Source organism: Somniosus microcephalus, chromosome 2 (genome assembly GCF_052327205.1).
Source record: "Somniosus microcephalus isolate GS21.2 chromosome 2, FLI_Smic_1.0, whole genome shotgun sequence".
NCBI classification, from domain to species: domain Eukaryota; kingdom Metazoa; phylum Chordata; class Chondrichthyes; order Squaliformes; family Somniosidae; genus Somniosus; species Somniosus microcephalus.
Window position 1 is genome coordinate 219,079,344 of NC_140988.1, and position 72,089 is coordinate 219,151,432.

Genomic DNA, 72,089 nt, shown 5'->3' on the forward strand with positions numbered 1-72,089 from the left:
TAAGGAAGGCAGAGTGATGGGGATGTGATGAGAGGCACAGCAGAATACAGTTGAGTGTGGCTTTGTACTAACGTTTCCTGATCTAATGCGATCATTGAAACGTTTGCGGCACTGCACCCAGGTCCTCCTGACCACTTCTCTGCTTGTGACCTACTCTGCAATCTGCAACAGGCTGTCTTGGTCTCTTCCGCCCATCAGAGGGGAAGAAGGCTTCCCTGCGTGCTCTGACTCCTTCCATAAGCATATGGAGGGAGTCATCAGAGAACCTGGGTTCAACCCTCTGCCTCTGTGCAGTCATTGTCAGTGTTTGCAGCACTTCAATATTGTAATACACTGACAGCACTATGTTAGATTAACCTTCAAATCTAATGTGGCCATGGTCCCTTTAAAGATCCCAGGCTGAAAACGCGTCATCGATGATGTCACCAGATCCGTTCCATCTAATTGGGCTGGGAAACGTGCTGAGTGGGCTTAATAGGCCCTATTACCGTAAAGTCGTTTTGTGGAGTGGGATGGAAACAGCAGCGGGGTCACGACCCTCCACATACAGGTAGTTTTCAGCTGCTAGTGGGAGCATTAGAGGGAGGCTGATCCCCATCTCTGAGGGTGGGGGGGTGTTCCAACCCCCAACCCCTTTGTGTACAGTAAGGTCTCACAAACAGTTTCAAATGAAAGATAGCACCTCCAACAAAGTTTCCCTCATTACTGCACTGCACTATCAGCTTAGGTTATATGTGTAAACACCTAAAACGGTGATTGAATCCACAACGTTCTAATTCAGAAGTGACAGTACTTCCAGTTGAGCCAAGTTGGAAGAACTGGACAATGAGACTCTCCTGCACCTATCTCTTACCTGCAACCATGTGGCCTAAAAGCTGAGGGAGTGGTAATATTCACTGCTGCAGTGCAGAGGGTAAATATAAAGGCCTAGAAATTGAATTTGCGCTGCGCCGGGGCTTAACGCCGGAAATTTAGCGCCGGTGCTAAGTCGCGCTGTGCGCGCCAAAAATTCAGTAGCGCCGCGCCCAAACGGCTGCCGGCGCTACTGAAGGCTGTTTGCGCCTGAAAACTGGCGCTACGCGCCGCATTGCGGCGCTATTCCGGCGCTGCGGCGCCCGATGCGGTGCGGCAGGATCGGGAAGTGCAGGCCTCCTCCTTCAGTTAAGGAGGAGCTGCCTGCACCCGCCCGCTGGCCGGTTAAATCGCCACAAAAATGAGCCCGGCACCTCGGGGAAGTGCCGGGCTCGCAGCCGAGAAGCATCTGTTCCGCGGGGGGGGTGGTGGGGGAGTCCGGGGAGGGAGGTGCGGGCAGGCGGCCGGCGGGAAAGCGGCCGGCCGCCGCTCCACCTTTATGCGCCGGCGCAAAGTCGTGTAAGACTCTGTTGCCAGAGTCTTAGTTGCGGCTGCCACGGGCGAGGCGGCCGCAACTGAATTTCGGCGCTGGGGCCCGTCACCACGGCAACCGGGATGCTGCGCACACCGATGAGGTCATCGGTGCCGGCGCAGCGCTACCGGTGTAACGCCGATGTTGGGCCCTAGTCAATTTCAAAACCGGCTGTAAGTCCAGCGCAATGCCCTCTAGCGCCGCAAAATGGGCGCTAAGCCCACTCAATTTCTAGGCCAAAGTATTTAACTCCAAGCCATTTAACAGGTTGACGGTTCCTTCAGGTCTTGTTGGTCCAGCTGGCATACTTCAGCTGCTGCTAATGCTGAGCCTACACAAGCACTGCTTCCCAATCATGCAAAAATAGCTGATTGCCTTAGCTGAATGGGATAGTTCCTAATATTAGTCATATGCCTATATGCTCTTTGCTCTCTAAGTCATCTTATCCTGCTGGACAATGGCTAATACATCTGTGCTCTCAAGTAGAAAACACCTCTGCATTAGTCAGTTCTAAAGCTGCTATTATAATATTTTGAAATCTTCTCCTTTGTTAAACTCACTAACACCATGTCTGGTTTGGAGTTAAATACTTCACATTTACCCTCTCAAATGTATTATTCTGCATAAAATTCTCATGATTAGTCTCTAACAAGATCTTCAAAAAGTAGAAATTGCCTTTTTCCAAACTTTTTGCTAATGTTTCTTTTAGAGAGATAGTAGTCAGTGCATGACTGGGTACAGACATAACGGACTGAAGAATAGTGCACTATTATTTACTCATGTCTATTTATTTGTTAGAATTACTGAACAGAGAAAAATGTAATCTATGTATGTTACTGCGAACATAGATATTGGAATTTCAGTTGTAGAAAATATCATAGAAAATAGAAGCTACTTATAATCACAAGCCACAATACAAAGAGAGTCAGATATTTTCTTTCTCTGCTCTAATCCCAAAGTTATGAAGCATCCATGTTATATTACTAAGGTCTCTTTGAATCCTGAGAAGCAGGATTTGAGTGTACCTGTAATATATTTCAGTTATTGATCAATTTTACATAGCTAGTGGAGATTTATCTATCTAGGGCATAAATGTCAGCAATCTATCCTAAGAGATGGATACGTCAATAGAAACTCAAGGCATTTCTCTAGCATGCTGATACTTCTTAAGTAAGATTTTGATATTGGCATTACACATCTGGTAACTTTACGCAATTTACAAATGAAAAGGTTAGTTCGTGTTTCATTTTGTTGTTCCTAGAATTTAAACCATGTCACACTTTTTCACTGCAAAAGCTCAATATCCTTCATGAAGCACAGGTTTTAAGGAATATAACACAATACAGAGCAAGAGAAAAGAATGGAAACTGAAGTCCTTACAAATTCTTTACTGACCCAGATTTAATTTGATCTGTCACAGGAATCAGAAATGTAAGATCACCTTGTTACAAGCAGCTCAACAGTATGTTTCAGAAATGGAGACTGATCTTCAGAGATTGAGGCAAACAATAATTGGATATTTTTTAGAAAGTTTAAGCACAGAGAAACTGAGGCACACAAATGACAAAAAGAGGTTCAACATTCCTGATAGGCACAAATTGCATTTAGTGCTGAATATGTTAACCTCAAAGTGGCTGCTGTAAATAATCCTTACTTGGGGCACAATTCATTCCCGTGAAGGGCAAATGAAAGCTGTGAAATATATTTAAAATCGATTACTTCTGTAAGCGGCTTGTGTTGTTGATGGATGCTGAAGGCTCATAGCATTGCTTTTATTTCTGACTTTGATGAGATGACAAGTCCATTGTAGAAACATATCTTTTTTTATCAGAATTTCAGGAAATGCATTTTGTGCTCATCTCACGTACTTTTTTTAAAGTTAAAGAGCAAGAGATTCCAAGCCCAGAGGGAACAACTTTAAATTTCCTCCTTGGTTGGCATTTAAACTCTGCTCAGTTTATCCAAGGTATGGCCAAAGCATTAGATGGAGCACTGCATGGCAGCAGGATGTCGTACCTCTGGAAACTCAAGGGTGTGTAGGGGTTCGCAAAATTCCCCTATTTTCCCTGAAGATCGGGAAATATTAGTCCACATCGTGGATGAAGAATTATGTGTTTTGAATTGCCTCTGGGTTGGATCAATGCTTTTAAAGCATACTCAAAGCCACGAAAGACTGCTCTGAGATGGAACTACACGTGGACAACACCGGAATCGAGGAGCTCTGTGGAAAATATTCACACACCTTAAGACAGTACCTTTATTAATAAAATTGTTCCCTGGAGTTTGGTCAATCACAAAGATTTTAAAATGGCTGTCAGAGAAAGCATTGGACAAGAACAATAGGGCTTGGATAAGCAGCCCGTGATGCCTGTGTATAAAGTGGGAGGATACAGTGGCAGTCAGACCTGTCACTCAAACCAGGGAGTTTCCCTTTTGTGGAGAGGCAAAGTTTGTTTATACAAAACTGCAGGATGTTTATTTACTTAAGGGATTAGCCCACTTGACCCGAAACCGCAGAACAATCGGCTTCTACTTACACAGAAATCCAAACCCATTCAAAGCACTTACACGCAATGGATACATCTAAACTCCGGAAAAAGGACTTTTGATATGCAACAGTTTAGGAATGAATGGGTTTTTGAATCACCCAATTCTAAATAATAAGGCAGTTGGATTCCCTTTTCTTTTAGCCCAGGTGAACTCCGGATGTGGGTGGGTACACTCCGGCCCCAGAGTGTAGACACATTAAATCACTCCAACCACTTTGAATCAGCCAATCACAGCCTTTCTTTTGTGTATTGGAACTTTTGGCCGCAAGTTTTGCACACAGACCTTTTTCAGCGCCAAACAGGAGTTGGCAGGATATAAAAGATAGTTCCTGAGAAGCTATCTCTCTCTTACTTCGCTGGACCACAGGTGAGCAGGTTTTCTGACTCCTCAGCAAGGCAACCTAGTAAGGAGTTAGAGGGTGGTAATTAAGGGGGTATTGCTAAGATTGTTAAATTAACATTGTAGCCACTTACCCCTTGTTTTTGCCGCCTGCCTTCCCCCATTCAAGCAATTTACTGTAATTACTGTGTTCGTGTGGTATAGTTTATTTAGTTAATAAAGCTTGATTTTTCTCTCATCCAGACCATTTGTCCATTTTAATATCATTTATTATAAGTCCTCCAGTCAGAACTGGAAGGTGGGGTGAGCGATTCGAAACCGCTGTTTGAAAATTGGTTTATAGTGTAGCAACAAAAGGGCTGCCTGACCAGGTGAATTACTGTAAACCAGTTAAAAGATGCCCCCCTACAAAATGGTGACTGCGGCAGGACTGGAGGCAGTTCATGATATGATGACTGGTCTGGATCTGGAGAAAACATCAGCTCTTGTTTCTCTGATTTTCAGTATGTGGGTAGCCCTGCGGATGTTAGCGGCAGCATGTAGGCTGACCTATCATGGTATAGGTGGCTGGGTTAAGGAGGGTGAGATGAGGGTGCAGGAGGAGGGTAAAGAGGCCAAGAATCGGGAGTCCCAGCTTGAAAAATGCCAGGCGGAGGTAGACTGCCTCATAAGAGAGGTGAACGAGGCCAGAGATAGTGGAATGAGGGTGCGGGAAGAGAATGCATGCCTCACACTATGCCAGGCATTTATAGAGCGCCTTGTGCAGGAAGTCACAAAGGCGAGGGACAGTGAGTTGAGGCTCCAGGAGGAAAACGCACACCTCTCCCAAGAAGCTAGCGAGGGCAAAAGCCACGCGAAGAACAAGATAGAGTTCCTAAAGTGCCAACTTTACAGTTCAAGGAGGAACAAGATGAGACTGCGGGAAGAGAATGACCGCCTCACCTCAGAAGTAACAGAGCAGTAGGAGAAGGTTAGGGAGGTAAAGGTAGCTTATAAGCTGGCCTGCGTCCAAAGGTTTAGTGGAGCAGATCATACCCCATTTAACAGAAAGGTAGAGAGCTTGGGTATGGAGTTAAGGATGACTAAGCTGCTTAAGCAGGGGAACAGGGAAGGAGAGTTCTGGGACCCCTGTAGAGCAGGTCCAGTAGCAGAAACCCAGGACAAGGGAGGCACACTGAGGATAGTTTTGGCCCCAGACCAAAGGCAGGTCCAAGTCTAAAATTCTCCATTTAAAGCCACCCGGGTAAGAGAACATGTGTTTGCTGACAGACAAGTTCAAGTTCACCACCTGTAAAGACAGGCACTGTTGCGTGTTCCCAGGGAAAAGTTGTCCAGCCCACAAATTGGGACACTTCCCCGCCCCAGTGGGACCCTAGTTTTGCCCAAAGTTCAAATTTGAAAAAGTTAGGTGACTCAGAAACAGAGAAACAGCAGCCTGGGATTAGAAATCAGCAGGCTGCTGCCCATCCATTCACAGAAACTGCTCGCACAGGTGCGGTTCCCCAGCCTGTACCCCCAGCGGCTCTTCCTCAGTTTTCCCGCACAGGCACAGCCACGCGGCTGAGGGAATAGGTTCCCCAACACTGTGCTCACGCAGGCGCAGCCGCGCGGCTGAGGGAAGAGGTTTCCCAACACTGGGCTCGCACAGGCGCAGTCGTGAGCTTGGTACCCCCAGCGGACCATCTTCAGTCTTCCCGCGCAGGCGCAGCCGCACGCCTGATGGAAAAGGTTCCCCAACACCGGGTTCGCACAGGCGCAGACGTGGCCCCGGAACCCCCAGCGGCTCTTGCTCAGTTTGAGGCCGAGCGCGCAGGTGCAGTCGGCCGTTTAAAGATTCCCGCTTCCCAAACAATACGCGCAGACACAGCGGCCTGCTTGGAAGACTCAACGGTTCTTCCAACCCTTTTTAGAGAAATCAAACGCGCAGGCGCGGTTGCCTGTGAGAGTGTAGCAGTTCCCCAGCCCTGTGAAGTGATTGTTTGTGCAGGCGCAGTTGCCTGCGGGACCACAGCGGCTCTTCCTCAGCTTTTTCACGCAGGCGCACCTGCTTGTTTAAAGACAAAGATTTGACAGCCTCAGCCGTGGGACTCCAGGGAGGAGATCCGCGCAGGTGCAGTTGCCTGTTTAAAAGGACCAGCTTCCCAGCCCGCTTCCAGAGTGGTCCCCCCCATGATGTGGGACCCTGGGGAGGCAGGGATAGCAATCCCTCTTGCAGGAGACATGGGGAGGGAGCTGACACCAGGTTTTGGATCGAGAGAGGGAGATTTGTACCAGCAGGCTGCCAGGTATCTTATACAGTGCAGGCTGTTGGCACCAGGGGGAGAAGGTTCCCAGCCAGCTAGGGCTGTGACCCTGGCTCAGGGTCCGCCAGCCAAAGTTTCCCCCACAGAGACGCCCCTCAGAAGGTCTCAGTGGGCCCGCAAGCCCAAGAAAAGGTGGTCACCAGGGTACCTGCCACAAAGAGCAATCTCCCGAGCCCGGGAGGAAACAGATCAGAGCGGTCCCAAATCAACAGCCATAAGCTGTGAGGGACCAGAGGCAGGAGGCAGTCCAGCTTCGCTGCAACCAGCAATAATCTGCGACAGTGCCAGAGATTAGCCTGGCCACTCAGAGACGGGCGGCATTTGTATTATAGCTTTGTTTTGATTATCGTTTTGATTATAGCGTGCTTTCAAGGTGTATTTTAAGTTTAGAATTAACTGTTGTAGTTTAAGTTTAAGTTTACATGCGTGTCAAATGTTTGTATTTTGGTCCGAGGTCAAGGGTCCCGACCATGTCTCCACCTAAGGCAGCAGGTCAGTGAGACCTGGCTGCATGTCCTTTTAAGTTTTGCAGGAGAGTGGAAGATGAAGCAGCCCTGTTTGCCCGGCCCGAGCAGGGCATTGAATGAAGATATGGATACAGAATGTTGGGGATCACCTCGCCACTGGACAAATCCAGCGGGAAACCCCGCAGCGACCTTCGGGAGAAACCGGACAGGGTCCGGAGGAACTTGCCTACTCCTCCTACGCGGAAGAGATGGCCCCAGCTGGGTGGGGCATGGCCCCCAATCCAGCACTATCCTGACCGAAGTTCACTTGTGGGAGACCTCGCTGTTGAAGAGTCATGGCGGGGAAGCGCCGGCGCCTTGTCAGATAGGGATGCGTTCCCCGGGAGTGGGTGGTGATGGCCCGGGAAAGGTTGTAAAGGGGAGGGGGAGGCCCAAAAGTCACATGGGTGCATTTGGGGAAGGGAGGAACTCACCCGGGGGCCCACGGGTAAAGTTACTGTAAGTGTGGCTGGGGAGGATGAATGAGTGGCCGGATCTGGGATCCAAGTTTGAGTGTGGGGCCAGGGAGAGCTGCCACACAGGCACCCATCATTTTCTGCAGCCAGTTGAGGGAAGACAGGAGGGGGAGGGACTGGGAGTCGCGATCCCAGACTCCCAGGTCTCGCTCTGTGCCAAGGTAATCTTAAACATGAGGGGTACCCCGCCTCCACAAAGGACAAGGGAACGGCTCGGGGCTGGTGGAGCAGGCTGGTCTGTAAATCCATTCTGTCTGTTTTAAAGTTTAAGACAATCAAAGGGGGGTGGAAGGTACATTTACTGCCTGGGTGGGAGGAGCAATACCCACTCGAATTTCGTGACCCATCATCGGCATGTAATGGTCGAGGTCTGTTTAAGCATGTTGTTCAAGTTTTTTTATATTTTGTGTTACAGCCCCAAGTTGAGCAGAGGTGTAGGATGCTCTCCGTGCTTGGGATCATTTTGTGACAACTCCAAGTTGAGCAGAGGTGTAGGACCCTCTCCGTGATTGGGATCATTTTGATTACATTGTGTAACTAAGATTGCAACATTTTGTAATAAGTTGTAATGTAACAAGTGATTGTAAATTTTGATGCATTGTATAATGTAACAAGTGACGCAGGGGTATGAGACCCCTTATTGTAAATTGATGTATCTGTAAGATGCCTACCATACCATGGTTTTTTCTCAAATTTGAGGGGAATGGACGGGACGGGGATCAGTGGTAGGTAGCTGTTAGGTAAATACAGGGGATGGTTGTTTGTCGGGGGGGTCAGAAAATTTTGCTCACTCCTTTGTGTGAATACTTCAATCAAGTTGGGAGTATCAAAAGGGTGGAATGTAGGGGTTCACAAAATTCCCCTATTTTCCCTGAAGATCGGGAAATTTTGTTCCACATCGTGGATGAAGAATTATGTGTTTTGAATTGCCTCTGGGTTGGGTCAATGTTTTTAAAGCATACTCAAAGCCATGAAAGACTGCTCTGAGATGGACAGCACGTGGACAACACTGGAATCGAGGATCTCTGTGGAAAATATTCACACACCTTAAGACAGTACCTTTATTAATAAAATTGTTCCCTGGAGTTTGGTCAATCACAAAGATTTTAAAATGGCTGTCAGAGAAAGCATTGGACAAGAACAATAGGGCTTGAATAAGCAGCCCCTGATGTCTGTGTATAAAGTGGGAGGATACAGTGGCAGCCAGACTTGTCAATCAAACCAGGGAGTTTCCCTTTTGTGGAGAGGCAAAGTTTGTTTATACAAAACTGCAGGATGTTTATTTACTTAAGGGATTAGCCCACTTGAGCTGAAACTGCAGAACAATCGGCTTCTATTTACACAGAAATCCAAACCCATTCAAAGCACTTACACACAATGGATGCATCAAAACTCCGGAAAAAGGACTTTTGATATGCAACAGTTTAGGAATGAATAGGTTTTTGAATCACCCAATTATAAATAATAAGGCAGTTGGATTCCCTTTTCTTTTAGCCCAGGTGAACTCCGGATGTGGGCGGGTACACACCGGCCCCAGAGTGTAGACACATTAAATCACTCCAACCACTTTGAATCAGCCAATCACAGCCTTTCTTTTGTGTATTGGAACTTTTGGCCGCAAGTTTTGCACACAGACCTTTTTCAGCACCAAACAGGAGTTGGCAGGATATAAAAGATAGCTCCTGAGAAGCTATCTCTCTCTTACTTCGCTGGACCACAGGTGAGCAGGTTTTCTGACTCCTCAGCAAGGCAACCTAGTAAGGAGTTAGAGGGTGGTAATTTAGGGAATATTGGTAATATTGTTTAATTAACATTGTAGCCACTTACCCCTTGTTTTTGCCGTCTGCCTTCCCCCATTCAAGCAATTTACTGTAATTACTGTGTTCGTGTGGTATAGTTTATTTAGTTAATAAAGCTTGATTTTTCTCTCATCCAGACCATTTGTCCGTTTTAATATAATTAATTATAAATTCCTCCAGTCCGAACTGGAAGGTGGGGTGAGCGATTCAAAACCGTTGTTTGAAAATTGGTTTATAGTGTAGCAGCAAAAGGGCTGCCTGACCAGGTGAATTACCGTAAACCAGTTAAAAGATGCCCCCCTACAGGTCCCAGGACTGCTGACCTGTGAAAATGAATCAGAAAGCAGCATTGACAATGGATATGGTAAAGGCTGCAACCCAGGCTGTCTCAGCCAAAGAACAATACAGTGAAGATAGTCAGCTGCTAAGAACAGAGGGTGGAAACAAAAAGAAATGAAAACACTCTAAGAGGAGTGAAGTATTTATCAGGCATAGTGATCACAGTACAGCACTTCTCATCTTCCACTTTTCTGCTTGCACTCTTTTTCTCTATATTACTTTTTTATGTTCTTTCCACGTCTCTTCTTGTCTTTATTGCACCGTGAAGCTCAGTTCAGTTTAATTCATTACAGCCCCCTGTTTAGACTTGAGGTGAGCTGAATATTAAAGTCCACACAGAGTGCACAATATGTTATGGATGAAGTTTACTAGGTATTTGGAGAGAGAGAGGAGTTTAGGAACATAAGAATTAGGAGCAGGAGTAGGCCAAAAGGACCCCTGGAGCCTGCTCCGCCATTCAATAAGATCATGGCTGATCTTCAACCTCAACTCCACTTTCCCACCCGATCCCCATATCCCTTGATTCCCCTAGAGTCCAAAAGTCTGTCTATCTCAGCCTTGAATATACTCAACGATCCAGAATCCACAGCACTTTGGGGCAGAGAATTTCAAAGATTCACAACCCTCTGAGTGAAGAAATTCCTCCTCATCTCAGTCTTAAAAGGTTAGCTCCTTATCCTGTGACTGTACCCACTAGTTCTAGACTCTCCAGTCAGGGGAAACAACCTCTCAGCATTTATCCTGTCAATCCTGTCAAGGGAGGGGGGAGAAATCATCCAGTTCCCACTAATTCTGCTTATGGTATTTGGACATTGCATTTGTAGGTAATATAAAATGAAGCTGGCACTTATTTTCTTGCTAGTTCATGTGGAGTGACTTCATGAACAGGAAGGAAATAAAATTTCACCAGATAGTACAGAGGTAGCAGCCTAACTTAAGTAGTGAAAAATCTATTGTGTGTGTGTCTGTCCATAGGGGTATAGGTGTATAGTCAGATATTGCTTGAGGACAGGAGATGTGCTGGTGGCATCTGCCTTAGTGTATATTGTCCAGTCTGCATGGGGGCCATATTTCCTCTCGGGTTAAGCCAGGAAACCAGGCTAACCTCAGTAGATGGGTCCAGATTCTGGGGTGGGATCCAGCTATGCCAGTCCCTGCCTCTTTTTCCGCCCACTAAAATTTTCATTGAAGTGAGGCAGGCACATAATCCTCCCACAAATGAGTGGGCATATTATAATATCATGCAAATGAGGAAGATATATCATACATTGGGCCAGATTTTTCTAGAGCGGAGCACCTCACGACATCTCGTTAGTTATACTTGTTCGTGCACTTTTAGGTTTTAAAAAGTGAATTTTTCAGCAAATTTTGGCCCAATGTATTTCCTGGCATTTGCCTGCTAGGAATGCTGGCTACAATGGATGTCTATGCCTCCCTAGTGTCCAGTATTGCTAAGGCCAGGATATTTGGTTTTCTACAGCAATTGATCGCAGGGGGAACCCACCAAATTCAAAATCTAGCACCATTGTCAATTTTATTAAAATTTTCATCTGGCACAGCCAGTCAACCTACTCTGTGGCAGGGTGCTGCAGTAATTTCCTCTCCCTTCCCCCTTCTGAGGAAGGAACCCCACCAGAAACGGCATGGTAACCGGTCCAATATATCGAAGTGTTTTTGATCCTGAGGAGTGGAATGTGGTCAGGGATGTAACTAGTGGGTGTGTAGAAGGCTTCTCCTCCCCATATTTCTGGTGGTAGAGGGGACCAGAAGAACTTTGCTTCATTTCTGCAAATTGGCTTTGATCTAAAATAATGAGATGAGTTCTGTTTGTGACTTGGCATCCAGTCTTCCCATGGCTAGTGCTCCGAAATTCCTTTGATGCATGTTCTTGATTTTGCCAATCCAGGGTCCTTTGATTATTTTGTCTCTTTAAAATTAATTCTAATGATTAGGACTTTCTGCTTCTGAAAAAAATAAATTCCACTTGTGAACTAAATGATAATTGGCATTGAATCAGTTAGAGCATTCTCACCTCAACGATAATGTAAGCAGTGCTGTTACAGTGTACACACACACATATATCTAATGCTTCTTGGAAATTTTCTGTTTTAAAGATGCTATATGAATGTGCATGCTTGATGTTAATAGTCCAGCTTTAGCTATTGTTAAATCTCCAGCTGTGATATTTACTATTATGGTAACAGTGGTAAAATGAATCATTTATAAAGGGATTCATTTTGAAGGTTTCCATTCATTATTTTTTCATTAACCTAGGGCATACTTATACTCAGCACCTTTGTTGTCAAAGCTTAATAAATCCTTTCAAAATGACTACTGCTTTTTAAAAATTTAATAGATATTTTTGTATGTACATGCAGTCTGTTTTCCAGACATAGAAACATAGACATAGAAACATAGGAGCAGGAGTAGGCCATTCGGCCCCTCGAGCCTGCTCCGCCATTTAATGAGATCATGGCTGATCATCCAAATTCAGTACCCGGTCCCTGCTTTCTCCCCATATCCCTTGATCCCTTTCATCTTAAGAAATATATCTAACTCCTTCTTGAATATATTTAATGAACTGGCCTCAACTGCCTTTTGTGGTAGAGAATTCCACAGATTCACCACTCTCTGGGTGAAGAAATTCCTCCACATCTCTGTCCTAAATGGCTTACCCCTTATCTTTAGACTGTGACCCCTGGTCCTGGACTCCCCCACCATCGGGAACATCCTTCCTGCATCTAGTCTGTCTAGTCCTGTTTGAATTTTATAAGTTTCAATGAGATCCCCTCTCATTCTTCTAAACCCCAGTGAATATAAGCCCAATCGACCCAATCTCTCCTCATATGTCATTCCTGCCATCCCAGGTATCAGTCTGGTGAATCTTCGCTGCACTCCCTCCATGGCAAAAACATCCTTCCTCAGATAAGGCGACCAAAACTGCATACAATACTCAAGGTGTGGTCTCACCAAGGCCCTGTACAACTGCAGCAAGACATCCTTGCTCCTGTACTCGAGCCCTCTCGCTACGAAGGCCAACATACCATTTGCCTTCTTAACCGCCTGCTGCACCTGCATGCTTACCTTCAGCGACTGGTGCACAAGGACACCCAGGTCTCATTGCACTTCCCCTTCTCCCAATCTATTGCCATTTCACATGCTGGGGATATCATGCTTCCCAGAGAAATTTTTTTGGTCATTCACACATCAGCCTTCACACATTCTCTGCTTCTCCTACCCCTTTCCTTCAGTTGTGAATTCTCCCTGTTGTACTTTTTATCTCTCATGTTGACTATTCCATGTCGCCACCTGCTTACTGGTGGGACAATCCAGCTTGGTCCCAGACTCTCTCACTTTACAAACACTTAATTCAAAAATAATAAACACTTAATAAAGTCATTTATGTTCCAAAGTTGTGCTATGCTCTTGGAACACATCCTCAGATGTGCCTTCAAACCTATACACACAGTTATCCATTTTTAAAAGAATTTATTTCTATTTAATTTCAGTTCTATTTCTGAATTCTGGTATTTGAGGTTTGTTTCTAAAATTCATATATTTTATTATAATCACCCTGTTCCCTCATTGATGCTAACTATCTTCACAATGGCCAGTTTGTAGCTTTTTTTCTCTATGTTTTTCCACCCCTTGCTAATTTCCTCTCACCCACTCTCCTCTCCTGGATGTCTTGGTGTGTTACTGGGACAGAGTTCAATGTATGCTAGTTGTTCTTCAGTACCTTGCCCAAGAGGCCATTCTTCCTGTATGGAGTTCAACAGGTTATGAAAGCTCAGAGGCATTGCAGCAGAGTCCAATTCTGTCCTCACTCAATGGGGGTAATTTTGACTTTAGGCGATAGGGTAAAATGTGCGACATCAGCGCGGCCACCCGTGAACCACCTCTACCGATTTTCATTTCCATCAAAGTCAATGATAGTGAAAATTGGGAAATCCGTTTAACGGATGGCCAAGCCAATATTGCACGTTTGACACTATCATCTAAAGTCAAAATTACCCCCAATGTCCACACAGATAAATTGTTAGCAACAGTTGCTGAATCGCGATCAAGAGCAGGACGCACGGCTGATTTTCACTTTCAAACCCAAGAGAACTTATGTGACAAGTGTTCAATTGCATTTGTAATTTTGCTTTGCTTGTGCAAGTTGTAATATATTCCAAGTGGTTCAGGGAAGTTGAATCCATTTCATTCTTATATATCTGAGAAATAAAATAAAAACAAGACAGCAGAAGAAGGGTTAATTGAGGAGACATAAATCCTGTACTGCTATTTAAGGAAGGAAGGAAGTTCTCTATGGGGAGAAGATTAGGGGTGAAAATAGATCATATTAAATACATGTCGCATCTCCACTAAGCATATATAGTGCATTAATTTGCATGATTCTACAAAGTATAATGTGTGAGAATATTATGTACTTTATGATAACTATTTGTCCATAAATATTACATTAGGGATTGCTATAAACAGATCCATTTCCATGCCTTAGTGAGTTTTATAATGTTTTTTGTCTGAAGTCTGGCTAAATGTTGAGTGTGAAAATCATTAAGGGCAATTATTGAAATTGAACTCATTAATAAGACTTCTTAATTCCAAAATAGAAACTCCTTTCTCAAGCACAAAGAGCAGTGGAACAAACAATGAAGATAACATGCTCTTTAAGAAGGTGCTTGTGCTGAAGGGCACCTTGAAACAAATAGAGAAAATACATTAGTCTGAGTTACATTTCTAATGGAGGAAGGTTCATGGGGCTAGATTTTCAGTTGCTTGCGCCAGCAGTTAGCGCCTTAAGAGAAGTGATTTCCGGGCGCTATGCGTGTAGCGCCCGGGCGCAGCGCAGTTTGCGCCCCGCCCCAAATTAAGTTGCCCGTTAGCGCCCGCGCAAAGTTTAGCGCCCGCCCGGATGCGCGCGCAGAAAATGACGTCACATCCTCGTGCAACGCCCTTTGGCCGCCCCGATTGCAAACTTCAGTCGGACCGCCCCATTGTGCGGCGGGCGGCCGGAGCGTTTGGAAAAAGGAACGCAACACAACCAGCGCGGGCCCCGGGGGGCGCTAATTAAAGGGAACGTCCTCTCCAGTATAAAGGCCATCCTTTTTTCAGAAAACAGTCTTGTGCAACGCATTTCTGGAGACACAACAAGGAGGATAGCTAACTGGTTTCAAGCAGCAAGAGCCAGGTATTTTTGGACTCAGGCAACAGCGCTGCAAGTGGCCATTTGGAAATTAGAGTGTTTGCCAGGATTTGATGGGGGTTGCATGGGGTGCCAACGCGGAGCTGCAGCTCCATGTCCGTAGGGCTCGCAGACGCATTGTGAGAGGGGCAGCCCTGGCTAGAGGCAGAGGGGGCTACAGGCGTCGGCCACGCAGGCCTTACCCAGTCAGGCTATACCGCCAGCAGCGCTCCTACCTAAACATGAGTGCCGCGCGATGTGTTAAAAGGCTCCGATTCCGAAAGGGGGTGATTGCAGAGATCTGCCACCTGCTTCGCCGAGATCTGCGGCCAAAGCTCAGGTGCAGGACGTCTCTGTCGGTGGAAGTGAAGGTGACGGTGGCATTGAACTTCTATGCCACCGGCTCCTTCCAATACGCTGCTGGGGACATAGCAAACATCTCCCAGTACGGCGCGCATCGCTGCATCCGCCAGGTGACCGAAGCACTGTTCAGAAGGAGAAGCCAATTCATCTCCTTCCCCATGGCCCTGGAGAGCCAGCATCAGCGCGCATTGGGATTTTCCAGACTCGGGGAATTCCCCTTGGTGCAGGGCGCCATTGACTGTACGCATGTGGCTTTGCGGGCCCCTCTGGAGCATGGCGAGCAGTATCGCAACAGGAAGGGCTACCATTCTCTGAATGTGCAGCTGGTCTGTGACCACAAGCAGCGCATCATGGCAGTCAATGCCAGCTTCCCAGGCAGCAGCCACGATGCCTTTATCCTGCGGCAGAGTACTGTGCATGACATGTTCCAGGCACAGCCTCCCCCAAGAGGATGGCTACTCGGGGACAAAGGCTATCCTTTGTGCACCTGGCTCATGACCCCGCTCCGCGCGCCCAGGACCGCTGCTGAAGAGGCCTACAACGAGAGCCATCAAACCACCCGCAACATCATCGAGCTAACTATTGGGGTCCTCAAGCAGCGGTTCCGCTGCCTTGATCGCTCCGGAGGAGCTCTCCAGTATTCGCCGGACCGGGTCTCCCAATTTGTGGTGGTTTGCTGCATGCTACACAACCTGGCTATCCGCAGGACTCAGGCACTGCCACCTGACGTTGGACCAGCACCTCAGGAGGAGGAGCAGGAGGAGCATGAGGAGGAGGAGGAGGAGGAGGAGCAGGAGTACGTTCCCAGGAGGGAGCGACCAGGGCCAAGGGCCGCACGACGCCACCTTATTACACGGTACTTCTAAGCCCCCTGTCAGGGAATGGCCAGGGGCCATGAGGGAAGATGAATGCAGCCGCTCCGCAAGCCCTCAGCCGGCGAAGCCAACAAACACTAAGAAGAACAACCATGGAGACTGCATGAATAAAGATAATTTTTTATTAAACAAAAATGAAAAGCCCTTCCCACATGAATCCCCAAAAACAATAAACGGGCCCCACAAAAAGCCCAACAAACGACTCACTCCCACAAACTGGGGAGGAGCCACTCCACCTTTATTGAAACCGGGCCTCAACGTCGGCCTAACGCAAAAAAAAAGCCCTCCAAAAGCACAACCATGGGCAAAATAAAGATGGCCACCGCCATATTAAAGGAAAGCTGGCCACACCCTCTACTGAGTGGCCCGCGAGGGCGAGACCTTGGCCAGCATTTTGCCTCCCCTGCCCTGCCTGCTGCTCCTTCGCAAGCTCTGCCCAGTGGCTGCTGCGAGGCTGGGGGAAGGCGCCTGAGGCTCAGATGCCCTTCCGCCAGATGCCGCTGGGGGGCGGCCTACACGGCGTTTGGGCCTCGAGGGGCCGTCTCCTGAGTGGCGCACCTGAGCCTGGCCACCATCAGCTGCAGCCGCTTGCCCTTGACGCCCCAGAGGGGGAATGGCGGCGACGGATGGCGCAATGTGGGCCAGCTGGCGTCTGGGATGCGCTGGCTGGTGCTGTGGCGCGGTGGCACTCGGCCGGGCCCGCACTGCAGGATCCGCAGCAATCAGCCGATGGCCGGCTTGCTGGGATGGTCCAGCGCGGCGCCTGCCCTGGCGATGCCTGCCTGAGACAGCGCGTGTGGCAGCAGTGAGTGGCCCTGTGGTCCTGGTGTGCGCGCGCATCACATCCGCCAGGGTCTTGACGGCATCAGTTAGCATGCGGCCAGTCGTGGCAGTTGCTGCCCCGAACTCGCGCACACTGGTCGCCAGCGACTCGATGGCCTCAGGCATGCGCCCCACCACGCTCATGAGCTCCGTGTGGCGCCGGTCCGAGTCGTCGGCCATCTGATCGAGCTTCCGCACCTCCTCCGAAGTGAAGGTGTCCGGACTGGAGTCGCGACTCTCCCGCTGGGGAGGAGGGGGCCGAACTAGGGGACCCTTGCCGCGTTGGTGACGGCGAGTGTGCCGAGCAGCAGCACTCCCCTCTGATCCTTCCCCCCTTTGGGGGGAAGGCCGCGGGCCACGCGCACGGCTGCTGGGTGGCTGGACGCCACTGGTCCCAGAAGCTGCATTGCCCTGCGACAGTTCCTCCAGGCACTCGTCCAGTGAGGAGGTGTCGAGCATTTCCTCCTCTCCTGCGGGACGTGACTGTTCCCCCGAAGGTCCGGCTTGCTCCTCCTCCTCCTCCTGGTTGGAGGTGCTGTCACTGGCAGCCTCAGGGTCCTGGTCGTCACCAGCTGAAAGCAGGAATGCACAAGAGTAGCTTCAGAGTGAGGAGACGGCGTCAGCGAGGGAGTTAGGACTGGTGGGATTCAGCGCATTGGTGGGACAGTGGCAAAGGAGGTAGCTCGGATGGGCCAGTGCGACGCGAGAGGGCCAAAAGGCGAGGTCCTTACCATTGCCGGGCAGTGGAGGGTCGGATACACCGCACGCTGTGGGGACAATCACACGTGCTCCCATGAGCACACACACGCGCTCCTCCAGCCGAGTGAGCTTCTGCAGCTTGGCGCGGCCACCCCTGGCACGGGCCTGGTGATTAAACGCTACTTTAGCCTGCAAGAGAAAGGACGGGCTGTAAGTGCGCAGTGAAGCCCTGATGTAGTGTGCACTGCCTCCCATGGTGGAATAGCTTGGACAGAGTGAAGCCCTGATGTAGTGTGCACTGCCTCCCATGGTGGAATAGCTTGGACAGAGTGAAGCCCTGATGTAGTGTGCACTGCCTCCCATGGTGGAATAGCTTGGACAGAGTGAAGCCCTGATGTAGTGTGCACTGCCTCCCATGGTAGAATAGCTTGGACAGAGTGAAGCCCTGATGTAGTGTGCACTGCCTCCCATGGTGGAATAGCTTGGACAGAGTGAAGCCCTGATGTAGTGTGCACTGCCTCCCATGGTGGAATAGCTTGGACAGAGTGAAGCCCTGATGTAGTGTGCACTGCCTCCCATGGTGGAATAGCTTGGACAGAGTGAAGCCCTGATGTAGTGTGCACTGCCTCCCATGGTGGAATAGCTTGGACAGAGTGAAGCCCTGATGTACTGTCCACTGCCTCCCATGGTGGAATAGCTTGGACAGAGTGAAGCCCTGATGTAGTGTGCACTGCCTCCCATGGTGGAATAGCTTGGACAGAGTGAAGCCCTGATGTACTGTCCACTGCCTCCCATGGTGGAATAGCTTGGCCAAAGTGTAGAGTGCCGAATGGCCATTTGATGCTCATGACTGTCCCAATGCTGCTGGCTGAGGGCTGGCCAAAAGGACTTTCAGGTCCCTTTGCCCATCATGTCAGGTGTACATGCAAGAATGAGGAGGAGACTGGAAAGGCTATTCACCCTCACAATCCTGGTCAGATCGTTGTATTTCTTACGGCATTGTGTGTGGGTCCTGGGGGCCTCGCCGGTGAACGTCACCCTCTGGGCGATCTGCTTCCAGGCTTTGGTGTAGTCGTGGTGGGTTGGATTCCTCCCACTCTCTGGAAACAAGATCTTGCGCCTCACCTCCAGAGCTGTGACCATTATGTCCAGATCACCCTCTGAGAAGCGCAGGGCACGCTGACGGGCCTTCTCTGGCGTTGCCATGACTCCCTGGGGCTGAGCAGTAGTGTTGAGGCCTCTTTGCAAGGCTGCAGTGTGCAGGGCGTGGCAGCAGACCAATTCGTCCCTTCCCCCTTTAAGAGCTGGTCGGCACCACGGGGTCTGCTGTCAGTGCAAAAATGACCGCACCCGTGCTGCGCCCCGCCTGGGCGCTATCCCTCTGGACCGCCGGCTTAGCGCCTAAAGAGAGTAGTGGAACGCCTCTTTTAGCGCTCCACCAACCTCTTAGGGCGAAGCCACTGAATTCCCGGCAACGGGGCGCTACTTTGGGGCGGGCGCTAACTTCGGGCGGGCGCTAAGGTTAGCGCCCCAAAACTGCCTATACTGAAAATCTAGCCCATGATGCCTTATATTTTAAATATTTCTCACTGCAATGTTATTTAAATTGCTATCTTAGAAAATACAAATTCTTTTGGTTTCAATTCTTTTTCCATCAATTTATTTCAAAAACTGATGGAAGTTCTGCTTCAGAGATTTTAAGTGATTTAAATGCAAAGTGCTGCAAAGAATTTCAGCACATTGTTGAAAATGCTACCTCCATTCTTGAAGCTAAAGGAATATATAGATAATAGCTCAAAAATGTCATTCCTTCTAGGACCAGAAGCAGGCTGTAGATTTGGCAACAGCCCCGGAATTTGGGGCAGGTCCTGAATTACCGGGTTAATGCCACAACAGTTCAGCCACAACAAATTTCAAGGAAGGGGGAGACTGGTGGAGTTCTTGTGCCTGCCACTCTACATTTTGACCGCAGTTTGGTGGGTGCCGAAGATGGTTGTTCCAGTGCTACCTTGGGAATCCCAGCAGGGGTGGTTGTGGTGGTTGGAGGTCAATCATCACAGCCCCAGGACATCGCTGCAAGAGTTCCTCAGGGCACTGTCAAAGGCCCAACCACCTTCAGCTACTTCATCAATGACCTTCCCTCCATCATAAGGTCAGAAATGGGGATGTTTGCTGATGACTGCACAGTGTTCAGTGCAATTTACAACTCCTCAGATAATGAAGCAGTCCATGCCCGCATGCAACAAGACCTGGATGACTTTCAGGCTTGGCCTGATAAGTGGCAGGTAACCTTCGCGCCACAGAAGTGCCAGGCAATGATTATCACCAACAAGTGAGAGTCTAACCACTGCCCCTTGACATTCAACGGCATTACCATCACTGAATCCCCCACCATCAACATCCTGGGGGTCACCATTGACCAGAAACTTAATTGGACCAGCCACATAAATATTGCCCTTGCAGCTGCCTGTCAGCCAGCCAGCCCAGACTGCTGCCGCCCATGCTGAGGTGGTGCAGTCTACAGCCAGGCCTTCCAGGGCCACAGCTGGTCAAGGTCATCCTGCAAGGCCATCTGAAGTGTCCCACATGAAAACTCAGCAGCCTTCCACCAGCCATGCTGCAGCAACTGGGGGCGCACTGCATAGGAGCACTAGAGTAGGAAAAGGCACACAAACGACTGGCACGAGGGGATTGCACAAGGATGTAGGGTTCTCAAAATTCCCACATTCCCCGAAAGTTATGGATAAAGGGACCCTGTATGGGTAAATTATTAAAAGGGGTACCCATAAGAAAATGGCTTCTGAAACCTTGTGACCAAGGCTTGCAGGATTTTAAAAGCAAGGCCTTGCAGAAGGCAGGCCCATTCAAATCCTGAAACGAAACCTAACATGCATGGGTCTGTGAAAGGCTTTGCCATTTTCTAAAGCCAGAAAGCTAGGTAAACACAGAATATGCATTCTTCACCTTGGAACAGATCAAGTCAGGATGGACCTAATCTTGAGACCATTAACTTTTTGCATAAATAATCGGTAACAGCTCACAGGTAGCTACCAAGTCAGGAAAGACGATTACATTTCATAAATAACAAACAGCCAGGTTATCAAAGCCATTAAACAAGGAGACAACCACCCCAAAAGCCGTTAAAGTGAATGACTGTAATCATTTTAGCTGAGCCCGCCAAATTAAACAAAGAACTGACCTGATTTGGCGCGCAGATAAGGGGTGAAGAACCAGATATAATTGTAGGCCCACTGGTAGCTCTCTCTCTCTTGCCTCTTGCTCTTGCCTCTCCCGACACCAAGGACGCCCATTACAACACCGGGGGCCAAACGCAGGAGGAGAGCGGAACCCGATTCAAACAAGCACAAGACACACGGGGCCACAAACAGACGAGATGAGACGAGATGAACGGCAAAACCGATAGGCAGAGAAGGGCAGCAAAAAGGAAGCGTTGGGGACGAGCGGGCATACACCCGGCCTAGTTATAAGCTGGCATTTGAAACATGGGTAGAAAAATCAGAATGACAATATAAACCGCCAACCGAGCCCCAACCGCAACAAAACCGTCGGTGACCAAACCACCACCAGAAGAACAATCATTCCTGCAAGGTGAAGTACCCAACAAAAGACTTTACTCTAACGAAGGAAAAGGAGGGTACTTCACACAGACGACTCCATCGCCGCGCCCTGTGACCACGTGATGACGGCAGGCCCCAATAAACAACAGGAGCAAACCCCAAAACCACAACCAGCTTAATCGACAGGTTTTGAACTGTCAAGGAAACCCCATTGGTGAGCATGAATTCCTGGCCCCTCGTAGCTTAATCTAGTTAGGTATTGGGGGTGGGATAAGGGTAAGGGGATTCTTAATGTGTTTGTTTCCCTCGATGTGCCGTGTGTTCCCCATTCCCAAATAAGTGTAATTTTATATGCCTGTAATTATTTCAGTAATTCTCAGTGTTGTGATTTTATTGTGCCTTTAATAAAAATTGCGGTTTTTTTGCACCAAACCACTTGTCTACACTATTTTCTGTATCACCGCCTGTACCTAAGTCTGGTGTCGAGAACCCAGGGGTGTGGGAGCGATTCAAACCGCTCGGAGACAGTCAGGGGCAGAGCTGACTGGGCACACGCCACCCCCTACAGAAATGGCAACCGCAGCAGGACACCGGCAACAGGGGTGCGATACAGTAGACAATGGTTCGGAAGAGCAAACCATGATGGAGGAAAGGATTTCTGATTATGTGTTCAGTAAGGTGAATATCACAAAGAAGTGGATCACCAATCTGTTAAAGGCTGAGCATCCGGTAGATGCCGCAGCTAAGTGGACAGAAGGGAAGGAGCACAAGAAATCCCTAGAGAAGGCAGTCTGGCTGATGTGCTTCAAGAAGCAGGTCCAGCTTTTGGACAGGCTCGTTGCAGCACAGGCAGCCGAGATAAGGGAGTCAGCCCTGGAGGTCCAGGACAAGGCTGTAGCAGGGGAGAAGTTACTGGTAGCATTGCAGGCTCTGAATCAGGAAAGGGTACAATTAATGGGAGAACATAAGGCCAGGTTGGAATACCTACAGTGCCAGGTCACCGAAGCCAAGGGTAATGGCTGCGGGAAAAGAATGCCCGCCTAACGAGACAAGTAAGACAAGTAAGACAAGTAAGAGAGCAAGAAGAGAAAGTAAAAGAAGTAAAGGCAACTTACAAGTTAGCGAGCGAACAGGGGTTTGAAGATGCAGATCATGGCCCCTGCAAGGAACAAATAGAGAATCTGAGCCTGGCTTTAAGGAAGGCAAAGGGCATGGTGTGCCTCATAAGCCCGAAGGCAGCCCACGCGGATTTTGCAGGGAACGAAGGGAGAACGGTTCAGACATCACAGGTTGTGCCAAAGGACGACCCGGTTGAGGAACAGGAAGTCCCACGACCACCACACATAGCGCCAGGTTTTAGCAAGGTCTGGCAGCAAGGGGGGGTGAGGTTAGGGGTAGACGCGGAGGTGGAACAACCCCCGCAAGAGAGGCCAGAACCGGGACCGGTGTGCCCAGCCCGGCATCGGAGGTTCAGCCCACCATTAATGGTGAGGACGAGGGACCCCTCCAAAACCAATTTGTATTACCCTACGGCACCCAACAGCTTAGGGCTACGGTGAGCCATATCCAAAAGCTCACTAAAAAAGGGGACCCCTCGGTCCACTTCAGGGAAGTGGAACAGGCAACCAGTGTCAACGAGTGCGATGATGCTGAGCAGGCCAAAATGCTGCTGTTCTCTTTGGAGAGTAAGCTCCTCCAGTCCCTCTCTGATGAGTGTAGGAGGGGGCAGAGCGGGTATGAGGAGCTCAGGGATGAAGTTCTGGAGGCCATGGGAATGAATGAGGGAAGTCCTTTCTCCCATGTGGAGAAGACAGTGCAGCTCGCAGGGGAAACCCCGCAGGCTTTCGCGGACAGGTTATGGCCCTGTCCTGGGGCACCTAACCAGGCATTCCTGAACCGGGATCAGCTGGCCCACTGGCTCCGTTGCCTGGTGGAAAACAGCTTGTCACAGGTCCGGGCCAAGGCGGAAGTCTGGTTCGACCCCAGGAATCCCCTGACCACCGAACTTACGTTGATCAGACAGTTGACCCTAGCCTATAAGAACGGTAGGGGAACCGATGCACACCCAGCTAAAGGGAAGGTGCATGAGGTAAAACCTGGACAGGGTAAGAAGGAGTGGCATCAGGAAGGGAATAACCCTTCTAGCACTAAGCTTAACTGCTATGGGTGTGGGAAGGACAGACACTGGAGGAAGGAGTGCAAAAACCCTCAGAAAGATAACAAGGGAAAGAATTCCACAGCCCCAGCCCAAAAGACAGAGGCAGGAATCCCTCCCGCCGCGGTCGAGTCATTTTTGGACACCATGAGCTCCTTATTGACTGGCCAGGGGAGAGTAGCAGCCGCTACCGTTGCTCTGACCCCATCAGCCCCATCCAACCCACAGCCCTGACTAGAGCCAGCGCAGCCTGTTTACCTGTGTTTCCTTCGGTACGATGTATGGAAGAGAACCCTCATGGAGATGGAAGTAGGAAAGGTGAAGGGGACCTATCTGTTGGACACGGGGGCATCATGCACCGTGGTCCATTCAGTTAACCCCTCCACCTCACCTTTATCTAGCAGGGTCCCATACAGCCTGTCGGGATGCACAGGCAGAGAACAGGCCGGCTCATTTTCCATCCCGTTCTCCATTCGATTAGGTACGCTCCGCTCAAAGTGGACCTGTATCCTAATGAAGTGGGAACAGGAGGGTGGAAAAGGGATCCTGGGAGCCGACTTTATTGTAGGCCACGGGATCCTGGTGGATTTAAGAAACCATTGCCTATGGGGGGCAAGTACAGGAAAGGAAGCCGGAGTAGTAGTCATCCCAGGGAAAGAAGTGAAGGGGACCCTGTGCACCATGAAGCCTAAAGAGGGTTGTAACCTCGAGCTCATGGCCAGTAATCCCCAAAGGAGTTCCAGGCATTTGTGCAAGCCCACCTAGCCACATTTGCCCACACATAAGCACGACTGTGGGAGGGTCAACAGGTTTGGTGTCAGCGTAGACGGGGACCCCATGGCCCAACCACAAAAACAGTTCAACTTCCCCAGGGAAGCGGAGCCAGACATGGAAGCAGCCATGTCCTCCTTAGTGCAGCAGGGAGTCCTGAGACCGATAGCCACCCACGTAAACTCTCCACTGTGGCTGGTTAGAAAGCCGGACAATTCCTGGAGGGCCACGGTGGACGATCGGGTGCTCAACAGCAACATCCCATCCTGTGCACCCACGGAAGCAGCAGTTGCCAACCTGATAGGAAGTATCCCAGCATCCGCGACCACTTTCACGGTGCTGGATATTTTCAACGGGTTTTGGTCCATTCCTTTAAGGAGGGAGGATCAGTACAAGTTGGCCTCTACTTTAAAGGGCAACAGTACACCTGGAACTGTTTGCCTCAGGGCTTCCAAAACAGCCCCAGCATTTTTCATCAGTGCATGGCAACCAGTTTAAAGGATTTCAGCCAGCCCAGACAGTTGGTACAGTATGTGGATGACCTGCTCCTGTTCATGGATTCGAGAGAGGAGCATGGCCCACTACTGGCCGAACTGCTGGAGTAGCTCAGGCAGGAGGGTTTTAAAGTAAACCCGAAGAAAGCGCAGATCGGTCAGCAGGAGGTGAAATTCCTGGGCCTGACCGTACACGCTGGGGAAAGGGCCATAGACAAGGCTAGGAGGGAAGCGGTACAGGAGTTACCAGTCCCCAACACAGTCACGGGTGTGAGGTCGTTTCTAGTGCTAACCGGGTACTGCAGAGACATTATTGAGGACGATGCAGCCACAGCAGCCCCTCTGCTCTGACTCCTACACAAGGGAGTGGAGTGGGCATGGGATGAGGATTGCCAGGCAGCATTTGTCAGGCTCAAGAAAGACATGCAGACTGCACCAGCTCTAGGGGCCATAGATGGGGGAAAAGAGTTTTTCCTGGAGGTAGTAGCCAGCGGGGACAGCCTGAGTGATGTGCTGCTCCAAGAGCAGCATGTCAGGCTGAGGCCGGTGGTCTATTCCTCCAGGATACACACGGATGTGGAGAAGAGCTAATCCAACTGTGAGAGGCACCTCTTGGCCACACATTGGGCTGTGAAAAGATCACTGATCTTCACAGGCACCTCTCCCATCACCCTCCTCACCCATCACCCACCCACCCAGATGCTCCTGGATGGGAGGATTAAGGATGTGTAGGATTCGCAAAATTGGACTTTATATTAATAAGGATCAAATGGCAGAAGAGGTCATGATTTTAAAGACTGATTTAAAAGAAGCCCAGAAAAAGGGGCATACAAAATGGCCACCATACCATGTGACCAGCTTATTGGGACACTTTAAAATGGTTCCTGCGCAACCTCAGACAGCTTTGTGGATTCAACTTACAGCAAGTTCTGGAAGCCGTTTTTGAGAGAACGAAACCAGACCCACACGTATGCATATGGATCAGATGCAGATCCAGTCAAGATCGGCCTGGAGACAGAGGCCATCAAAATGTTGACCCAGACAAAAGGGGACAATTTCATATTCATGAGAACAGTACCCAGGACTAGATAACAAGATCAGCAGGACATTAAAAACAATGAAGGTAATTCCAGACCAGAGATGGGCCTTTCTCGGCCGTTTAAAACATTTTAAAATATAATAACTACCCCGCTGTGCTCCCAGCCCACCAAAAATAAAACAAAGACTAACCTGATTTTGGGCGGGAGACGGAATTTTCTGGAAGAAAGGTACATCTGGAAGACTTTTCGGCAGTTGGTTGTCGAGTTTGAATCACGGCACCCAGAAGAAGAAGCAGGCACTCGGAGGAGGAAGAAGAAAGCCATCATCGAGAAGGCCGTCTCGAAGCCGGCGTCCCGCCCCGGGGAAACACATCGGGAGATCATCGACCATCCCCGGGCCGTTGCCGGAACGAGAGGCCATCGACCCAACTTGGGAGAAGAAACAAAAAAATAAAGGTCCCAAAAGAAGAAACCTTCTAGCCACCCCGGCTCGGGAGAAGAGATAAAAAACTGAAGAAGCGATGGGAGCCAGCCCAAGGCTCCTCTGACCAGGGTCGAGCTGACGATCCTCGACCCCGCCGACATCCAGGCCCACCGGTGTCCAGCCGCCCCGAACCCCACCTCAGGAGAGAGGTGTGGCGCAACTCGCAGGGGTTCCATGATCCACGAGGAGATGGAGCACCTGAAGGGACCAAAGCACAGACTTGAGTTCAAAACCTTGCACTTCCTAGTGGGATTGGTGAGCATATTTCAGGCCCTTCACAATCAGATCTAGATAGGTTTAATAAGGGGGTGGATTTAAGGGTACAATTAACATGAGTTGTTGTCCCTCGATGTTCCGTGTGTTTCCTTATTTCATGATGATCTTTGTAGAGTATAAGATGCCTGTATTTGTCTTAGTTAGTACTGTGTCATTATGATTTGTTTGTGTTTTTCCCTCCCATGTTATCTCTTATCTGCTTGCATTTGATTTGATATTTTTCCTTATGCAATAAAATTTCATTTTGTTTCATCAAACTTGGTCTACAAGAGTTTTCTCTACATTGTAGTTCCTGCCTCAAAGTCCAGAGTATAGAATCTAAGGGGCGAGTGGGTCGAACCACTCAAGGTTTTACTGTGCAAGAGAGAGAGGCCTCTAGAGAGAGAAATCTCAGGGGCATCTCTCAAGGAAAACCCCTTACAGAAAATGGCGACCGCAGCAGGACGCTGGCAGCAGGATTGCAATGTAGTAGATCCAAGGTTGAATGGTTAGAAATGCAATGGATGAGAGGATAGCGGATTATGTCTTTGGCAAGGTAAATCTCACTAAACAGTGGATTTCCGATCTCTTGCTGGATGGGCGTCCGGTGGATGCAGCCATCAGGTGGACAGAGAGCAAAGAGCATAAGAAGTCCGTGGAGAAGGCAGTGTGGCTGATGTGTTACAAGAAGCAGGTCCAGATCTTGGACTGGGTCGTTGCAGCACAGGCAGCCAAGATCACAACCCAGGCAGCAGAGATAGAGGAAAAGGCCATGGGTGGGGGAAAACTCATCACAGCGCTTCACGCGCTGAATCAGGAATGCCAAGTGGTGGCTAGTCAACATCAGGACAGGATAGAGTACCTGGAGTGCCAGGTTACTGAGGCAAAGATCAATGAAATGAGGATATGGGAGAAAAACGCCCGCCTCGCACAACAGCTAAGAGCGCAGGAGGAGAGAGTAGTGGAGGTTAAGGCAGCTTACAAGCTGGCCCTCGAGCACGGGTTTGAGAGCACAGACCACGGACCCTGCCAAAAGACCATAGAGGACCTAAGAACTGCCCTGGTTAAAGCAAGAGGCATGGTGTGTCTCGTCAGCCCGAAAGCTAGTCACATGGACTTTTTAAAGGAATCAAAACAGCCGATTCCAGCTGAGGTAATTGTGGTACCAGCCACCGAGCCCTCAGCACCGCCGAGCTATAGTTGTTGTGTATGTACCTTTAAGGCAAGAACTGGTTTTAAGCTGCAGTACCGGCAGTGACCACCCCTGTATAAAAGGTCCTAGCAGGCTTCTGTATTTCAGTCTGACTTTGCCCTCCTGTTCAGTACCTCATTCTTAGCATTGCTGGCTGTGCAGCTGCCTCAGTCAGCAGGAGGAGAAGGAGCAGCCAAACCAGGAGAGTGGAAAGTGGTGGTCTCCTGACCAGGGAGAGGAGGAGAAGGAGAAACCACAGACCACCACTACCACAACAAGAGCTACAACAACAACTACTGAGGTGCCTGGGGAGAGAGGACAGAGGAGAGGAGAGGGAAAAAGGAGGCCAACACCGACCAGAGGAGAGGCCTTGCCACCACTGCCTCCCCAAATTGGCCTCCATTCCAGGAGAGGGAGAGAGGGGAGAGAAGCAACAACCAACACCCACCATCAACTGCTTGGAAGGAGGGAAGGATAACATCTTCACTGAACATCTGCAGGTGGGTGTTATTTGGTGCACTCTCCAAAAGACCTTGTACTGTAGGTTGGGGGAGGAAAGAAGACCGGAACACCAAGGGGTGTCTGTGTGTGTGTGTGGCTCTTGTAGAACACTAGGCCACACACACCACTAAACACCCCCTTCTATTGCCTGGCCTGGGACAGCTGGAGCTGCCTAGGTGAAGTGGTTAATTTCCATTAAACATCGTTAAGACCTGGTGCAGGACTGAGTCTGGGCATCTCCAGCTTTCCCAGGCGAAGACATCTTCTCCCCCTGCCAGAAGACCACCAACAGAGACTTTGTTTATTCCATCGGAGAGTGCACCCCTGCCGACACCCACCCACCCACCATCCTGAGTGGCAACCCTGCCCTTGCGGCCTCCCTCCTTCCCACACCCTCTCTCTCTCTCTTTGTCTCTCTCTGCTCTCTCTCTCAAGAGGCACCTCTATTAATCTTTTTATTGATTGCCACTTGAGCAGAGGGGAGAAGGCCCCTCTCCCAATTCCAATCAAAAAGGGGGAGAGGTGTGCCTTCAAATTAACAGCTCCCTCTGCTCAAGGGAGGACTTTAAAATAACCCGAGGCCATTATCACCTTCAGGCCTGTGATTGGGGTGAGAGTAGCTCTGATTTTAAAACCACCCCATAATGGCGTCTGCTTCATCGCCAGTGGCGGGGCCAGCTAGGTCATATGAAGCGGTGGCAGCCACAGCCACGGCTGCTCCCACTGCTTCTGCCGCCCCGTCACCTTTCTCACTAATAACCAAAAAGCTTGGGGTGAAGAGCTACACCCACCCCACAATGACAATTGAGGCGTGTGTAAAGGCTATGGCTGGGGTTGTCGGCCCTTCAGCCATCCTCGCCGCCTCAAAATTGTACGGGAAGGCTGTGTTCTTCCTGGGGTCGGAGCGGGCGGTGTCGCTGGCTGTCGCCGAGGGTCTCACCGTGGGCGGGACCTTCCTGCCGGTGGACCCCCTTGAGGCCACCGCGCAGACGGTGGTTATTTCTAACGTCCCGCCCTTTGTTCCTGGTGAGCTCCTCCTCCCCCACTTACGCCAACTCGGGGAGGTGAGGTTGGGGATCACACCCATCCCGCTCGGCTTCCGGGAAGCCAGCCTTCGCCACGTCTTCTCTTTCCGGCGCCAGCTCTTTATTCAGCTGGTGTGGGAGGAGGACACCGACGGGGCTTTTGTCGTCCTCCACGAGGGGACCGCCTATCGCGTCTTCTGGACGTCGGACGGTGTGCGGTGCCACGCCTGCAAGGAGGTGGGGCACATCAGAAAAAACTGCCCCGCCTCCAAGGCTGCCAGGTCATCTAGTGCGGCCGAGGCTGGATCCGCCGCCGCTCCTCCCCCTGGGTCTGTCGGCGCATCCCGAGCAACCGATGCGCGGTCGGAGACCGATGCCACCAAGGCCTCCGGCAGGGGGGAGGGAGTGCGTCCGGGCAGAAGGAAGGCGCGGCGAAAATTGAAACACCTCAGGGCGGGTCCCCCCGTGGAGGGCTGGCCTTTAAACTTAGAGCCCCTGACACCCGCACTCCTCGCGGAGTTGATCGGGGCAGACGCGAGTGGGAGGGGCCTCGTTCCCGAGCCTGTGGCCACAACCGCCGTAGCGGTAACGCCAATACCTGCGGCCGGGATCGGGCCCAAGGAACCCGACAAACCTGCTCCTCCGGAGGGAGCAGAGGAGGAGGCCTCTGCAGACATGGAGGTCTCCCTTGCTCCCTCCGTGCTAAAAAGAAGGCGTGACCCCCTGGAAGAGGAGGAGGACCGGGGGGAGGAAGGTCTCTCCGAGCAGGGGGAGCCATCGCCCGCCGCAGGTACTGCGCCGCCCCCCCCCGCTGTCATCATCACCAGCGATCGGCAGGGGTCGCCTGTCCCTCGGGATGTGTCCGTCCGGCACGTGCCTCCCGGGGATGGGGATGAGACCCTGCCCATGGGGGGGGTCGCGGATCAACCCGCGGAAATTGACATTTTATCTGTGCCGTTACCCCTCGCCAGGTCGGGCGAGTTTGAAGAAAATGAGCTCACCCAATGCGACCCGGAAATCTCCCAGGGGCTGCTCGACCTGGCCGAGGTTTTAATTCAAGACACCCCACCCGCTGTGTCGGAGGTTGGTGGCAGGGAGGAGGATGGCCCCCTGGCTGCGTCTCTGGTGCCGGACGTACTGAAGGAGCTGGGAATTGTTCTCTCCCTGGTTTCTCCGGTCGTTCCGGCATCTGGGGCGGAGGGGAGCTCTGAACCGCCACCGTCTTCTGGCCCGGCGCCCCTAGAGGAGCCCAGGGAGGAATCCTCTGCCGCCGATCCTGGGGGTGGGATCCGGGCGGAGGTGGGGCCGGCTGGTGCGGCTGAGCCGTTCGCTGTGCACTGCGCGACGGATGGGTCGGCCGCTGGTGACGACCCCCTGGAGGAGGATGGGGACTCGGTGATGGGCACGGAGGACGATTTGGACTCCACCGTCGACGAGGCGCTGGATGAACTCGTGCCCCTCGCCGAGTCTCTCCTCATTCTTGTAAGGGAACTCCGGGACTTTATGGCCACGTGCCAGGGTCGGCACAATAAGATCCAGCTGGCCCTCGACAGGTGGTCGGAGCTGGCGCTGCTCATCGTGTCCATCCGCGCCGCCGTTAAAATCATGGGCGCGGATGAGAGCGTGGACCAGCTCGAGCTGCGTCGGCACAGAACGTTTCTCACTGGGCTGCTGAGGAAGTGGCGGCTGACCAGCTGCTGCGCTCCCTCCCCCCGTTAGGTGTAGGTAAAGGTTGCACTATGCTTCTGACATGAAGATAACCATAGCCAGCCTCAACATCAATGGTAGCAGGGAGGCGCGCCGCAGATTCAATAACTTCTTGGTCCTTCGGGACGGGAAGTATGCGGTGTGCTTCTTGCAAGAAACCCACACCGTTCCGGGAGACGAAGCCACGTGGCTCCTGGAGTGGCAAGGAGGGGTCAGCATGAGACTTCTCCAACAATTCCAGCGGGTTGGCTATCTTGTTGGCCCCGAATATTCAGCCGGAGATCTTGGGGGTCAAGGAGCACATGCCGGGCCGCTTGCTCCAGGTCACTGTTCGCCTGGGGGGTGTGCCACTCCATCTAGTGAACGTGTACGCCCCTCAGACCGGTGTGCAGCAGGTGCGCTTCTTCGAAGAAGTGTCTGCTCATTTGGGCTGCGTCGACTCGGGCGAGCGCGTCATCCTTGGGGGGGATTTTAACTGCACCCTCGAGGCGAGGGACCGTTCGGGTCCCCCGCGAAGCCCGGCGGCGATGGAGAAGTTGAGGGACCTGGTCGGGTCCTTCAACTTGGTGGCCATCTGGCGAAATCTCCACCCCGACTCCAGCGCCTTCACTAGCGTGAGGTCTGGGGGAGGAAGGTCCAGAATCGACCGCCTCTACATTTCCCGGGCGTACGTCTCCTGCATTCCGACGGCTTCCACGCGGCCGGTGCCATGCACGTACCACCACATGGTGTGGGCGGAGCTCGCTCCGCTGCGCGCACGGGGGTGGTCCGTGTACTGGCATTTTAACAACCTGCTGCTGGAGGACGCGCGGTTCCGGGATTCATTTCTTCGGTTCTGGGCTGACTGGAGGAAGAAGCGGGGGGGCTTCCCCTCCTTGAGGCTATGGTGGGACTTGGGCAAGGCTCACGTCCGTCTCTACTGTCAGGAGTTCGCGAAGGGGTCGACCAAGAGGCGGGAAGCCCGGGTCGGGCTGTTGGAGAAGGGGGTGCTCGACCTGGAGTCCCGTCTCGGTCAGGTCGTCGAGGACCCAGCCCTGCGGAAGGTGTATGAAGAGAAGAAGGGCGCGCTGAAGGACCTGCAGCTCGTCGGGTCCCGAGGCGCATAAATGAGGTCGCGGATCCAGCTCCTGCGGGACCTGGACCGCGGCTCCCCCTTCTTCTACTCGCAGGAAAAAAGACGGGGGGTCCGTAAGCAGCTCTTGGGGCAGCTGGCCGACGACAGATCTCTGGTCTCGGATCCGGAGGGAATCAGTGCGGAGACCCACGCCTATTACAGGGCTCTGTTCTCTCCGGATCCGTCCAGCGAGGATGCGTGCAGAGTTTTGTGGGAGGACCTGCCGAAGGTCAGCCCGGAGGGCGCCGAAAAACTGGACGCTCCGCTAAGTCTGGCGGAGCTGACCGGCGCCCTCCGCCAGCTCTCCAGGGGAAAGTCCCCGGGGCTGGACGGGCTGACCGTGGAGTTCCACAGGGTGTTCTGGGACGTCTTGGGGGGCGACTACGCGCGGGTCCTGGAGGAAAGTTTGGCGACCGGGGAGATGCCCCTCTCTTGGCGCAGGGCATTCATTGTCCTGCTGCTTAAGAAGGGCGATCTCCGCCTCCTTAAGAACTGTCGCCCGGTCTCCCTCCTCAGCATGGACTATAAAATTTGCCAGGGCCATGTCTGCTCGCCTTGGCACCGTGCTGGCCCACATGATCCACCCCGACCAGTCCTACATGGTCCCAGGCCGGACCATCCACGATAACATCCACCTGGTCCGGGACCTGGTCCACCACTCCCAGAGGGCTGGTCTGTCGGTCGCCTTCCTTTCCCTGGATCAGGAGAAGGCGTTCAACAGGGTGGATCACGAGTATCTCTTCGGGACTCTGTGCGCATTCGGGTTCGGGACGCATTTCGTCGCCGGGATCCGACTTCTGTACACCGCCGCGGAGTGTCTGATTAAAGGTAACGGGTCCTTGATGGCGCCGCTTCACTTCGGGAGGGGGGTGCGTCAGGGATGCCCCATATCCGGTCAATTATATGCCGTTTGCGTGGAGCCTTTCCTGCGCCTCTTGCAGAAGAGGTTGACGGGACTGGCTCTGCAATGGCCGGGCGTGGAGGTTGTCCTCTCGGCTTACGCCGATGACGTGCTCCTCACGGTCACGGATCCCGCTGACTTGCGGAGGATGCGGGAATGCCAGCAGATTTACTCGGACGCATCCTCCGCAAAGATCAACTGGGAGAAATGTTCCGGACTCCTGGTGGGTCAGTGGCGGGTGGACTCCCTGCCGGAGGTGTTCAGGCCTTTCGCCTGGAGTACCACGCACCTCCTCTCTTTGGGTGTCTACCTTAGCCCTGCCGAGGATGCCTGGCCGGCGAACTGGCAAGAGCTGGAGGCCAAAATCACCGCTCGCCTAGGACGCTGGACAGGACTGCTCCGAGTGTTGTCCTACAGTGGTCGAGCGCTGGTCATAAACCAGCTGGTGGCCGCCATGTTGTGGTACCAGTTGGTCACTTCGATCCCTCCCCCTGCGTTTGTCACCAAGATGCAGAAGAAGCTCATCGACTTCTTCTGGGACAAAAGGAAGCACTGGGTCTCTGCCGCGGTTCTGAGTCATCCGCTTAGGGAGGGCGGTCAGGCGCTGGTGTGCCTTCGCATCCAGGCTGCGACTTTCCGTCTTCAGACGCTGCAGAGATACCTGTACGTCGAGAATCCTCCGAGATGGTGTGCGCTGGCGACGTATTTCTTCCGCCAGCTGCACATCCTCAATTACGACACGCAGCTCCTGTTTGTGAAAGAGGGCTGCAGGCGTGCCAGCCTGCGGGAGCTGCCTGTCTTCTACCAGGAACTTCTATGGGTTTGGAATTACGTCGCTTCCAGGCGGAGCTCTCCCCCGTCAGGAGCGGCGGCTCTCCTTCGGGAGCCGCTGCTCAGGAATCCACGACCGCGGGTTCAGGCGGCTGGCGGAGGGCAGGGCTGTGCCTGGCAAGGTGACCAGAGTCAGGGACCTGCTCGATGGCGGAGGAGCGGGCTGGATGGCGCCGGAGGAGATGGTGCGGCGCCTGCCCTGGCCTAACGTCCGGCTCGCGGTCGAAGCCATCGAGTCGGTGAAAGTGGCACTGGGCCCCAACTCCACTAGGTGTATCGAGGCGGCTCAAGCACGTGGGGCGATCCCGTCCGAGCTTACCCCCGTTCGGACGGATTCCTCATCGGTGCCCGGCCCCGAAACTCCCCTCGGGAACCGGCGCCTCACAACTTGAGCCATCTCGAGGAAATACCCTCCGTGCCTTTTCATTCCGCACGGAAGGGTTTCCTGTACGGGCTGCTCCTGCACACTCTCCACTTTGCCATCTTCATTTGCCGTCTGGACACGCCTTGGCGTGGCTTCCTGCCGACCGGCAGAGGCGGAGGTCCCCAATGGAGGGCTCTCTACGCGGGAGTCCTCCCTTGTTCCATCGGGGACTTGGCCTGGAGGGTGTTGCACAGAGCGGTCCCGTGCAATATGGTTTTAAGTAGGTTCACGGACTCCCAGGCCGCCTGCATTTTTTGCGGCCTGGAGGAGTCCGTGTTTCACGTTTATGTCGAGTGTGAGAGGTTGCAGCCCCACTTTCACTACTTGAAGGGGCTGCTCCTCGATTTGTGGTTGCACTTCATTCCCATGTTCTTGGCCTACCGTCACCCGGTGCGGAGTGGAGCGGGCAGGCTGGAGGACCTCCTTGTAGGCCTGCTCCTGGGCCTGGCTAAACGAGCCATCAATTGGTCCGGGCAGCGGGTGGTCGAGGGGGTCGTCCAGCCGGATTGCTTGCCTCTCTTCCGCGGCCATGTTCGCGCCCGGGTGGCCCTGGAGATGGAGTACGCGGTGACCGGCGGCACGCTTGAGTATTTCCGCGACCGGTGGGCGCCGCGGGGACTGGAGTGCATCATCAACCCGGAAAACCAAATTTTAATTTGATTTGTTAAGTTTTAGTTGAACTTTTGTTTATTTACAGCCCAATTTGTTTTTTTGGTTTTTTTTTGGGTCCAAACAAAAGTGTGCCCTCCTGTTCAGTACCTCATTCTCGGCATTGCTGGCTGTGCAGCTGCCTCAGTCAGCAGGAGGAGAAGGAGCAGCCAAACCAGGAGAGTGGGGAGTGGAAAGTGGTGGTCTCCTGACCAGGAAGAGGAGGATAACGATAGGTCACCCCCACCACCTCCAACATCATCATCACAACAACAGAGGTGCCTGGAGAGAGAGGACAGAGGAGGAGAAGGAGAAAGGAGGCCAGCAACATCATCAACCAGGGGAGAGGCCTTTCCTATCACTGCCTCCCCAAATTGGCTTCCAATTCAGGAGAGGGAGAGAGGGGTGAGAAACCACCATCAACAGAAAACAACCAACTGTTTGGAAGGAAGGAAGGAGAACATCTTTCTGAACATCTACAGGTGGGTGTTATTTGGGGCACTCTCCCAAAGACTTTGTATTTTAGGTGGGGGGAGAAAAGAAGAAACAAGGCCGGATCATCAAGGGTGTCTGTGTGTGTGTGTGGCTCTTGTTAAAAACTAGGCCACCTTCTATTGCCTGACCTGGGACAGCTGGAGCTGCCTAGGTGAAGTCCAATTACATCGTTGAGACCTGGTGTGGGACTGAGCCTGGGGCATCTCCAGCTTTCCCAGGCGAAGACATCTTCTCCCCCTGCCAGAAGACCACCACCATCAAAGACTTTAAATTCCCATTGGAGAGTGCACCCCTGCCAACACCCACCCACCCACCATCCTGAGTGGCAACCCTGCCCTTGCAGCCTCCCTCCTTCCCACCCCCCCCTCTCTCTTTTTGTCTCTCTCTGCCTATTTCTCTGAGGCACCTCAATTTCATCTCTTTTTATTAATTGCCTATTGAGCAGAGGGGAGAAGGCCCCTCTCCCAATTTCAATCAATAAGGGGAGAGGTGTGTCTTCATTTTAAACAGCTCCCTCTGCTCAATAGAGGACCAAAAAATACCTGAGGCCATTAACACCTTCAGGCCTGTGACTTGGGGTGAGTGTAGCCCTTATAAAAACACCCCATAATGGCGACTGCAGCTTCGCCGGTGGCGGGGCCAGCCAGGACTTATGCAGGAGTGGCAGCCACAGCCACAGCTGCTCCCGCTGCCCCATCACCTTTTAAACCTATGACAAAAAATCTTGGGGTGAAGAGCAACACTCACCCCTCTATGACCATTGAGGCCTGCGTTAAAGCCATGGCTGGGGTTGTCGGCCCCGCAGCCATCATCGCGGTCTCAAAAATGTACAGGAAGGCTGTGTTCTTCCTGGGGTCGGAGCGGGCAGTGCCCCTGGCCGTCGCCAAGAGGCTCACCGTGGGCGGGACCTTCCTGCCAGTGGATCCTCTCGAGGGCACCGCACAGAGGATCGTCATCTCGAACGTCCCACCCTATGTTCCTGTTGAGCTCCTCCTCCCCCATTTATGCCAACTTGGGGAGGTTAGGTTGGGGATCACGCCCATCCTGCTCGGCTTCCGGGAAGCCAGCCTTCGCCACGTCTTCTCCTTCTGGCGCCAGCTGTTTATCCAGCTGACGCGGGAGGAGGACACCGACGGGGCGTTCATCGTCCACCATGAGGGGACCGCCTATCGCGTCTTCTGGATGTCGGACGGTGTGCGGTGCCACGCCTGCAAGGAGGTGGGACACATTCAGAAAAACTGCCTCGCCTCCAAGGCCGCCAGGTCATCTAGTGCGGCTGAGGCTGGCGCCACCGCTGCTTCTCCCCCCGGATCTGCCCACGCATCGGGAACCGCTGATGCGCGGTCGACGTCGGAGGCTGATGCCACCAAGGCCTCCGGCGGGGGGGAGGGAGCGCGTCCGGCCGGAAGGAAGGCGCAGCAAAAATCCAAACACCTTAGGGCGGGTCCCCCCGCGGAGTTAATCGGGGCGGATGGGAGTGGGAGGGGCCTCGTGCCCGAGCCTGTGGCCGCAACCGCCGTAGCGGAAACGCCAAAACCTGCGGCCGGGCTCGGGCCTGAGGAACCCGACAAACCAGCTCCGCCGGAGGGAGCAGATGAGGAGGCTCCTGCAGACATGGAGGTCTCCCTCCGCGCTGAAAAGAAGGTGTGACCCCCTGGAAGAGGAGGAGGACCGGGAGGAGGAAGGTCCCTCCGAGGAGGGGGAGTCGTCGCCCGCCGCGGGTACTGCGCCCCCCCCTGTCATTACCACCGGCGATCGGCAGGGGTCGCCCGTCCCTCGGGAGGCTGAGGCAGATGTGTCTGTCCGGCACGTGCCTCCCGGGGATGGGGACGAGACCCTGCCCATGGGGGTGGGCGCGGGACAACCCGTGGCGGTGATTGACATTTTATCGGTGCCGTTAACCCTCGCCGGGTCGGGCGACCTGGGGTCTGGGTCGGACGAGCTCGAGGAAAATGAGCTCGCCCAATGCGACCCGGACATCTCCCAGGGGCTGCTCGTTCCGGTGGAGGTTTTAATTGAAAACACCCCATCCGCTGGGTTGGAGGTTGGTGGCGTGGAGGAGGATGACCCCCTGGCTGCGTCTCTGGTGCCGGACGTACTGGAGGAGCTGGGAATTGTTCTCTCCCCGGTTTCTCCGGTCGTTCTGGCGTCTGAGGCGGGGGGGGACTCCGAACCGCCGCCGTCTTCTGGCCCAGCACCCCTAGAGGAGCCCAGGGAGGAATCCTCTGCCGCCGATCCTGGGGGTGGGATCCGGGCAGAGGCAGGGCCGGCTGGTGCGGCCGAGCTGTTCACTGCGCACTGCGCGATGGACGGGTCGGCCGCTGGTGACGACCCCCTGGAGGAGGATGGGGACTCGGTAATGGGCACGGAGGACGATTTCGACTCCATCATCGACGAGGCGCTGGATGACCTCGTGCCCCTCGCCGAGTCTCTCCTCATTCCCGTAAGGGAACTCCGGGACTTTATGGCCATGTGCCAGGGTCGGCACAATAAGATCCGGCTGGCCCTCGACAGGTGGTCGGAGCTGGCGCTGCTCATCGTGTCCGTCCTTGCCACCATTAAAATCATGGGCGCGGACGAGGGCGTGGACCCGCTCGAGCTGTGTCGGCTCAGAACGTTTCTCACTGGGCTGCTGAGGAAGTGGCGGCTGACCAGTGGCTGCGGTCCCTCCCCCCGTTAGGTGTAGGTAGAGGTTGCACTATGCTTCTGACATGAAGATAACCATAGCCAGCCTCAACATCAACGGCAGCAGGGAGGCGCGCCGCAGATTCAATAACTTCTCGGTCCTTCGGGACGGGAAGTAAGCGGTGTGCTTCCTGCAAGAAACCCACACTGTTCTGGGAGACGAAGTCACATGGCTCCTGGAGTGGCAAGGAGGGGTCAGCATGAGTCACCTCTCCAACAATTCCAGCGGGGTGGCTATCTTGCTGGCCCCGCATTTTCAGCCGGAGATCTTGAGGGTCAAGGAGCACGTGCCGGGCCGCTTGCTCCTGGTCACTGTTCGCCTGGGGGGCGTGCCGCTCCATCTAGTGAACGTGTACGCCCTTCAGACCGGTGCGCAGCGAGTGCGCTTCTTCGAAGAAGTGTCCGCTCTTTTGGGCTCCGTCGATGCGGGCGAGTGCGACATCCTCGGGGGGGATTTTAACTGCACCCTCGAGGCGAGGGACCGTTCAGGTCCCCCGCGAAGCCCGGCGGCGATGGAGAAGTTGAGGGACCTGGTCGGGTAATTCGACTTGGTGGACGTCTGGCGAAATCTCCACCCCGACTCCAGCACCTTCACTCGTGTGAGGTCTGGGGGAGGAAGGTCCAGAATCGACCGCCTCTACATTTCCCGGGCGTACGTCTCCTGCGTTATGGCGGCTTCCATGCGGCCGGTGCCGTGCACGGACCACCACCTGGTGTGGGCGGAGCTCGCTCCGCTGTGCGCGCGGGTGGTGTCTGCGTACTGGCAATTTAACAACCTGCTGCTGGAGGACGCGCGGTTCCGGGATTCGTTTCGTCGGTTCTGGGCCGACTGGAGAAGGAAGCGGGGGGGCTTCCCCTCCTTGAGGCTATGGTGGGACGTGGGCAAGGCTCACGTCTGTCTCTTCTGTCAGGAGTACGCGAAGGGGTCGACCAAGAGGCGGGAGGCCCGGGTTGGGCGGTTGGAGAAGGAGGTGCTCGACCTGGAGTCCCGTCTCGGTCAGGTCGTCGAGTACCTGGCCCTGCGGAAGGTGTACGAAGAGAAGAAGGGCGCGCTGAAGGACCTGCAGCTCGTCGGGCCCCGAGGCGCATACGTGAGGTCACGGATCCAGCTCCTGCGGGACCTGGACCGCGGCTCCCCCTTCTTCTACTCGCTGGAAAAAAGACGGGGGGTCCGTAAGCAGCTCTTGGGGCTGCTGGCCGACGACAGATCTCTGGTCTCGGATCCAGAGGGAATCAGCGCAGAGACCCGCGCCTATTACGGGGCTCTGTTCTCTCCGGATCCGTCCAGCGAGGATGCCCGCAGAGTTTTGTGGGAGGACCTGCCGAAGGTCAGCCCGGAGGGCGCCGAAAAATTGGACGCTCCGCTAAGCCTGGCGGAGCTGACCGGCGCCCTCCGCCAGCTCCCCAGGGGAAAGTCCCTGGGGCTGGACAGGCTGACCGTGGAGTTCCACAGGGCGTTCTGGGACGTCTTGGGGGGCAACTACGTGCGGGTCCTGGCGGAAAGTTTGGCGACCGGGGAGTCCACCCGCCACAGACCCAACAGGTGTCCGGAACATTTCTCCCAGTTGATCTTGGCGGAAGATGCGTCCAAGTAAATCTGCTGGCATTCCCGCATCCTCCGCAAGTCAGCGGGATCCGTGACCATGAGGAGCACGTCATCGGCGTAAGCCGAGAGGACCACCTCCACGCCCGGCCATACCTGCTCGCCTTGGCACCGTGCTGGCCCACATGATCCACCCCGACCAGTCCTGCATGGTCCCGGGCCGGTCCATCCACGATAACATCCATCTGGTCCGGGACCTGGTCCACCACTCCCAGAGGGCTGGTCTGTCGGTCGCCTTCCTTTCCCTGGATCAGGAGAAGGCGTTCGACAGGGTGGATCACGAGTATCTCTTCGGGACTCTGCACGCATTCGGGTTCGGGACGCATTTTGTCGCCCGGATCCGACTTCTGCACGCCACCGCGGAGTGTCTGATTAAAGTTAACGGCTCCTTGACGGCGCCCCTTCGCTTCGGGAGGGGGGTGCGTCAGGGATGCCCCATGTCCGTTATACGCCATTTGCATGGAACCTTTCCTGCACCTCTTGCGGAAGAGGTTGACGGGACTGGCTCTGCAAGGGCCGGGCATGGAGGTGGTCCTCTCGGCTTACGCCGATGATGTGCTCCTCACGGTCACGGATCCCGCTGAGTTGCGGAGGATGCGGGAATGCCAGCAGGTTTACTCGGACGCATCCTCCGCCAAGATCAACTGGGAGAAATGTTCCGGACACCTGTTGGGTCTGTGGCGGGTGCACTCCCTGCTGGAGGAGTTCAGGCCTTTCGCCTGGAGCACCACGGACCTCCTCTATTTGGGAGTTACCTTAGCCCTGCCGAGGACGCCTGGCCGGCGAACTGCCAAGAGCTATAGGCCAAAGTCACCGCTCGCCTAGGACGCTGTACAGGACTGCTCTGAGTGTTGTCCTACAGGGGTCAAGTGCTGGTCATAAACGAGCTGGTGGCCGCCATGTTGTGGTACCGGTTGGTCAATTCGATCCCTTCCCCTGCGTTTGTCGCCAAGATGCAGAAGAAGCTCATCGACTTCTTCTGGGACAAAAGGAAGCACTGGGTCTCTGCCACAGTTCTGAGTCTCCCGCTTAGGGAGGGCGGTCAGGCGCTGGTGTGCCTTCGCACCCAGGCTGCGACTTTCCGTCTTCAGACGCTGCAGAGATACCTGTACGTCGAGAATCCTCCGAGATGGTGTGCGCTGGCGACGTATTTCTTCCGCCAGCTGCACGGCCTCAATTACGACACGCAGCTCCTGCTTGTGAAAGTGGGCTGCAGGCATGCCGGCCTGCGGGAGCTGCCTGTCTTCTACCAGGAACTGCTATGGGTTTGGAACTGCATCGCTTCCAGGTGGAGCTCTCCCCCGTCAGGAGCGGCGGCTCTCCTTCGGGAGCCGCTGCTCAGGAATCCGCACCTCCACGACCGCGGGTTCAGGCGGCTGGCGGAGGGCAGGGCTGTGCCTGGCAAGGTGACCAGAGTCAGGGGCCTGCTCGATGGCGGAGGAGCGGGCTGGATAGCGCCGGAGGAGCTGGCGCGGCGCCTGTCCTAGGCTAACGTCCGGCTCGCAGTCGAAGCCATCGAGTCGGTGAAAGTGGCACTGGGCCCCGACTCCACTAGGTGTATCGAGTTGGCTCAAGCACGTGGGGCGATCCCGTCCGAGCTTACCCCCGTTCAGACGGAATTCCTCATCGGCGCCCGGCCCCGAAACTCCCCTCGGGAACCGGCGCCTCACAACTTGAGCCGTCTCGAGGAAATAGCCTCCGTGCCTTTTCATGCAGCGCGGAGGGGTTTCCTGTACGGGCTGCTCCTGCACACTCTCCACTTTGCCATCTTCGTCTGCCGTCTGGACACGCCTTGGCGTGGCGTCTTGCCGACCGGCGGAGGCGGAGTTCCCCAGTGGAGCGCTCTCTACGCGGGAGTCCTCCCTTGTTCCATCGGGGGCTTGGCCTGGAGGGTGTTGCACAGAGCGGTCCCGTGCAATATGGTTTTAAGTAGGTTCACGGACCCCCAGGCCGCCTGCATTTTTTGCGGCCTGGAGGAGTCCGTGTTTCACATTTATGTCGAGTGTGAGAGGTTGCAGCCCCTCTTTCACTACTTGAAGGGGCTGCTCCTCGATTTTTGGTTGCACTTCAGTCCCACGCTCTTGATCTACGGTCACCTGGTGTGGAGGGGAGCGGGCAGTTTGGAGGACCTCCTTGTAGGCCTGCTCCTGGGCCTGGCTAAAAGAGCCATCAATTGGTCCAGGCAGCGGGCGGTCGAGGGAGTCGTCCGGCCGGATTGCCTGCCTCTCTTCCGCGGCCATGTTCACGCCCGGGTGGCCCTGGAGCACGCGGTGTCCGCCGGCACGCTTGAGTATTTCCGCGACCGGTGGGCGCCGCGGGGACTGGAGTGCATCATCAACCCGGAAAACCAAATTTTAATTTGATTTGTTAAGTTTTAGTTGAACTTTTGTTAATTTACAGTCCAATTTGTTTTTTTGTTTTTTTGGGTCCAAACAAAAGAGTGCCCTCCTGTTCAGTAAAGTACCTGTTAAACTGTTCTCCCGAAGTCCGTGTATTATTGAGGGGCGGACTTTACAATAGTGAGACTTGGTAGGAAAAAGAGGATGTTGCCGAGGTGGTGTGTGAGGAAGAACCACTGGTAGCAAAGACGGGACCGGCACCGATTTGTCCGGCTTGGCACCAGAGTTTCGGTCCCAACGCTGCCGACGGCAGTATCGGACGCCACCAAAACCAGCTCGTGGTGCCCTACGCTGGCCCGCAATTAAGGTCCATGGTGAGCCACCTCACATGACTCACAGTAAAGGGAGATCCCTCGCTTCATTTCAGTGAGATAGAGGAAACAGCAGCCATTAATGACTGTGATGATCAGGAACAGGTGAAACTGTTGCTTTTCTCCCTGGATTCCACAATCCTTCAGTGCCTCTCAGAGAATGGTAAGAGGGGACGGAAAGGGTATGCGGATCTCAGGGAGGAAGTTTTAGAAGTAATGGGAGTGGATGACCGTAGTCCGTTCGACCGTGTAGAAGGGACCGTGCAGCTATCTGGAGAACCCCCACGGGTTTTCGCAGAAAGGCTGTGGCCAGTATATCGACGCAGCTGTCCGGGTATGCCTGAATGGGCTTTAATGAGCAAGGAACAGCGGGTTCATTGGCTCCGTTGTTTGGTTACCAACAGCTTGCCAGAGATACGGGCCCTAGCCAGATCTTGGTTCGATCCCCAAGGCCCCGGTGTCACGGAGGAGACGGTACTCCGTCAGCTTAATGTGGCATACAAGAATTGCAGAGGTCAGGAAACACCTCCCCAGAAAGGAAAGGTTCATGAGGCAAAACCCGCAGCCCCAAGCCAGAAGGAGTGGCGTCAGGAGGGGAATTGCCCTGTCCAAGCCAAGCTCAATTGCTACGGGTGTGGGAAGGATGGACATTGGCGCAAGGACTGTAGAAATCCGTGGAGGGAGAATAAAGGGAGATTTCCCACAGCCCAAGCCAAAGCCCAGACCGCCGCCCCAGCACCAGCCCAAACCCAAGCTGTAGCTCCTGCCCCAGCGCAAGGAGCTGGTGCAGTTATGAATCCTGCTGCGATTGAGTCAATCATAAAGACAATGTGATCTCTGATGACCTCGCAGGGGAAAATAGCTGTCACCACCGGCCTTGTCGCTCCCAAAACCCCGATCGCTGTACCTAAGTGACTAGAGTCGGCGCAGCCCGTTTACCTGTGTGCGCTGTGATATGATGTATGGAGACGACCCCTCATGGAGATGGAGGTGGAGGAGGTGAAGGGAACCTATCTGTTGGACACGGGAGCATCATGCACCTAATCCACGCAGATAACCCCACCGCCTCGTCTCTGTCCACCGGGGTCCCATACCTACTGTCGGGCTTCACGAGCGAAGAACAGGCTGGCGCACATTCCCTTCCCCTCTCCATTCGTTTAGGACCACTCCACACCACGTGGAAGTGTACCCTAATGAAGTGGGAGGTGGGAGGTGGAACGGGCGCCCTGGGGTCTGATTTCTTGGTAGCCCACGGGATCCACGTGGACCTGAGAAATCATTGTCTCTGGGGAGAGGGTGTGAGTGTGAAGGAGATAGAGTGTTAAGAAAACCCCTACAAAGGCCGGCGAGAAGTAAAATTCTTGGGTCTAACGCTATGCACTGGCGAGAGAACCGTAGACCAGGAGGATGAGCCGGAATCGGTGCAAAATCTGCCGGTCTACGCCACTCGCACAGTGGAGGTGTCCCGACGCAACAAGCAGTTTCGCATGAAGCGGTGCAAACTGCTTAAACCGGGTGCAAGCACATCAGCAACCGAAGCCAGGTCTGAGGATAAAGATCCTCAGCCTGAGGCGCGCGATGAGTCACAGACCACACAAGCTGGCGTTGTAGCCTGCTTGGAAGGAGAAGCTGTCCCGCCCACCTGGGGGGAGGTTTCTCCGATGGCCTGGGACTCGGACGAGGAGGGGCCCGAACAACAAGGTCCCGCCCTCGACACGATTCTAAGGAGCTGGAGTCGGAGGACGGAGATCCCGCCCTCGACTCGAGCGTGGGGGAGGTAGAAATTGGGGGCAGAGATTCTCCACCTGTAGGGACAGGGGAGGATGAGCCGTCTGCCACAGGCCCAATTCCCGAAGGGGCAGAGCCTGAGGGGAGGGAGCCGAAGCCTACAGTCATGGAAGAGCCACGGGCTGTGAGAGTTGAAGTCCCACCCGAAGGTCCACTCGCCAAGGGAGCCTGCCCAAATCCCAAAAGGGGCGGAGCCTGAGGGAAGGGAGCCGAAGCCTACAGTCGTGGAAGAGCCACGGGCTGTGAGAGCTAAGGTCCCACATGAAGGTCCACTCGCTAAGGGAGCCATGCCCAAAGTACCTTTTCGCATGTCGACTCGAACGCCTCAGCCTGTAAAACCTTGGCCCGAGTCCCCTGTTCTCAGTAAACGCTGACTTCAGAAATCCATGAAAAAACACAGTCCCCGATTAACAGCAAAAGGCTGCGGGGAACCCGATCCACAGGTCACTGCAGCCCCGCCACAGGGAGCGGCGAGCTGCAGTCCAATCAGGGATTAGGCAAGCCGCCCGGGGACGGGCGGCGCTGTACATAAGTTTAGGTTTAAGTTTAAGGTGTGTAAATATTAAGTGATTAGAGTTTAAGTAGTTTTAAATCTGCCCAGTATGTGTGTGTGTTTTTGGATCGAGGTCGAAAGTCCCGATCATGCCGTCACCTAAGCCAGAATCTCTCAGGAGCCTGGCTATATTGTTTGATTTATTGCAGGAACCAGGAGAAATATGAGAAGGATCCTCATCGCGTTCATGATAATCGGATGGAGCTGGGCCTATCGGGGCCGCACCAAGGACTCCACGATCTATGGGTGATCTGGAAATAGAGGCCCCATCGCGACTGACGGAACCGGCTCATGGGACGCTGAAGAGACTGCTGCCTACTTCCATGAAGGGAGATGGCCAGGCTGGCTGGGGTCGAACTCCTCTGAATACTCCAGCCAGATGGGGTTTGCGTACAGAGAAACATCTCTGATGTGCCCCAGGGTGCGGATCATTGCACCCAGGATCAGCGTCACCGTGGGCAAGAAGATTTGCTTGAACTGTTTGGGACATGTACGTTTCGACCGCTGGTGGTGGCTGCGCAAGTTGAGCAGCACCATGAAGAATTCCACGGTGGAATGGGAGAGATTGGGTAATAACACCCATCGGACAATAACGGGAACTCATGGGGGGTTGAGTGTCTGTTGGGACAAATGGTGGTAACCAGATGAGGGGATCTACATCTGTATGTGGGGTTCACAACGCGCTTGCCCCACAGGCGTCTCCATCTTTTTCCAAAGACAGTGGCAGGATGCTGGACAAGGAATGAGGTGGGACGTCAGCACACGGGCGTGCGGAGTCCCATACTCTCAGATCCCAGTAAATGCCACTGAGCTCATCACCCGACCCTGCAAGCCCCTGCCCACAATTCCAGTAGCTAAAGCCCTCAAGGAAGGGTGCCCCACCATGACAAAGGGACCCGGGAACAGATTGGTATTGGTACCCACAGGTCAGGTACTGTACTGAGGGGTCCACTATGCGGAGGCTTTGGTGATTTTAAACCTCACCGAGGTACAATTGCCAGCGTGGTGCCCCAGGGAAACGGAGCAATTATGCCAGGTCCTGTTAATAAACATGTTTAAACAGTTTTATGAATTCGACTTTGCCGATGTCGACAGAGCCGAATTGTACACCACACCACATGAGGTCTTGGACAGAATAGGGAGACAAAGAAGGGGTGCAGTAAATGATATTTTCACAGCTTTTAACACAGGAACTTCCATCATCAACACACTGGATGACGTGAAGCTGCAAACCCAGATCAATGGTTTGAAAACACAGTTAAGAAAGATACTGACAGATGAGAATAAAGTAGTGGGTTCTGAGTTACATGAGGACCAGGCCATGACACTACACTTAAAAGAGATAATAGCTGAGCTGGAGAAACATGCCAGAATGGTAAATGCCCTCATTAGGGAGGATTGGAATGCGTCCGATCAGGCTGCGCAGAACGAAGCTTGTGTGCTATACGGGGAGTGGTTACTGGGTGAGGGCCGCAGTAATCTGGAGGATTTAAAGCAAGGTTTAGTCCCCTCCGGGATCAGCAACAAGCAGCTCGCAGCCCTCCACCCTTTTGAGAATACATTGAGTCCATGCCAGCTCAGACTAGCTTCAGAGGCTTACCCAGTCCCAGTGGACTGTGGACGGTCTAATCACACCATTATGGGTATCGTGGTAAGAATGCCGGTGATGGGAAAGACAGCAAAACCCGCCCCGGTATACAGGGTGGAGAATATTGGAGTCATTCAGGGGGGTGCGCACATTCGCTACACAGGGGTCCCAACTTACGTCATTTGATGGGAGCATGCAATGACGGGTACCGACCTCTCGGCGTGCCGGAGCCGGGGAGCACACATCATCCTGTGTCCCCAGCACTTGAATGCCCATTCAAAACCACAGTGCGGGTTCAGAACTGCTGGCGTGAAGCTTATAAATTGCACCATGGAGGCAATGGCACAAGGCCATGTGCCCCCGCAGGTGGCATATATAGGAGGTGGGACATACTGTGTCACCACTGCAGCGCCCCACTACCAGCATGGACAGCACGGTTGGTGTCCGGTTAGTGACAGCAGCTTCTGTTTCAAGCCCAGGGCAGAAGTTCAAGTGGCCCAAGAGCGAATTGTCCCCATTCCTGAACCTTCCACTGTTCACATCACTGTGAAAGAGAATTTCACTGATTTTCAGTGATTCGTTGCACATTTTGGGTTATCATTCCCCCTCTCCCTGGACACCTCACCAAGCTATTAAAAGCCGTTGTTCTTTCACAGAAACACTTCTACACACTGGAGCAGAAGACTTTAGAGATGGGGCAGACATATTGGACATAGTGACCCCACCGTGGTGGGACCTGTTCACTAATATAGAAGTCCCTTCCTGGATTAGGATAGCCTCCCACATTCTTGTAGTGTGCCAGGTTGGAATTGTAGTTTATTTACTGTTTGTACACTGTAAGAAGGTCAAGCATTCGCAAAAGTATGAGAATAGAGGGGAATGGAGGGAGCATTATGTGCGGGTAGAAGAAGAGACACCCGTTTAGATTTTGCTGCTTTGTATAAAGTTAAAGTTTTCCCTCCTTCCTCTGTATTATTTTGATATGTATTCATGTGCATTTTGAATTTTTTGTGTGTGTACTTTATTTTATTATTGCATTTGAATTAGATGTGATGTTATTATTAGAAGGTAATGTGTATGCACTAGGTGGTGTAGGGGTATAAGGACCCCCTCCATGCCTGGAAGTAAGTTGTTAGATTTTTAACTCCAAGGTATTGACATCTATAGATGCTTAATGTACACTAGATTTTTCTGAAATGGGAAATGCATGTGTCGTGGGGTCATAGACAGGTAAATACTGGGGATGGTTACATTGTGGAAAGTCAGAAAATTTTGCTCACCCAGAATTATGATACTTCAAGCAAGTTACAGTATCATCAGGGGGGAGTGTAGGATTCGCAAAATAAGGGTCAAATGGCAGAAGAGGTCATGATTTTAAAGACTGTTTTAAAAGAAGCCCAGTAAAAGGGGCATACAAAATGGCCACCATACCATGTGACCAGCTTATTGGGACACTTTAAAATGGTTCCTGCGCAACCTCAGACAGCTTTGTGGATTCAACTTACAGCAAGTTCTGGAAGCCGTTTTTGAGAGAACGAAACCAGACCCACACGTATGCATATGGATTAGATGCAGATCCAGTCAAGATCGGCCTGGAGACAGAGGCCATCAAAATGTTGACCCAGACAAAAGGGGACAATTTCATATTCATGAGAACAGCACCCAGGACTAGATAACGAGATCAGCAGGACATTAAAAACAATAAAGGTAATTCCAGACCAGAGATGGGCCTTTACCGGCCGTTTAAAACATTTTAAAATATAATAACTACCCCGCTGTGCTCCCAGCCCGCCAAAAATAAAACAAAGACTAACCTGATTTTGGGTGGGAGATGGAAGTTTCTGGAAGAAAGGTACATCTGGAAGACTTTTCGGCAGTTGGTTGTCGAGTTTGAATCCGGACACCCAGAAGAAGAAGCAGGCACTCGGAGGAGGAAGAAGAAAGCCATCATCGAGAAGGCCGTCTCGAAGCCGACATCCCGCCCCGGGGAAACACATCGGGAGATCATCGACCATCCCCGGGCCATTGCCGGAACGAGAGGCCATCGACCCAACTTGGGAGAAGAAACAAAAAAATAAAGGTCCCAAGAAAAGAAACCTTCCAGCCACCCCGGCTCGGGAGAAGAGATAAAAAACTGAAGAAGCGATGGGAGCCAGCCCAAGGCTCCTCTGACCAGGGTCGAGCTGACGATCCTCGACCCCGCCGACATCCAGGCCCGCCGGTCTCCAGCCGCCCCGACCCCCACCTCAGGAGAGTGGTGTGGCGCAGCTCGCAGGGGTTCCACGATCCACGAGGAGACGGAGCGCCTGAACGGACCAAAGCACAGACTTGAGTTCAAAACATTGCACTTCCTAGTGGGATTGGTGAGCATATTTCTGGCCCTTTACAATCAGATCTAGATAGGTTTAACAAGGGGGTGGATTTAAGGGTACAATTAACATGAGTTGTTGTCCCTCGATGTTCCATGTGTTTCCTTATTTCATGATGATCTTTGTAGAGTATAAGATGCCTGTATTTGCCTTAGTTAGTACTGTGTCGTTATGATTTATTTGTGTTTTTCCCTCCTATGCACTCTCTTATCTGCTTGCATTTGATTTGATATTTTTCCTTATGCAATAAAATTTCATTTTGTTTCATCAAACTTGGTCTACAAGAGTTTTCTCTACATTGTAGTTCCTGCCCCAAAGTCCAGAGTATAGAATCTAAGGGGCGAGTGGGTCGAACCACTCAAGGTTTTACTGTGCAAGAGAGAGAGGCCTCTAGAGAGAGAAACCTCAGGGACATCTCTCAAGGAAAACCCCTTACAGATGGGACAGTGAGCAGCGCCTGCATTGCTCGCTGGACCCTGCTCCTCTCACAGATGGACCTAAAGGTGCAGGGTCTCTGCGAGCCAAAGCTCGCAGCCAACCTGGTATATCCTGGAACAGCCCATCAGTATTCCATAGAAGGGGTTTGGGAAGTGGACATAGATTTATGGGCCGGGATACACCCCACAGGCTGCGATATCCATGTGGATGGCTCCAGCACGGTATCTGCTGGTGAGCGACTCACAGGATGTGGAGTTTATGGCCCCGCGGTGAACATTGCCCTGGCAATTAAGCTCCCCAGCACCATGAGCGCCCAGCAGGCTGAACTGTCCGCGGTGGTGTACGTTGTTACACACACCAAAATTTTCCCCACCCCATACACGATTTGCTCGGACAGCATGTTCACATGCAATTCATGTACGGAGTACCTGGCCATCTGGTCCTGCCGTGGGTACACCTCCGCCAACGGGAGAACCCCCACAGTGAAACCCCTGTGGGAGAAAATCTTAGCAGCAGTGGGGGAGGACGGGGAGGTTTTCATCCATAAGGTGAAGGCCCATTCCTCCACAGAACCCCGTAGTCAAGGCAACCAGCAGTCTGACATGCTAGCTAAGGAGGGTGCCCTCACAGGCACTTTCTGGGACCCATATGGGTCCAGACTCTTAGCAGCAGTCAGGAGTAGGGATGAGACGCAAGGGAGTGCAGGGGTAGCTTTAGCCCCAGACCTCAAGACGGTCCAAGCCCAAGACCCCAGCCTCAAGGCAGTCCTCAGTGCAGTGATTGAGGGGAAAAGGGTAGAGGGCCCTTATGGCACAGCAGCCCTCTCTGTGAAAGAATGTAAGAAATCACACAACACCAGGTTATAGTCAAACAGCTTTTTTTGAAATCACAAGCTTTCGGAGCGCTGCTCCTTCATCAGGTGAAGTGGAGAGATGCATAAAAACACAGCTTATATAGTCAGAGAACAATGTCAGATGTTTACAGGTAATCTTTCTAACTGCCATTTATCACACCTCGGCAGAGAGATAATCACAGCAATCAAAGGTATAAATGGTGTCCAAACAGGTCAGTCAGGAAAACATTACATCAAAGAGCAATGAGGTGGGTTCACAAGGGGTCAAATGTTGCAGATGTTGGTGTCTGTATGAAAAACATAAAAACAGACAAAAAACATTTTTTTTTGCTGGAAATCACAGCAGGTCCGGCCGCATCTGTGTGGAGAGAACAAGCCAACGACGATTCGAGTCTGGATGACCCTACATCAGGTGGGGTTACATGTAACGTGACAGGAACCCAAGATCCCGGTTCAGGCCGTCCTCATGGGTGCGGAACTTGGCTATCTGTTTCTGCTTGATGATTTTGCGTTGTCGTGTGTCTCGAAGGCCGCCTTGGAGAATGCTTACCCGAAGATTGGAGGCTGAATGTCCTTGACTGCTGAAGTGTTCCCCGACTGGAAGGGGACACTCCTGCCTGGCGATTGTTGCGCTGTGTCCGTTCATCCGTTGTCGCAGTGTCTGCATGGTCTCGCCGATGTACCATGCTCTGGGGCATCCTTTCCTGCAACGTATGAGGTAGACAACGTTGGCCGAGTCACATGAGTATGTACCATGTACCTGGTGGGTGGTGTCCTCACGTGTGATGATGGTATCTGTGTTGATGATCTGGCATGTCTTGCAGAGGTTGCTGTGGCAGGGTTGTGTGGTGTCGTGGTCGTTGTTCTCCTGAAAGCTTGGTAATTTGCTGCGAACGATGGTCTGTTTGAGGTTAGGCGGCTGAAGCCGAGTAGTGAAGGCGTGGGGATGGCCTTAGTGAGGTGTTCATCATCATCAATGACATGTTGAAGGCTGCGAAGAACATTGCGTAGTTTCTCCGCTCCGGGGAAGTACTGGACAACGAAGGGTACTCTGTTGGTTGTGTCCCGTGTTTGTCTTCTGAGGAGGTCTATGCGATTTTTCGCTGTGGCCCGTCGGAACAGTCGATCGACGAGTCGAGCGTCATATCCCGTTCTTATGAGGGCGTCTTTAAGTGTCTGTAGGTGTCCATCGCGTTCCTCCTTGTCTGAGCAGATCCTGTGTATTCGCAGGGCTTGTCCATAGGGGATGGCTTCTTTAACGTGGTTAGGGTGGAAGCTGGAGAAGTGGAGCATCATGAGGTTGTCCGTGGGCTTGCGGTAGAGTGAAGTGCTGAGGTGTCTGTCTTTGATGGAGATTCGTGTGTCCAAGAATGAAACCGATTCTGAGGAGTAGTCCATGGTGAGTTTGATGGTGGGATGGAGCTTGTTGATGTTATCGTGTAGTCTTTTCAGTGATTCTTCGCCGTGGGTCCATAGGAAGAAAATGTTGTCGATGTATCTGGTGTATAGCGTTGGTTGGAGCTCCTGTGCAGCGAAGAAGTCTTGCTCGAACTTGTGCATGAAGATGTTGGCGTATTGGTGGGCGAATTTGGTCCCCATGGCTATTCCGTGTGTTTGGGTAAAGAACTGGTTGTCGAAGGTGAAGACATTGTGGTCAAGGATGAAGCGGATGAGTTGTAGGATGGCGTCTGGAGATTGGCTGTTGTTGGTGTTGAGTACTGAGGCTGTCGCAGCGATGCCGTCATCGTGGGGGATACTGGTGTAGAGTGCCGAGACGTCCATCGTGGCGAGTAGTGTTCCTGGTTTGACTGGTCCGTGGGTGCTGAGTTTCTGTAAGAAGTCTGTAGTGTCATGACAGAAGCTGGGGGTTCCCTGTACGATGGGTTTCAGGATGCCCTCGACGTATCCAGAGAGGTTCTCACACAGGGTTCCGTTGCCTGATACGATAGGACGTCCGGGTGTGTTGGCTTTGTGTATCTTTGGGAGGCAGTAGAAGTCTCCCACGCGGGGAGTACGTGGGATGAGAGCGCGTAGGATGCTTTGAAGGTCTGGATCGAAGGTCTTGATCAGTCTGTTGAGTTGGCGGGTGTGTTCTTTGGTCGGATCTGCGGGTAACTGTCTGTAGTGTTCCTGGTTGTCCAGTTGTCGGTATGCTTCTTTGCAATAGTCCGTTCTGTTCTGTATGACGATGGCTCCTCCTTTGATGACGATGTTGCGGTTGGTCTTGAGAGAGTGGATGGCGTTGCGTTGTGCTCGGGTGACATTCTGGACTGTCTTGTGAGTGCGGCTGATGAATCTGGTGTTGATGCATCTCCTGACAGCTTGAGCATACATGTCAAGCTTAGGGCAGCGACCCTCCGGAGGGGTCCAATTTGAATCTTTCTTCTTCGGTTGCTGCACTGCGGATCCCTCTGTCTGCTGGTCCGGATCACTGATTGTCTCATTGGGTTCGCTGCTGACATCTTGGGATTTGTGGAAGAATTCCCAGAGCCTCATTCTCCTGATGAATTCCTCTGTGTCTGCCGCGAGACTGATGGGGTCCATTTTGGTGGTGGGGCAGAAATTGAGCCCTCGGCTGAGAACTTCAATTTCGTCTGGTTGAAGGGTGTGGTCGGACTGGTTGATGATGGACTTCCCTATGGTTTCAACCGTGGTACCGGGAGAGGGTTGGTTGCTGCTGCTGGTGATGCCGAGTTTCTCAAGCTTCCTGTTCTTGGTGTGCATGTAGGCAGCGTAGTTCCGTTGCCTCATCTGTTTGGTGGTATCTCGTAGCTGGTCTGCTGTGTCCTGAGCACAGGCTGAGAACATGGGCTCCATCTCGGTTTCGAGGTTGTGGCGTCTGCTGTAAAGCTGGTGTACGAGATGGTTGAGGAGTGTGCAAGAGGTACGACGGCAGAGTCTCTCAGCGTAGTCTGTGTTGTAGGTCAACTTGAGTGGGTTCGTGATCTGTAATCCTTTCGGGATCTTGTCTGCTTTCTTGCATCTCGGTAGAAACTTGATGTCTGTGTCAATATGCGCGATCTTCTTGGAGATCCTCTCCACTTTGAGCTGGCAGTTTGTGGTGTCAATAGTAGCCATGGTGTGGAGATGCCGGTGTTGGACTGGGGTGGACAAATGTAAGAAATCACACAACACCAGGTTATAGTCCAACAGCTTTATTTGAAATCACAAGCTTTCGGAGCGCTGCTCCTTCGTCAGGTGAAGTGGAGAGATGCATAAAAACACAGCTTTTATAGTCAGAGAACAATGTCAGATGTTTACAGGTAATCTTTCTAACTGCCATTTATCACACCTCGGCAGAGAGATAATCACAGCAATCAAAGGTATAAATGGTGTCCAAACAGGTCAGTCAGGAAAACATTACATCAAAGAGCAATGAGGTGGGTTCACAAGGGGTCAAATGTTGCAGATGCTGGTGTCTGTATGAAAAACATAAAAACAGACAAAAAACATTTTTTTTTGCTGGAAATCACAGCAGGTCCGGCCGCATCTGTGTGGAGAGAACAAGCCAATGATGACTCGAGTCTGGATGACCCTACGTCAGGTGGGGTTACATGTAGCGTGACATGAACCCAAGATCCCAGTTCAGGCCGTCCTCATGGGTGCAGAACTTGGCTATCAGTTTCTGCTCGATGATTTTGCGTTGTCGTGTGTCTCGAAGGCCGCCTTGAAGAATGCTTACCCGAAGATCGAAGGCTGAATGTCCTTGACTGCTGAAGTGTTCCCTGACTGGGAGGGAACACTCCTGCCTGGGGTCAGAACAGCCACAGCTCTGGGTACAGCCAGGGTCCTGGTTTGGGAAGTTTTCTCGCGATGGGGGCTACCACAGTATGTGGAGTCCGACCAAGGGAGTCACTTTACCGGGCAGGTAATGCAGAATACCCTTATGCTGCTCGGCATCGAGGGGAAGTGGCACATTGCACACAACCCACAGTCCTCAGGGATTGTGGAGAGGATGAACAGGACCTTAAAGGAAAGGCTGAGGATAGAGACGGTGGACTCGCCTAGAAAATGGGCTGAGGTCCTACCGTTGGTCCTGATGGGGATCCGAGCCAGCCAGTCAAAAACCACGGGGTACTCCCTGCACAAGCTGATGACTGGCAGGGTTATGCGGACCCCCACCCATGTACTAACCCCAGTGCTCACAGAAGGTCAGCTCATGGAGGTAAACTGGGACAGGTTCGCCCGAAACCTCTTCGAGCACTTTAAGCAGGTCCATGGGCAGGCGGCTAGGAACATGGGAAAGCAGCATCGGAGTAACTGATTGCTGTTAGAACCCCGAAAATACCACGAGTGGGAAGTAGGGGATCAGGTCATGGTGAGGAATTTTGCTCAGGAAGGAATTCTAGAACCATTATACATCGGGCCCTACAGCATTGTAGACAAGGCAAGCCCTATGGTCTACGCCATTAAGATGCCTCGGCGCACCAAATGCTTCCATATTAATCATTGTAAACTGTTTAAGCCCGAGAAGAGAGAACAGCCAGTTGGGGCAAGGCCTGAGGGAGCAAGTTCACAGATTGCTCAGGCAGGTGCTGTGGCCTGTTTAAGGGGAGGGGCCATCCCATCCACTGCTTGGGACACTCCCCCACTCTTCTAGGATATAGATGAGGAGGGACCTGAGGGTGAAGACCCCGCCCCGGACCCAGATTTGGGACCTGAGGGCGAGGACCCACAGCCTGCAGCACCAGGCTCTGAAGAGTTACCTGCCCCTTGCCCAGGTTCAGGAGAGGTAAAGCCTGAGGATGAAGATTCCCAGTCAGCGGTATTGGTAAGCACACAGACCACACCGGAGGGGCCAGTGGCTCGTGTTAAAGGCCCACCAGCCAGAAAACCCCACCCGCCAAGGTCCCTAGAAGGTCCCCACGGACGCCCCAGCCAAGGAAACCGTGGTCACCGGCTCCCCATTTTAAAGGGACAGCCTCCCGAGTAAGGGGAAAATCTAATGACAGAGGTCCCCAGCCAGCAGCCATAGGCTGCAAGAGGCTGAAAGTACAGGACCGTGCGGCCACACTGAAGGGAGCGGTGTGCCACAGCCCAAACAGGGATTAGCCTGGCCGCCCAGAGACAGGTGGTGGATGTACATAGTTTCACGTAAATTTTAAGTGTGATATTGTTAAGTTTGGGTGTTTAGTTTAAGGTTAAACGAGGTGATTGGTAGTTTAAATAGTAGTAGCATTGTTAAGAGTGTTTGTATTTATGTCGAGGTCGCGAGGCTCGACTATGCTTCACCCAAGCCAGAGAATCTCCTCGGGACCTGGCTATATGCTCTTGCGTCTCTTTGCAGGAAAGGATTTCAGGATGAAGGGGGGCCTACTCCTACTCGCCCTGATAGCAATGAGCATTGGAAAGCGAGGTGACGTGGAGGACTCGCACATCTATGGGTGCTCAGGAGAGAGAGCACCAGTTGTGACTGCTGGGGGCGGCGAACGAGGCATGGAGGAGCTCGCTATCTATTCCCATGAGGGAAGATGGCCAGGGTGGCTGGGATCCAACTCCACCCGGTACTCCAGCCAGACCGGGTTCACCTATGGGGAGGCCTCCCTCCCCTGCCCCAGCGTACAGATGGTGGCCACACGGTTTTGGAGTCACTGAGGGGAAACGCGTGTGCCTGACTTGTAGAGGACAGAATCCCCTGGGAAGGTGGTGGTGGCTCAGGAAGCTGAGCACAGACATGGGGGACCGTACAGCTGACTGGGAACGAATGGAGAACGACACCCACCGGACAGTCACAGGGACCCAAGGAGGGACTAGCGTATGTTGGGATAAGTGGTGGGAGTCGGAACAAGAATTTATGTCTGCATGTGGGGGTCAAAAAAGGCCTGCCCCACAGGCATATCCATCATCTTCTCCGCATCATGGCAGAATAAGGGGAAGGGGGTGGAATGGGATTCCCACCTACACACTTGCATAGTCCCACGGTACCCAGCCCCAGTTAAAGCCACTGAGCTAGTGGCGCATGCCCGGAAGCCCCTGCCCATGACTCAGGCAGCAAGGACACACAGAGAGGGGTGCCCTGCCACCACCAAGGGACCAGGGAATGGGCTGGTACAAGTGCCGACGGAACAGGTGCTATAGCAGGGGGTACACTATGCAGTAGCTTCCGTGATCCTAAACCTCACCGAGGTACACTTACCTGAGTGGTGCCCCAAAGAGACAGAGCAGCTATACCAGGCTCTGTTGAAAGACATGTTTAGGAAATTCTACGAGTTCGATTTTGCCAACGTAGACAAAACCGAACGGTACACCACACGCCATGAGTATTTTGGTAATGCGGGGAGACAAAGAAGGGGAGCCTGGAATTGTGTTTTTACAGCGTTTAACACAAGGTCTTCTGTCATCAACAGTCTGGATGACATAGAATTGCAAACACAGATAAATGGTCTGAAAACACAATTGAGGAAAATCTTGATGGATGAAAATAAGGTAGTAGGCTCAGGGTTACATGAGGACCAGGCCATGACAGTCCATTTAAAAGAAATAATAGCTGAGCTGGAAAGACATGCCAAGACTGTAAATGCCATTATAAGAGAGGACAGAAATGCTTCAGACCAGGCTGCACAGAACGAGGTGTGTGTACTTTACGGGGCATGGTTGCTGGGCGAGGGCCGCAGTAACCTGAAGGATTTAAAACAGGGTTTAGTCCCCTCCTGGATCAGCAACAAGCACCTCGCAGCCCTCCATCCATTTGAGAATGCATTAAGCGCGTGTCAACTCCGGCTAGTTTCTGAGCCTTACCCAGTCCCAGTAGATTGTGGACGTTCAAATCATACGATCATGGGTATAGTAGTAAGGATGCCAGTCATGGGTGGGACAGCCCGACCCGCGCCGGTATACAGGGTAGAGAACATTGGAGTCATTCAACGGGGCGCACAGATCCGTTTCACAGTGGTCCCACCTTATGTCATAAAGTGGGAGCACGCTATGATAGGTACTGACCTCTTGGGGTGCCGGAGCTGGGGAGCACATATAATACTGTGTCCCCAGCACTTGAACGCCTATTCAAAACCACAGTGCGGGTTTAAAGCTACTGGCGCAAAATCTATAAACTGCAACATGGAGGTAATCTCACAAGACCATGTTCCCCCACAGGTAGCATATACAGGAGGTGGGACATATTGGGGTAGGTTTTCCTGAACCTGTCGGGAAGAAGGGGGGACTTCCACTTTCAGGTTTTTGACCCGCCTACTTCGACGTCCGGCCAATCTGCCCGATTTTCCCTTGATTGACCTTGTTGAGCCTGCCCAGCGGGCTCAGCAGGCCAATTAAGGGCCACCCAGCAACAGGTGACGTCATAGACTGCAATTTCATCTGTCAAGAGTTCTTGACAGATGAAAGATCAGTGTTTCACAGCTGTTTGAAGCTGTGAAACACTGACACTCTGAGTTCTAACATGAGTCCTTCTCCACAGACTCAGTTAGAACTCAGGCCGGCACTCAAAGCTGAAGGCTGTCACTTTTGACAGATCGCAGCCATTTAGCTTTCAGTTCTGGCTGAGTGATGGACTCCCGATGCCTACAGGAAGAAAGGCTGTTAAGGTAAGTACAGGTAAGTAAAAGTTCTTTACACACTTTAGACACACCAAACACATTTACCTTTACACTCATGCACCCATCACTCACCTGAGCACTGACATCGTGATCCCTCCAAGTCCTTCAACCCGACGGCCCACCTGCTCTAACCTGGCGTGGTTTGGAGCCATCAGGAATCCCACACGAAACCCCTCAAAATAGGGATTAGGCTAAAAATTGCCTGTTAACTACCTGTTAACAGGCAGTTAATTGGCACTAATCCCTTCCCGCCTGGTTTCGGCGGGTCCCAGTGCGGGGCGGGTACCCGCCGCCCCTGAAACTTATGTGGGGCGGGGTTTCGGGTGGGCTGGTGTCGGGACCCCCAAATTCAGGATTTCCCCCCCCGCTACATGCCTGAAACCCCACCTGATGGCTCCACGAAAATCTAGCCCATTGTGTCACCACAGGTGCGGCCCACTACCAGCATGGGCAGCATAGCTGGTGTCCAGTAAGTGACAGCAGTTTCTGCTTTAAACCCGAGGCAGATGTTCAAGTGGCCCAGGAATGAATTGTCCCCATTCCTGAATCCTCCACTGTTCACCTCACTGTAAAGGAGAATTTTACCAACCTGTAATGTAGCACATTTCGGCTACGAAATCCACCCTTTCCCAGAACACCTTACCAAAATACTCAAACCAGTAACACTGTCACAGAAACATTTCTACACTCTGGAGCAGAAGACAGTACAGATAGGGGCCAAGATACTGGACATTGTAGTTCCACCCTGGTGGGACATTTTTGAAAATATAGAGGTCCCTTCGTGGATTAGACTAGCTTCCCACATCCTCGTGGTTTGCCAGCTGGGAATAGTATTGTACCTAGTGTGCACTCAGTGCAAGGGAAAAGGCCAAATACTAGAATTCCAAAACCAAAGGACCTGGAAGGAGCATTATGTTAAGGTGGCGGGAGATACACCTGTTTGAATTTTGTTTTGTATTTCTGAATAAAGATTGTTTTTTTTTGTGTTTTTGTTATTTTCAATAAAGATTTTTGACGTGTTGTTTTAATAAAGATGTGTGTGTACCAAGTGCTGCAGAGGTGTTGGACCCCCTCCATGCTTGGATGTGTGTAAACGACAGTAATTATTTTATGTATGCTTATGTACACTACATTTTTACAGAATGGGAAATGCGTGTGTCGTGGGATCATAGATAGGTAATTACAGGGGAAGATTGAATATGGAGGGTCGGGAATTTTGCTCACCTTGAAAGGATGATACTTAACGCAAGTTTAGTATCAACAGGGAGAGTGTAGGGTTCTCAAAATTCCCACATTCCCCGAAAGTTATGGATAAAGGGACCCTGTATGGGTAAATTATTAAAAAGGGAAAATGGCTTCTGAAACCTTGTGACCAAGGCTTGCAGGATTTTAAAAGCAAGGCCCTGCAGAAGGCAGGCCCATTCAAATCCTGAAACAAAACCTAACATGCATGGATCTGTGAAAGACTTTGCCATTTTCTAAAGCCAGACAGCTAGGTAAACACAGAATATGCATTCTTCACCTTGGAACAGATCAAGTCAGGATGGACCTAATCTTGAGACCATTAACTTTTTGCATAAATAATCGGTAACAGCTCACAGGTAGCTACCAAGTCAGGAAAGACGATTACATTTCATAAATAACAAACAGCCAGGATATCGAAGCCATTAAACAAGGAGACAACCGCCCCAAAAGCCATTAAAGTGAATGACTGTAATCATTTTAGACGAGCCTGCCAAATTAAACAAAGAACTGACCTGATTTGGTGCGCAGATAAGGGGTGAAGAACCGGGTATAATTGTAGGCCCACTGGTAGCTCTCTCTCTCTTGCCTTTTGCGCTTGCCTCTCCCGACACCAAGGACGCCCATTACAACACCGGGGGCCAAACGTGGGAGGAGAGCAGAACCCGATTCGAACAAGCACAAGACACACGGGGCCACAAACAGACGAGATGAGACGAGACGAACGGCAAAACCGATAGACAGAGAAGGGCAGCGAAAAGGAAGCATAGGGGACGAGCGGGCATACACCCGGCCTAGTTATAAGCTGGCGTTTGAAACATGGGTAGAAAAATTAGAATGACAATATAAACCGCCAACCGAGCCCCAACCGCAACAAAACCGTCGGTGACCAAACCACCACCAGAAGAACAACCATTCCTGCAAGGTGAAGTACCTAACAAAAGACTTTACTCTAACGAAGGAAAAGGAGGGTACTTCACACAAATGACTCCATCACCGCGCCCTGTGACCACGTGATGACGGCAGGCCCCAAAGGACAACAAGAGCGAACCCCAATACCACAACCGGCTTAATCGACAGGTTTCAAACTGTCAATGAAACCCCATTGGTGAGCATGAATTCCTGGCCCCTCGTAGCTTAATGTAGTTAAGTATTGGGGGTGGGATAAGGGTAAGGGGATTCTTAATGTGTTTGTTTCCCTCGATGTGCCGTGTGTTCCCCATTCCCAAATAAATGTAATTTTATATGCCTGTAAATATTCCAGTAATTCTCAGTGTTGTGATTTTATTGTGCATTTAATAAAAATTGCGGTTTTCTTGCACCAAACCACTTGTCTACTCTATTTTCTGTATCGCCGCCTGTACCTAAGTCCGGTGTCTAGAACTCAGGGGTGTGGGAGTGATTTGAACCGTTCAGAGACAGTCAGGGGCAGAGCTGACTGGGCACCCGCCACCCCCTACAAAGATGATTACTTATTAGAATTCATGTGATATATGTGATATGTTTATAGATAAATTTATTAATTGTGCTTTGGAATTTTTTGTGGAGTCTCTCATGGAGTCTCTCATCACAGCCCCAGGAGGGTGCTGTGATATGACATGAGACAGGGATGGCATGATGGGGATGTGGTAAGCTATCGAGATCTGGGGTATCCTTCATGTGAATCGGAGTCTGCTGAGCTGGTCACGGACAGTTCGTCCAGAAGGCCGATTGTCTTGCTTATTCCACCCTTCCTCCTGTTCCTCCTGCTCTTCGTCCTCCTCCTCCTCATCATCCTCTCCCTTGTCCTGCTCCTGTAGTTGTCCCGCAATCCCTGCTAGCAAGGGCTGCGCCCTCATGATGGCCAAGTCGTGGAACATGCAGCAGACCATGACAAAATGGGACACCCACTCAACCAAGTACTGGAGGGCTCCTCCTGAGCGGTCAAGGCAGCGGAACCGTTGCTTCAGCAGGCCGATGGTCTGCTCAATGATGTTCCTGGTGGCGACATGGCTCTCATTATATGAGTGCTGAGCACGAGTGTTGGGGTTGCGGAGGGGAGTCATGAGCCAGGTGCAAAGTGGATAGCCACTGTCTCTGAGCAGCCACCTGCGAGCTTGACGTGATGGCTGGAAGAGTGCTGGCACACCGGTCTGGCGCAGGATGAAGGCATTGTGACTGCTGCCGGGATAGTGGGCTTTGACATTGAGGATTCGCAGTGTTTGGTCGCACACCAACTGCACACCTTTGCAATTACGGAAGATCTCACGATTGTTATGCCATACCCGCAAAGCAACATGGGTGCAGTCAATGGCGCCTCACACCATGAGGAAGCCCGCTATCCTGGCAAAGCCACATGCACGTTTGTCCTGCTTATCTCTGCTGATCGGGAAGCCAATGTAATCCATTCTCCTGATCTAGAGAGCCTCAGTAACCTCCCGGATGCAGCGATGGACGGTGAACTGTGAGATGTTCGCTATATCTCCTGCTGCAGACTGGAAGGATGCGCTGGTGAAGAAATTAAGAGCCACGGTGACTTTGACTGCTATTGGGTGAGCTGTGGTCGCCCTGGTCTGAGACTGCAGGTCTGGTTGCAGGAGATGGCAGAATTCTGCGACTACCTCCTTGGTGAGGTGAAGCCTCCTAATACACTGCTCCTCACTTAATTGAAGGTAGGAGAAGTGATGTCTGAAGACACTAGGAGGGTAAGGCCTCCTGTTGAGAGCCCTGTGAAAAGCTAGAAGCAGTGATGGTCCAAAGAGACTTAAGGGTCCAGATACAGAGATCATTAAAATGTCATGAACAGTTACAAAAAATAATCAAAAAGGCTAATGAAATGCTGGCCTTTATATCTAGTGGACTAGAATACAATGGGGTAGAAGTTCTGCTACAGCTATACAAAGCCCTGGTTAGACCACACCTGGAGTACTGTGAGCAGCTCTGGGCACCACATCTTAGGAAGAATATGTTGGCTTTGGAGGGAGTGCAGCGTAGATTTACTAGAATGATACCTGGACTCCAAGGGTTAAATTACGAGGAGAGATTACACAAACTAAGGTTGTATTCCATGGAACTTAGAAGATTAAGGGGTGATTTGATTGAAGTTTTCAATATATTAAGGGGAACAGATAGGGTAGATAGAGAGAAACTATTTCCGTTGGTTGGGAAATCTAGGACTAGGGGACATACTCTAAAAATTAGAGCCAGACCTTTCAGGAGTAAAGTTAAGAAACACTCGACGCACAAAGTGTTGTGTATGTAACCTGTTCCACCTTAAGAGAGCTTAAGCCTGTTCCACCTTAAGAGATGTACTACTTTCTCAGGCTGCTGTAGACGTAATACCGGGGGTGAACACACCGGTATATAAGCACTGTGCAGTAATCTTGTATTCAGTGTAGTCCCTACCTCCAACCAGTAAAGACCTGTTTTATTGTTACTGATTATGTAACCTGTTCCACCTTAAGAGAGCTTAAGCCTGTTCCACCTTAAGAGATGTACTACTTTCTCAGGTTTTATTTTGTTTACTTGTTATCAAAGATGGCGGCTTCCCGCTCTTGCCGTCGTCCTCCGCCAACAAAATGGCGGTTTTCCCGCGCTTGGCGGTCTTCACCCGTCCCCCGACGCCGTCTCCCTTCAGCCCCGAGTGTGGCCCTTATCTTCGCCGCGATCGATAGCCCGCGCTGTGCACCGCGGCTCTCGCACCTTGAGCTTCTGCAGCCGCCGCGCCTTTCAGTCCGAGTGCGGCCCTTATCTTTGGTCCCGATCGCTGGCCCGCGCTGCGCCTCGCACTTGAAGCGGCTCCCGGCCTCTGGCTCACCCGCTCGCGCGGCTCTTGCTCGCTCCCTCCCGGGCTCTGGCTTACCCGCTCGCGCGTTTCACCGCGGCTCTTATCAGGGATTGCGATCGCCCTTATCTTCTCCAACTTCCCCAGCCCTGTCTTTGCAGCCAACGCTGCACGGCTTACCCCACCACCTAGGTTGAACAAGGAAACTGCAAAAAGACTTCTGTCAGTCGCTGGAAGCTGTCAGGATGGCTGCTGCACTCCAGTGCTCAGTCGCTGATGGAGGCTTCAGAGTCCTAAAGCCTGTCGCTTCTAGTGGGGTGGTGATGTTTGAAACCTCTCTTCAACTGCCGCAGGGTAAGAACCTGACTCGTCGCCAGTGTTAAGTCTGTGAGTTGTTCAAGTAATTAATACTCAGACTTAATCAGTAACAATAAAACAGGTCTTTACTGGTTGGAGGTAGGGACTACACTGAATACAAGATTACTGCACAGTGCTTATATACCGGTGTGTTCACCCCCGGTATTACGTCTACAGCAGCCTGAGAAAGTAGTACACCTCTTAAGGTGGAACAGGCTTAAGCTCTCTTAAGGTGGAACAGGTTACATACACAACACAAAGGGTGGTAGAAATTTGGAATTCTCTTCCGTAAATGGCAATTGATGCTGGGTCAATTGTTCATTTTAAATCTAAGATTGATGGATTTCTGTTAACCAAAGGTTTTAGGGATATGGGCCAAAGGCGGGTATGTGGAGTTGGGTCACAATCAACCATGATCTTATTGACTGGTGGAACAGGCTCGAGGGGCTGAATGGCCTACTCCTGTGCCTATGGGGGGAATATTAACTCAAAAAAATGGGTGGGTTGGGGTCCGGTGGGAAGTTAAAGTGTTAAAAACCTGAATCCCAACCCCAACCCGCCCACTTCCAGTTTTAACAGAGGCAGGACGAGGGATGGGCAGCCAACCTGCTCCCAGGAGGCGGGTCGTTCATTTAAATATTATAATGAGGCTGGCATGCCTCAGATTTAACCACCATTTTAAATTTAACAGTGGCTGGCCAGGTTTTGCAGGCCCCATGAAACCCGCCAGCTAATGGAAGGCGAGGACTGCTGGATCCAGGATGTTAGTGCCTTTACACTTACCTCCTGGATGCAGCGTCCCTGCCTAACCCACCACCCAGGATCCGATCCCCCCCACCCAGGCCTCCAATGCCCACCGTGTTATGACTCTATGAGGCCTCCCATCCACCATGCTCCTCCTGCCCCCCGATGTCATCTGTCTCCCCCCCATGCTCCTCCTGCCACCCCCTGTGCTGCTCCAACCCCTGATGAACTCCAGACTATCCCCCCACCCATCCACCCCTGTGCTGCTCCGACCCTCCGATGATGCTAGTGGCCATCCAATGGAGCTCCTAGCAACCTGATGAGCTCCCCTCCGATGATGCTCGGCCCCCGCATGAGCTCCTGGCCTGCCTCCACCCCCCACCCCCCGCTCCTCCAGTCCACCGATCAGCCGCTCCGGTCCTCCGATATGCTCCTCCGCCCCCCACCATTGTCCTTCGGCCCGCCCTCGACCACTTCCGACCTCCCCCTCCAGCCCCCGATCTCCTCTGAACCGCAACCACCCACCCCAATCCTTCAGCCCCGATCCCCCTCTGACTCCACCCACTCATCCCTCCCTCTCTCCTCTCTGCGGCCTAGTGCCCGTAGCCAGCTGGCCTTTCAATCTGGCTGCAGGTGGGAAACAGAGGTTACAATGCAAATCAGGCCCTGCCATTAAACTTGGCCAGGCCTGCGGGAAACCTGTTCTTCTGGACTTCCCGATCGCTTCCGAGCCCCCCCCACCCCGCCATCCCGCTCCCTACCTGCCAAAGTATTAAAATTTAGGTCTATATTCCCATATTCTCCCGTATTCAGCAGCAACAACTTAGAAACTCACCAAAAAAAAGTTACCTTACTTTAAGCAGTTACTGGGCGCAGTAGAAATGCCGCCCTTCTAAGAGGTGAGCTGCCCGACAGTGGTGGAAAACACGTGGACAGTTTGCCAATAAGACACAAATGAGGCCCGACCATCAAAATGGTTCTTTCCTCTCACTGACTGCTTGAAGTGGGCAGCTCACTCACTTCACCCACCAAATGCCCAAACAGCATCAGAAGTGAAAATTGACCGCAGGGAATCTGTGATTCATTGTGGTTTTATATAGATAATTATTATTTCACTTTGTGGTTTATTTAGAAAATGTTTGCATGTTTCTTTTGAGGCCCTTAGTTTCATTGAGAAGTTTCCCTCAAAACTGTTTCTTCCTTTGTGAGTTCCCTAAAATGGAAGGGAATGCTACAAAATGGTTTTCCCCCTGGGGATTGCTCTTTTTATGATTTATTTGTTGGGAGAGGAAGAGGAGGTTGGACAGTCCACAGAGGATGACATTGGACTTTGTCGCCATCGTTGCCATCTGTCACACAGCTTCGGAGAATTGTTGCAGTGCACTCATGTGGTTCTAATGCTCTGCAAGCAATGGTCTTTTCATGCCAGGCCCAATTAGGTCATTGTGTAAATGTTTGACAGTCAGAGTCTATTCCAGTCCTCCTGCTCTACCTCCAGCACTTGCTTCACTGTCTCTGACCACAACCTTGACACAATTCCAAATTCTTTCATTTCCACATTCCAGTCCCTTCATAGGAATAACATAAATATTAAACTTTTGAATGTTTTAGCAAATCATTTCTGGCACAAACGACAATGTATTAGGGGTTGTTCATACATGTAATTTTTGTTTATTGAAGAAGCCATCTGTTTATTTACAGTCAGTATCTGGAAACAATGGCTCAGATTTAGCTGGAGAGGGGCATCTCGTGGCATGCCCCGTTAGTTACACTTGTTTCCTCACTTTCAGCTTGGAACCCTAACCCTAACCCTAACTCTAAATGCAGTGTAAGTAAACTCACAGGGAGGTTGAGGGCGAGCTGCCGTTTTTACAAGGCTAACAGTGGAGCAGCAGAAATCGTCCAGCAAATTGTGGCAATTCACAATTCATGGGGTATCGCTTCACCTCTTCATCGCCGCAAGTTGCTGGACATGTTACACATCAATAACGACGAGCGTCTTTAAACTCGCCGTTATTTTGGTAGCAAATTCTGGGCAACTACATTTAGTTTCCAAGAAACAATCAAAAAATACTTAAATCTCTGTATCTGGGGATAAACACATTTCTTTCTAAATCCTCCAGCCTTGTAATGATCAGTAACATGTCATTCTAGAATGGTACACAAGGTGGAGCTGTATGTTTAGTAATGGGCTACCCACAAGGCAGTAGTCAAGATGGATGCCTGTACACTAGTCCACATGGCTGAATAAATGACTAGCTCAAGCTAGCTGTTCATAATGAAAATGTCTATTTATTTATTTATGAACACAACATGGTACCAGTTTTGGTAATATCTGCTGAATATTGTGAAACACGACATGGAGAATTTGAAGCCACCGGGGGGTTTGAAACTCACGGAGAATGTCGACTGCAATTGGCAGACTTTCAAACAACAATTCGAACTCTACATTGCTGCCACCGGGTTCGGTACGAAGCCAGACGCAAGGAAAATAGCGTTACTGCTCACGGTTGCAGACCCGCAGGCGATAGAGGTATTTAATGGCCCAGAAATTTGGGTCGGGGGCTTCCCACGGGTGCAAGCCCCCGACCTACACTTACCTAGCGCGCCGGCAGTTGAGGCCTGGGCCTGCGTGGATTTCCTGTCTGTGGCCAGGACCAGCTCCTGGCGCGTTGTGCTTGCGTGATCCAGTGGCGTACTTAGTGTGATGCGTCGGATGGGATCACGTGAGCACTGGGCAACCAATCGGAGGAAAAAGTCCATTCATGAGTTTGACAGAAAGAACTGTCAAACTCATGAAAACTCTGGGTGCCCAAAATAGTACTTAACCTTAAAATAAATTTGAAAAAAAATCACACTATATAAATCAACTATAAATAACATTAAATAACTATTTTAAACAATAATTTAAATATTGAAAAAAATAATTTTATAAAAAATCGGGGCTAAAAATACACTTACCTTACTGTAAAGTATTTAAAAATAATAAACCTGTGGAAAAAATATTCTAATTTTAATTAATTGACCACTTACCTTTTAAAATGAAGTCCTTATGCCTGGTTTTTAAATGTGCAAAAAGTAGAGGCCTTCACGCACGGGCAAACCTGTAAAAAAAGGAAGTTCAACGCGCACGCTCAGACTCCTGCGTGCACGCGTTCGACCTCTGAACCCCTTGGTTCGGAGGATCGGAAATGCCGGTTTCCCGCGCATGCGTAGTGCATGCAAGAAACCGGCACTTCCATCAGGTCCACGCGTGAGTACTTCGTCCGTACTCACGCGTTGGGACCTGAATTTCTGGGCCAATACATTTGTATTTGTTCAAGAGGAGGACAGAGAAAAAATGGACGATGTGCTAAAGAAGTTTGATACACATTGTTCCCCCAAAAAGAGCGAGACCTATGAGAGGTACGTGTTCAGTTCATGGACACAGCAGCAAAATGAGACTTTTGATAGCTTTGTGACCGATCTGAAACTGAAAGCACAGACATGTAATTTCTCTGAACTGAAATCATCCATGATTCGTGACCAGATTGTGTTTGGTATTCATGATAAAAAGGTCAGGGAACATTTGTTGAGAGAAACCGAACTAACATTGGAGGATGCTGTGAAAATATGCCATGCCAGTGAGCTAGCTCGGCAGCACACAAAGACTTCCAGTGAAATTAATAATGATGCAACTGTAATGACTGACTATGCTGCTGTTGGTGCTGTGTCCTAAGAGGGGAAGAAACATGGGCAGAACAGAAATGCAAAGCAATTGGAGGATGGAATTTTTAATTGTAAACGCTGTGGTTATCAGCACCAGTCAAGACAATGCCCAGCGTTTGTGAAAATGTGCACAAAATGTAATGGAAAGAATTGCTTTGCCAAACAATGCTTTTCAAAAGTAAAAACAAAGAAAGGGCAACAAGTCAATGTGATTGAGGACACTGATTTAAGTGAGACATGTTTTGTAGGAATGGTGTCATGTGACAATATAGAAAAGGATACAGAAAATGTGCAGCCCTCAGGAATGGACAATGCTGAACATAAAGTTAATGCAGCAAAAGAGGACAAATGGATGATGCCACTGCAGGTAAATGGAACATTAGTTACATTGAAACTAGACACTGGGGCAAAAGCAAACTTAATCAGTATGAGTGACATTAACAATATGAAAGAAAAGCCCAAAATACAGAAAAAGTCAGTACTACTGAAGAACTATAATGGACAGAAAATAGATAGCTTAGGTGTATGCAGACTTAAAGTGACAGTCAAAGACAGAGTGCATCATCTCATGTTTTCTGTTGTGGCTGAAGGACTTGATTCACTATTAGGTGACAAAGCTTGTGAGGACTTAGAACTGGTCAAGAGTGTCTACCGTATAAACTGTGCCATAAGCAGACCAGATGACTCACTGGATTCTGTAGTGAGTAATTTCCAGGATGTGTTCAAAGGATTTGGAGTTCTACCATTCACTTACAAGATCCAGCTAAAGGAGGATGCTCAGCCAGTGGTACATGCTCCACGGAGAGTTCCAGCACCCCTGTGTGACCGGCTCAAGAAAGAACTGGACAGAATGACCAGACTACGAGTCATCAGGAAAGTCGAAGATCCAACAGACTGGGTTAACTCCATGGTATGTGTAAAGAAAAAGAACAATAATCTAAGAGTATGCATGGATCCAAAGGACATAAATGCAAACATAAAACGTGAACACTACCAGATTCCCAAGCGAGAAGAAATCACCAGTGAAATGTCAGGTGCCAGATACTTCACAAAGCTCGATGCCTCACAAGGATTTTGGCAACTAAAACTGGATGAAGAGCGCACCAAATACTGTACCTTCAACACACCATTTGGCAGGTATTGTTTCCTCAGAATGCCTTTCGGGATAATATCTGCATCTGAAATCTTTCATAGAGCGATGGAACACATAATTGAAGGTCTGGAAGGAGTTCGGGTCTATGTTGATGACATCATCATCTGGGGCTCCACACTGAAAGAACACAATGAGAAACTGACTAAAGTGCTACAGAGCATACGCCGGAATGGACTGAAGCTCAACAAAGCCAAGTGTCAGTTTGGTGTCCAGGAAGTCACTTTCCTAGGAGATAATCTATCTGGTAAAGGAATAGAGCCAGATACGGAAAAAGTAAACGCCATACTCAAAATGCCCCGACCCACTGACAAAAAAGGAGTGCTACGCATCATGGGGATGATAAACTTCATTGGAAAGTTCATTCCTAACTTGTCAGCCAAGACAGCCTGTCTGTGAGACCTGCTACATAAAACAAATGAGTTCGCATGGACAGAAAGACATGAACAAGAGTGGATGAACCTCAAAGCAGTGCTGACAACCACACCTGTACTCACCTTCTTTGACCCAACAAAGAGAATCAAAGTGTCAACGGAGGCATCAAAAGATGGCCTAGGCGCGGTCTTGCTACAAGCAGAGGGTGAAGATTGGAAGCCTGTTGCCTATGCCTCCAGGTCTATGATTGACACTAGTGTCGATACGCCCAGATTGAAAAGGAATGTCTAGGCTTGGTAGTTGGACTCGAAAAGTTCCATGGCTACATATATGGACTTCCCACCTTCACAGTTGGGACAGACCACTGCCCACTGGTTGCCATCATAAAAAAAAATCTGAGTGAGATGTCTCCAAGGATTCAACGACTCATGATGAAGCTGCAAAGATATGACTTTGAACTGATCTACACACCAGGCAAACACACAGGGCTAGATTTTCAGTTGCTTGCGCCAGCAGTTAGCGCCTTAAGAGAAGTGATTTTCGGGCGCTATGCGTGTAGCGCCTGGGTGCAGCGCAGTTTGCGCCCCGCCCCAAATTAAGTTGCCCGTTAGCGCCAGCGCAAAGTTTAGCGGCCGCCCGGATGCGCGCGCAGAAAATGACGTCACATCCTCGTGCAACGCCCTTTGGCCGCCCCGAATCCAAACTTCAGTCGGACCGCCCGATTGTGCGGCTGGCATCCAGTGCGTTTGTAAAATGGAACGCAACACACCCTGGGGAGCGCAAATTAAAGGGCCCTCCTCCTGCACTATAATGGAAGGAACCAGTGTGTTGTGAATGGTGTATTTATGTTTCCGGACACCACCACCACCTCCACCTCCTCCTCCTCCTCCTCCTCCTCCTCCTCCTCCTCCTCCTCCTCCTCCTCCTCCTCGTCTTTCTTCGTCTTTTCCCCCCCAGACTCTGCCTTTGCAAATAAACACATGCACCCTTCCCCTTTAAGAGCTCACTGGCACCAGAGTGTCTGCCGTGCGCAGCGCTCTGCACCGCCGGCTTAGCGCCTAAAGATAGTAGTGGAACGCCTCTTTTAGCGCTCCACCAACCTCTTAGGGCGAAGCCACTGAATTTCCGGCAACGGGGCGTTACTTTGGGGCGGGCGCTAACTTCGGGCGGGCGCTAAGGTTAGCGCCCCAAAACTGTCTATACTGAAAATCTAGGCCACAGTGTTACAAACAGTAATAGAGAACATTCATCATGGTTGGCCAAAAGGTTCCTGTCCAAAGTACTATTACATCAGGTCAGAGTTGAGTGTCGCAAGTGGACTATTACTTAAACAGAACAGAATAGTCATTCCACAGGCTTTACGTTGAGACATGCTCAAAAGGATTCATGAGGGACACCTCGGAATTGAAAAATGCAAAAGGAGAGCAAGAGACACTGTTTATTGGCCTGGCATATATTAGGACATTGAGAACATGATAGGCATATGTGAGACATGGCAGAAACACCAAAACAAACAAGCAAAGGAACCAATGATAGTAGCTGACTTACCAACAGCACCATGGCAAAAGGTTGGTATGGACCTCTTTCATTTGAATGGTAAAGACTATCTAATAGTGATTGACTACTATTCTAAATATCCTGAGATGGTGCTGCTCTCAAGCACATCAGCAAGCAGTGTCATAATGAATGTTAAATCCATCTTTGCCAGACATGGAATTCCCAGGATTGCCGTTAGCGACAATGGTCCGTGCTTCAACTGTAAGGAGTGGCAACAGTTTGCAACACATTATGACTTTCAACACATCACATCCAGTCCTCTGTATGCTCAGTCGAATGGTAAGGCAGAGAAAGATGTTCAAGTTCTCAAACAGCTACTGAAGAAAGCAACAGAAAGCAAGTCTGATCCTTATCTCGCCCTGCTGAGCTACCGAGCCTCCCCTTTAGACTGTGGTTCTTCACCTGCTGAACTCCTAATGGGTTGCAAGTTGCGCACCACATTACCCTGCTGTGCAAAAGAAAAGCAGAGTAAGGAACTGAGACAGAGACTTCAACTGTTAAAGCTGAAACAGAAATCACACTATGACAAGTCATCCAAAACTCTGAAACCATTGACAAGGGATGATGTTGTCAGGATTGAAGATCCAAATGCATGGAACAGAAAAGCTACAGTTCTTGAGGAAGTAGGACCATGGTCATACACTTTTAGAACTGAGGAAGGACAGATTCTCAGGAGGAACCGCCGTTTCCTCCTGAAAACACAAGAAACTATCCAAGAGGAAATCGATGACAATGCCGCAACTGAATCTTGTCACTCACCACCAGAACAATCTAACACAAACACACATACAGGCTCTCATGAAAACACATCAGACTTACCTGTGCTGAGAAGATCCACACGTGAAGTAAAAAAGCCTGATAGACTTAATCTTTGAGTACAAAGAAAACTATAATAAAAGAATGAAAATCTTAGAGTTCATAAAGTAAAGCTTTGAAAATGCGTTGACTGTTGTGAAGATGTTTATGTCGTTATGATTGATTGATATTGATTTTGTTTAACCTCTAAGGAAGGGGGATGTAATGATCAGTAACATGTCATTCTAGAATGGTACACTAGGTGGAGCTGTATGTTTGGTAGTGGGCTACCCACAAGGCAGTAGTCAAGATGGATGCCTGTACACTAGTCCACATGGCTGAATAAATGACTAGCTCAAGCTAGCTGTTCATAATGAAAACGTCTATTTATTTATGAACATAACAAGCCTTAATGCTGCTAGACAAGGAACTCCAGCCCCAAAACTGCCAACCCTACCCCACCCCATGTTGGAAAAATCTTAGATCCCCGCTGTAGTACTGATAAATCCTCGCATCAGGCCTTAAAAGAGTATGCAGCAAATCAGAGGGACTTCAGAATAATCGTTGTTTACTGGCCCTGAGGTTCAGGGAAGAAGGTAAGTGACTATTTGGCTACTCCTAATAGTTTCAATCTTTTCAAAATTAATGCTGACTGAAGGTTTCCAACTTGGCAACTCTTGTGCTGGAATGTATGTCTGATCCCCTCATGCTTCCAGAGGCTGCCCAACCCATCCCAGAATTCACCTGGCAACAACCCCAGGAGAAGTAGCAGCACACCTAGTACCCCATCACTGCACTTACTCACTCACCAGCTCAGAGACATCAGGCTCAGAGTTAAACAGACAGTAGGAGGGCAGCACAAGTGACAAGTCAAAAGCTTCTCTATCGAGGCGGGTTCGAGATGGGCGAAGTCAGTGCTGGGTCCTGACTCCACTGCTGGCTCCATCCCAGCCTCCGAAATGCCTTTCCCCTGATTGGGCTTGTTAAGCTCGCCCAGTGAGTT